This window comes from Narcine bancroftii, chromosome 3 (genome assembly GCF_036971445.1).
Source record: "Narcine bancroftii isolate sNarBan1 chromosome 3, sNarBan1.hap1, whole genome shotgun sequence".
NCBI lineage: Eukaryota > Metazoa > Chordata > Chondrichthyes > Torpediniformes > Narcinidae > Narcine > Narcine bancroftii.
Window position 1 is genome coordinate 325,743,021 of NC_091471.1, and position 72,089 is coordinate 325,815,109.

Genomic DNA, 72,089 nt, shown 5'->3' on the forward strand with positions numbered 1-72,089 from the left:
TAGGAATTTTACTACAATAGATCTTGGTTTTTGTTGTGGTTGTGGTTTAGAGGCCAATACTCTATGTGCCCTTTCTATTTCCATTTCTTGCTGTAGTTCTGGACATCCTAGGGTCTTAGGGATCCACTCTTTTATAAACTCCCTCATATTCTTGCCTTCTTCATCTTCCTTAAGGCCCACTATCTTTATGTTATTTCTTCTGTTATGGTTTTCCATTGTATCTATTTTTTGAGCTAGTAGTTCTTGTGTCTCTTTAGTTTTTTTATTAGATTCCTCCAATTTCTTTTTTAAGTCTTCTACCTCCATTTCTGCTGCTACTGCCCGCTCTTCCATCTTGTCCATTTTCTTTCCCATTTCTGTTAAGGTCATCTCCATTTTATTTATTTTCTCTTCTGTGTTGTTTATTCTTTTTCTTAAATCCTTAAATTCCTGTGTTTGCCATTCTTTAAATGACTCCATGTATCCTTTAATAAGAGCAAGTATATCCTTTACCTTGCCTTTCTTTTCTTCTTCTATTTCACTGTACTCTTCCTCTTCTTCTTCCTCTGGGTTGACCATCTGTTGTTTCTTTGGTGTCCTTTCCTCCTCTTCTTTCTTGTTTCTATTGTCTTCTGTGGTCTCTTCTTGCTGCAGGTGTTCTGCAGCTGTCGTTGCCGGCTGTGGAGATCGACTCCCCAGCTGGTCCCCCCTCCCGTTGGTGTGTTTTTTATCATTCGCATCGCGCATGCGCGAAGTATCGCGCATGCGCGGTTGCGCACTTTTACTCGGCTCTGCGAGCCATTTTTGTAGTCCATTATTTACCGACCTGAGGGAGCGGGTTTCTCTCTCCGCAGCAGGCCTCTTCGGACAGGTAAGGCCTTCACCTTTTTCCTCTTTTGTCCTCTCTTCCTCTCTTCTTACCGTTGCTTTCGATTTTTCTTTTTTTGTCGCCATCTTCTTTCCACCTTTATACTCACTTTTCTGTAACTTTTATTTCTGTGCCTTTGTGTTTTCCTTTGTTTTTCCCGACTTTTCTGGAGAGGGCTGGAGTTCACCGTCCGGCCACTACTCCATCACGTGACTCCTCCCAGATTTCTGTGTTACTTCAGAAAACATTTACTCTACAATTTTAATCGTGTATTTTTAACCAATTATTTTAGCCTTATTTATTTAAATGTTTACATTTATTTGCCTTGATTTTATTTTGCTGGTTGCTTGAAGCTGCTGGTTGCTTCAATTCCAGATACCGGGGGGTTTTACTGCATGTATATTTAGAACCATAGAACAGAAACAGGCTCTTTGGCCCTTCTAGTCTGTGCCGAACTATTATTCTGCATGTACCTCTGTTCTGCACCCAGTTACTATCCCTCCCATCGACGTACCTGTCCAAATTCTTCAGTGTTAAAATTGAGCCCGCATTCACCACTTTAGCTCATTCCACCACTCTCTGTGGGAAGACATTTCCCCTAAACCTTTCCCCTTTCAACTTTAACCCATGTCCCCTGGTCTGTATCTCACCGACTCTCAATGGGAAAAGCCGACCTACATTTACTCTGTCTGACCCCCTCATCATTTTAAATACCTCGATCAAATTTACCCTCATTCTTCTATGCTCCAGGGGATAAAGTCCGAACCTGTTTAACCTGCAGGCCCTTTCAACTGCCATGTAAAACCTGTTGGCGCCCCAGTCACGCAGCTGTTAGAAAGGGTCTGACCAGGTCAAATCCCGTCGGAATCCAACCGTCCCCCAACCTGCCTCAGAGGTAGTCAGGGAACCCAGATAGATTTTGCCCGTGGCCGGTTTGGAAAGGAAAATTGCCAACCCACTTATTCTGGAGACATCAGCACTTACGTGCATCCCTGCAGCAGCTAGCATCTGAACACCTGATGGTACTTCCGGTGAGTACATGACGTGTCATCTCGGGGGGGGGGGGGGGGGGGGTCCTTTAAATCGCTGGGTTGGCAATTTAATGGGTTAATTTAATTTGAAAGTTGCTTCCAGCACCTTTGTCTCAGTAATTGGACCCGGGTCCCAGGAGGGCCTCCTAGGTGCTGGAGTTTGAAAGGGGTTCATTATCTCATGCCCCCTTCTCGTGATGACATGGTGACACGTCGCTCAGCCACTGGGAATCCCCTGTTCCCCGTGTCTTTTTCGTCCCCTTTCCATTTATGGTTTCAGACTAACCGGGTTGGCCATTCTCCCTTTTAAATAGGCAGAGGAGAATACCCCGGGTAAGGTTTATTGGGTCCTCTGGCCACCTGGATCTGGGTGAATTTTGACTGGCCTTGCCTGGTTTGGCCTTTTCAAGTAGCCCTGCTTTTGGGTCTTCAACCTAGTAAATTGCCCGGTTAACCCCATTTTACAAGGCAACTTGAAAGGGCCTTATAAGGGATTAGATGTGGGTGAGGGAGACAATGGAAGGCGGTCTCAGTCCTGCCGTGCATGGGGCCACAGGCGGACACGTCGGCAAGGGAATGGGACAGGCTATTGAGAAAGAGAGAACTCGACATAATGATCTTCCAGTTTGCACCCAGTCTCCCCGATCAGATCTGATCAAATACTAATGAAACAGAGTGGGACCTTGGGCTACATTCCTCAAGGTCACCACGCAGGATCATAGGATAGTTAAGAAGGTCTATGGGCTGCTGGGATTCATTAGTCGGGGGATTTTCAAGAGCCGTGAGGTCATGTTGCAGCTCAACAAATCTCTAGTGAGACCACATCATGGAACATTACAGCACAGAAACAGGACCCTTCGACCCTTCTAATCTGTGCCAAACCATTAATCTGCCTGGTCCCACTGACCTGCACCTAGTCCCCATCCCTTCATACCCCTCCAATCTATGTACCTGTCCAAATTCTTCAATGTTAAAATTGAGCCTGTATTCACACTTCAACTCATTCCACCCCCTCCCTCCCCATCATTCTTTGAGGGAAGATGTTCCCCCTAAACTTTTTTCCTTTCATCCCATATCGTCAGTGGGGAAAAGCCGACCTACCTTTACTCTGTCTATTCCCCGCATAATTTTAAATATCCCGATCAAATCTCCCCTCATTCTTCTACGCTCCAGGGAATAAACTCCTAACTGTTTAACCTGTCCCTGCAAATCAGTTCCTGAAGCCCAGGCAACATCCCAGTAGTCTTCTCTGCGCTCTTTCTATCTTATTGATATCTTTCCTGTAGTTAGGTGACCACACAATTAGAGTCTTCTGTTAAATTCTGGTCACCTCAATACAGGAAGGATGTGAAAACTGTGGAGAGGGGGCAGAGGAAATTCACTAGGATGTTGCCTGGTTTCATGAGGCAAGGTTAGCAGAGCTGAGGATTTTCTCTTTGGAGCGTAGAAGGATCAGAGGAGACTTAATAGAGGTCTATAAGATTATGACATTACATACAACCCTGAGATCCCTTTCTCCTGTGGACACAGCAGAATTACCACTAATTGGCAGTGCAAAAATCTGCACACAGTGTAAATATGTAAACAGATACCAAATGTAAACAAACTTACTGCAATACAGAGAGGAGAATAAAATCACCAAAGTGCCCAAGTGCGAGTCCTTAAATGAGTCCCCAATTGAATTTGTTGTTGAGGGGTCTGATGGTGGAGGGGGAGCAGCTGTTCCTGAACCTGGGGGTGCAAGTCTTGTGGTACCTACACCTCTTTCTTAACGGCAGCAGCGAGAACAGAGCATGTGCTGGGTGGTGTGGATCGTTGATGATTCTCCTGCTCTTCGACAGCAGCGTTCCCTGTAGATAATCTCGATGGTGGGGAGGGTTTTGCCTGCGATGTCCTGGGCTGTGTCCACTACCTTTTGGAGGGCTTTACAGTCAGGGGTATTGGAGTTCCCAGACCATGATGCAGCCGGTCAGCAGACTTTCCACCTCACCTCTGTAGAAATTTGCCAGGGTTTCTGGTGTCAAACCAAACCTCCGCAAACTGCAGAGGAAGTAGAGGGCCTGACGGGCTTTCATCACGATGCCGTTGGTGCGTTGGGTCTAGGAACGATCCTCCAAGAACCTAAATGTGTTCACCCTGATCCCCCAGTGATCACTGGATTGAGCACCTCTGGCTTTCCCTTCCTGAAGTCAACAATCAGCTCCTTAGTTTTGGTGACATTGAGTGAGAGGTTGTTGTGGGGCCCCATTCAGCCACATTTTCAATCTCCCTCCTGTACAATGACCCATCCCCTTCCTTTATATAACCCACTACTGTGGAATCGTCGGCAAATTTGTAGATGGTGTTATTGTCGAGCCGAGATACACAGACATAGGTGTAAAGTGAGTAGAGTGGGGGCTAAAAACACAGCCCTGTGGTTCTCCAGTACTGATGGAGATTGTGGAGGAGATGTTCTTACCAATCCTCACTGATTGTGGTCTGGAAGTGAGGAAATCCAGGATCCAATTACAGAGTTGGGGTGTAGAGTCCCAGGTCTTGGAGTTTGCTGATCAGTTTTGAGGGGACGATGGTGTTAAATGTTGAACTGCAGTCGTTAAAGAACATCCTGATGCATCTTTGCTGTCCAGGTGTCCCAGGGCTTTGTGTAGAGCCAGTGAGATGGCATCTGCTGTACACCTGCGGCAGCGATAGGTGAACTGGAACAGATCCACGTCACGGCTCAGACAGGAGCTAATCTGCTTCATCACAAGCCTCTCAAAACACTTCATCACTGTTGATGTAAGTGCTACTGGCAGGTTACTGCGCTCTGGTACGATATATGCCAGTTTGAAACAGGTGGGACCACGCGCAGCGAATATCTGTGAATATGTGGACAAATGGGTCAGCTCAGATTTTTAAGGCTCAGCCAGGTCTTCTGTCCAGACCAGATCCTTTCACTCTCCTGAAGACGTCTCCTCTGCTTCTCCTTCTCAACAAGGCATGTTTTCCCTGTTTTCTGGTGTCCTGCGCCAGTCCACCATTCCCCCAGAGTATGCAATCCATCATGGCCACTGCCATCTTGGGCACAGGCTTCTACAGTCTCAGGATTCTACCTTCAAACACCGTCGGCTCCTTCAACAGGCCTAAAAGCCCCAAAACACTGGAGGAACTCGGCCTGTCTCACAGTATCCCTAGGAGGTAAAGATATATAACTGATATTTCAGGTCAGAGTCCATAATCATATAACAATTACAGCACAGAGACTTGGTCAACTGGGCCCTTCTAGTCCACGCCAAACACTTTCCCCCACCTCACCCCACTGACCGACACTCCAACCTGTAACCCTCCATCTCTTCCCCGTCCATGTACATATCCAACTTCTACTTAATTGCTAATATTGAGCTTGCCTCTGCCACTTCATCCGGAAGCTCATTCCACACACCCACTTCTCTCTGAGTTAAGAAATCCCTCCTCACATTCCCCCAAAACATTTGCTCCTTAACTCATGTCCTCTTGTTTGTATCTCCACCTTAAAGGAAAAACCCTCTCCAAGTCCTCTCTATTATTACCCCTAATAATTTTAAACACTTCAATCCAATCCCCCCCTCAACCTTCTATGCCCCAAAGAATAAAGACCTTTCCCTATAACTTAGACCTTGTAACCCTGGCAACATTCTAGTCCATCTTCTCTGCACTCTCTCCAAATTGTTGATATTTTTCCGATACTGCACTCTTCAATGCCCAACCATTCACCTATTTGTCCTATTTAGATGAGCCCAACCAAATTATTACACCTCACATTTATCAGCATTAAACTCCATCTGCCATCTTTCAGCCCACTCTTCTAACTGGCCGAAATCCCACTGCAAGTTTTGAACCCCTTCTTCACTGTACACAGCTCCACATACTTACTAATCCAATTTCCCACCCCATCAGCCAGATCGTTAATGTATATGACAAATAGTAATGGACCCAATACTGAACCCTGAGCCACACCACTCATCACAGGCTTCCAATCTGACAAACAGTTATCTCCCATTTGACCATTGTTGAATCCATGTTAATACCTAATGATTGAACCTTCCCAGAGGAAACTTATCAAAGGCCTTACTAAAGTCCACTGTCTTAACCTCATCAATGTTCCAAGTTACCTCCTCAAAAAATCCAATTAGGTTTGTCAAACTCTGCCCATCCAAATATACTATCTCCTAAAATACTTTCCATGAACTTACCCACCACTGACATCAAATTTACGGGCCTATAATTACTAGATTATCTGCTGGCTCCTTTTTTAAACAAATGGAACAACATGAGTCACCCTCCAATCCTCCAACTCCATTCCCAGTACTAAATATCTCCGTCAAAGCCACTACCATTTCTACACTAACCTCCCTCAAGGTCCTGGGGAATATCTTGTCAGGGCCCTGGAGACTTCTCCACCTTTATTTTCCTTAAAAGCACCAGAACTTCCTCTTCTTTAGTCATCGTCATTTCCAGAACTTCCCAACTGATTTCCCTGACTTTACACAGATCGATATCCTTCTCCTTAGTGAATACTTAAGGTACAAGTGAAAAAGAGATGGACGTCTGAATTTCAAAGACTGGGGGGAATGGGGAAGGATTGGAGGGAGAAGAGGGTGTTCATTGGATAGGAATCAAAATCAGGATTTATCGTCAGGAACAAGTCACAACATTCGTCGTTCTGCAGCAGCATGGCAAAGCAAACATTTATATAAAACAAACAAATAAATAAATAAATAGATAGATTATAAAATAAATAAATCTAGTGCAGGAAAAGTTAAAGTCAGGCCGTGTCTGTGGTTCATTCATTATTCGGGAATCTGATGGCAGCGGGGAAGAAATTGTCCTTGTGCCGCTGAGTGCTCGTCTTCAGGCTCCTGGACCTTTTCCCCCGATGGTAACAAAGTGAAGAGGGCATGGGTTGGGTGGGGTGGGGGGGGGGGGGGTCCTTGAGGATAGAGGTTGCTTTTTTAAGACACTGCCTCATGGCGACATCCTCGATGGAGCAATGTCTGGTGCCTGTGATGTCACAGGCAGAGTTAATGATCCTCTGGAGTTTATTCTTGTCCTGAGAGTTGGTGCATTGGTACCAGGCAGTGATGCAACCAGCCAAAACACTCTCTGGAGTCCACCTGGAGAAGTTTTCAAGGGTCTTCAGTGACGTATTTAATATCCTCAGACTCTTCACTAAGTCTAGCCACTGGCGAGCCTTCTTTGTGATGGCATCGAAGTGGAGGCTCCAGGACAGATCCTCGGAGATGTTGACACCAGGAATTTGAAGTTCTCGACACTTTCCACGACCGACCCCTTGATGAGGACTGGGTCGTGTTCCCCTGACTTTAAACGGTCGGAGAGAGGCACGCAGATGGAAGAAAAACAGAGGGTTGTGGGTGTTAGAGAGGGAAGGGAGACATTGTTGTTAAGTAGTTTTATATGGGTCGGCACAACATTGTGGGCCGAACGGCCTGGACTGCATTGGAATGTTCTGTGTTCTCCACACATGTTCTCTTGACGTAGAGGCATTGAAGGGCACAGTGCGTAAATTTATTTTTGCTTAAATGTGGGGTGCAAGGGTTTGGCATGAATGTCCCAGTGTAACGAGGAACTACTCCCCACCATGACTGAACCCATCACAGTAGGAGCCAAGGACGTGGGGATCTGAACCTTATCCTTCCCCAATCTGCACCTCTGTGGTTGGTGGGGAAGGGGGCCAGGGTGAGTGTGGAAATCAGTCCTCAAACACCACACACTCATGAACACACACACACACACACACACACACACACACACACACACACACACACACACACAGACAAACACTCACCAACACAGACACACACTCACCAACATACACACTCAACAACACGGACACACAATTATCAACACAGACACACACTCAACAACACACACACTCAATAACACACACTAAACAACACACACTTAACAACACACAATCAACAACACACTCACCAACACAGAAACACACTCATCAACACATAAACGCGGACACACACTCATCAACATAGAAATACAGAAACAAACTCACCAACACACATACACTCAACAACACACACTCACCAACACAGAAACACAAACACACCAACATAGAAACACAGACACAAATTCACCAACACACAGACACTCAAAAACACACACTCAACAATCACTCACCAACTCATGGACACACACTCACCAAAGGACACCGACTCAGAAACACACTCATCAACACAGATACACACTCACCAAAACAGATACACATCCACCAATGCACACACACACTATCAACACAGATGCAACTCACCAACACACACACTTACCAGCACAGAAACACAGACACAAACTCATACACACACTCACCAACATAGACACACACTAACCAACACACATACACACTCACCAACAGACACACTCAACAACACACACTCACCAACACTCATACACTCACCAATGCACACTCACCAACACAGATACACACTCACAAACACACACACACTTACCAACACACACACACTCACCAACACACACACACTCACCAACACAGACATACACTCACCAACACAGATCTTTTCTTCTTTGGCTTGGCTTCACGGACGAAGATTTATGGAGGGGTATGTCCACATCTGCTGCAAGCTCATTGGTGACTGACAAGTCCGATGCGGGACAGGCACGGTTGCAGCGGTTGCAAGGGAAAATTTGTTGGTTGGGGTTGGGTGTTGGGTTTTTCCTCCTTTGTCTTTTGTCAGTGAGGTGGACTCTGCGGTCTTCTTCAAAGGAGGTTGCTGCCCGCTGAACTGTGAGGTGCCAAGATGCACGGTTGGAGGCGATATCAGCCCACTGGCGGTGGTCAATGTGGCAGGCACCAAGAGATTTCTTTAAGCAGTCCTTGTACCTCTTCTTTGGTGCACCTCTGTCTCAGTGGCCGGTGGAGAGCTCGCCATAGAACACGATCTTGGGAAGGCGATGGTCCTCCATTCTGGAGACATGACCCACCCAGCGCAGTTGGTTCTTCAGCAGCATGGATTCGATGCTTGTGGACTCTGCCAGCTCGAGTACTTCGATGTTGGTGATGAAGTCATTCCAATGAATGTTGAGGATGGAGCGGAGACAGCGCTGATGGAAACGTTCTAGGAGCCGTAGGTGATGGTAGAGGACCCATGATTTGGAGCCAAACAGGAGTGTGGGTATGACAACGGCTCTGTACACGCGGATCTTTGTGTGTTTCTTCAGGTGGTTGTTTTTCCAAACACTTTTGTGTAGTCTTCCAAAGGCACTATTTGCCTTGGCGAGTCTGTTGTCTATCTCTTTGTCGATCCTTGCATCAGATGAAATGGTGCACACTCAATAACACACACTCACAAACACATACATGGTCACCAACACAGAAACGCACTCACCAAGATAGACAAACATTCACCAACAAAGATACACACTCACCAACAGATACACTCAGCAACACAGGCACACACTCACCAACACAGACATACACTCACCAACACAGATACACACTCACCAACACACACTTACAAAAAGATACATACTCACCAACACAGATACACACTCACCAAAAGATACATACTCACCAACACACATACACTCACCAACACAGAAACTCACTCACCCACAGATACACACACTGACAAAAAGATACACACTCACCAACACAAACACAACTCACCAAGATGGACTATCCCCAACATATATACACACACAATCACAAACAGATACATACTCACCAATACACAAACACACTCACCAAGACAGACACACACACACACCAAAAGATGCAATCACCAATACAGACTCTCTCAACAACACATGCACACACTCGCCAAGATACACTTACAACATAAGATACACTCACCAACACAGAAACACACTCAGCCACACAGAAACACAGTCACCAGAACAGACACACACTCACCAAAAGAAACATTTACCAACACAGACACACTCACCAACACACATACACCCACTAACAGATTAAGTCACCAACACACACTCACCAACAGAGACAAACTCAACAACATAGACATACATTCACCTATGCACACACACTCACCAACACAGACACACACTCACCAACAAACATACACTCACCAACACAGACACACACTCACCAAAAGATGCACTCACCAGAACAGACACTCTCTCACCAACACAGACACAAACAGCAAAAGATACACACACCAACACTGAAAAACATTCACCAACACACACACACTCACCAACAGATACATACTCACCAACACACATAAACCCACTAACACATATTCGCAGTCACCAACACACACTCACCAACAGATATAGACTCAACAACATAGACACACATTCACCAAGGCACACACACTCACCAACACACATACACACACCAACACGGACACCCACCAACACACACCCTCATAAAACCAAACACACACTCACCATCACACACGCACTCACCATCAAAGGCACAAATTCATCCACACTCACCTACATAGACACACACACACCAAAAGATTAACTCACCAACACTGACACACTCTCTCCAACACAGACATCAAAAGATACACACACCAACACTGAAACACATTCACCAACATACACAAACTCACCAACAGATACTTACTCACCAACACACATAAACCCACTAACACATATTCACAGTCACTAACACTCACTCACCAACAGATATATACTCAACAACATGGACACACATTCACCAAGGCACACACACTCACCAACACACATACACACACCAACACGGACACCCACCAACACAGAAACACGCTCTCCAACACAGATACACACTCACCAATAGATACACACTCAGCAGCACAGATACACACTCATCAACAGACACACACTCTCCAACACACACACACAATCAACAACACACAATTCACCAACACACACACTCACCAATACACACTCTCACTAGCACACACACTCACCAACACACATATACTCAACAAGATAGACTCTCACCAACACACACCCTCATCAAACCAAACACACACTCACCAACGCACACACACTCACCATCAAAAGCACAAATTCATCCACACTCACCAACACAGACACACACACCAAAAGATTAACTCACCAACACTGACACACTCTCACCAACACAGACTCCCACACACCAACACTGATACACCCTCACCAACACACACTCACCAACAGATACTTACTCACTAACACAGAAGCACACTCACCAACATAGATACACACTCACAAACAGACACATACTCCCAAAGATACACACTCAGCAACAAAGACACACATTCACCAATGCACACAAACTCACTAACACAGACATAAACTCACATACACACTCATCCAACACAGATACACACTCACCAACACACACACTCACCAACAAACACACACACTCACCAACACTCACACACTCACTGAAAGATACACACTGACCAACACAGACACACACACATTACAAACACTCACTGTCACACACACACACTCACCAAGACACACCCTCACCAACACAGAAACTCATTAACCCATGCACACACTCACCAACACAGATACACACTAACCAACACACACACATCAACACAGACACACACTCACCAAAAGACACACAATCACCAACAGACGCACTCTCACCAACACAGAAAGACACTCATCAACATACACTCACCAACAGATACACACAGACCAACACAGACACACACTCACCAATACAGAAACACACTCAACAGAACACACTCACCAACATAGATACACACTCACAAACACAGACACATACCCCAAAAGATACACACTCAGCGACAAAGACACACAGTCACCAATGCACACAAACTCACTAACACAGGCACACACTCACCAACACACACACTCACCAACAAACTCACACACTCACCAACACTCACACACACTCACCAACACAGACACACACTCACCAACTAAGACACACTCTCACCAGCACAGATACACATTCAGCAAAAGATTCACTCACCAACACAGACACACATTCACGAACACAGACACACACTCACCAATACATATACACACTCTCCATCTCACACACACTCACCAACACAGACACACACTCACCAACACAGACACACACTCACCAAAAGATACAGAATCACCAAGAAACACACTCACCAACACAGAAACAATCAACACACACTCACAGATACACGCTCACCAACACATGCACACACTCACCAACACACACACTCCCCAACACACACATACTCTCATCAACACATGCACACACTCACCAACACAGATACACACTCACCAACACACACTCACCAGCACAGAAACATACTCACCAATACTGAAACACAATCACCAACACAGATGCACACTCACCAAAGGTTACACTCAGCAACACTGAAACCCATTCACCAAGACACACACACACACACACACACACACACACACACACACACACACACACACACACACACACACACACACACACACACACACACACACACACACACTCACCAAGATTGACTCTCACCAACACACACCCTCACCAAACCAGACACACCCTCACCAACACAGGCACACACTCACCAACACTCACACACACTCACCAACACAGACACACACTCACCAACACAGACACACTCTCACCAGCACAGATACACATTCAGCAAATGATTCACTCACCAACACAGACACACACTCACGAACACAGACACACACTCACCAATACATATACACACTCTCCAACTCACACACACTCACCAACACAGACACACACTCACCAACACAGACACACACTCACTAAAAGATACAGAATCACCAAGAAACACACTCACCAACACAGAAACCATCATCAACACACACTCACAGATACACGCTCACCAACACATGCACACACTCACCAACACACACTCACCAGCACAGAAACATACTCACCAATACTGAAACACAATCACCAACATAGATGCACACTCACCAAAGGTTACACTCAGCAACACTGAAACCCACTCACCAAGACACACACACACACGCACTCACCAAGATAGACTCTCACCAACACACACCCTCACCAAACCAGACACAACCTCACCAACACAGGCACACACTCACCAGCACAGATACACATTCAGCAAAAGATTCACTCACCAACACAGACACACACTCATGAACACAGACACACACTCACCAATACATATACACACTCTCCAACTCACACACACTCACCAACACAGACACACACTCACCAACACAGACACACACTCACTAAAAGATACAGAATCACCAAGAAACACACTCACCTACACAGAAACAATCATCAACACACACTCACAGATACATGCTCACCAACACATGCACACACTCACCAACACACACACACTCCCCAACACACACATATTCTCATTAACACATGTACACACTCACCAACACACACTCACCAGCACAGAAACATACTCACCAATACTGAAACACAATCACCAACACAGATGCACACTCACCAAAGGTTACACTCAGTAACACTGTAACCCACTCACCAAGACACACACACACACACACACTCACTAACAAACACTCACAAACACACATACACTCTCCAACACAGATACCCACTAACCAACAGATACATACTCACCAACACAGATGCACACTCACCAATTGATACACACTCACCAACAAACACACTCACACTCACCAACACAGACACACTCACCAAAAGATACACTCACCAACAGATACACTCACCAACAGACACACTCAACAACACACAAATCACCAACACGCACACTCACCAATACACACTCTCACTAACACACACACTCACCAACCCACACACACACACTCACCAAGATAGACTCTCACCAACACACACCCTCACCAAACCAGACAAACCCTCACCAACACAGGCACACACTCACCCACATAGACACAACCTCACCAACAACCACTCACCAACACACACACACATTCACCAAGGTATACTCTCACCAAAAGATACACTCACCAGCACAGAAACACACTCACCAAAAGATACACTCACCAACACAGGCACACACTCACCAACACAGACACACACTCACCAACACAGATACACTCACAAACAGATACACACTCATCAACAGACACACACTCACCAACACACATACACTCACCAACACACAGACACACTCTGGAATACACTCACCAAAACACAGACACTAACCAATACACACACTCACCAACATAAACACATTGACTCCAACATGCACACATATACACACAGACAAGCGCACGCGTATTGTGACAGTATATAGATATGTTTTTGGGAGATAAATTGGAGCAGATTTTTTAGTTTAGGTCACATACAAATACTTCAAAAACAGATCTTATTTAAAATACTGGACCCCTGCTCATGCTGGACATATCGGCCCCAGAGATTTGGAAAGTGCCGAAGAGACTTCATTAAAGGATTGTTGTTTCCAAAAAGGCAACAACTGAAAGAACTTGTCGGAGTCGCATTCTGTCTGGAGTGGAACTTGCTGTTCTAGGAGAGTCATTTGGTTTTGCAAGCAGAGAGAGTCAAACAGGCTTTCTCTCAGAGAGAGGTCAGTTCGACAGTTTTAAAGTCAGCAACAACAGCTGGGACTGGAACAGGACAAGCTGGAAAGCTTGTGAAAAACCCCATTTGAAAGGCGGGTTGTGAGTGCTGTGTTCAGCCGAGTCAAATCCCTTGTGGCTCATGCAAGAGGAGAGGACTGGCTGTCTAATGTTTCACTTGAAATAAGTGAAACAAAAAGGAACTCTGTGGTGACCTGAAGGAAAGAGGTTATCATCTGGAGAACCCTGAGACAAATTTCTTCGGGACAAATTTCTTCGGCAAGACACTGAAGTGGCAGATTAAAAGGAATCAGTTGTAGGTGTCCAGCATACAACAAATCAACTCTGAAAATCAACAAGAACCTTCCTGAGTGGTAACCATTTACCTTTCAAGCACCAAAGCCTGGTGAACTTCATAAATGTTAAATTCTGTGCACAGTATAAAAATTGCCTGCAACCAGTGAACTTGGAGGAATGAGAAGTGAGATAGGACTGTGAATCAAAGAACTTTTCTGAACTTACACACACATTACACACATATGTGCTTAGAATTAGAAGGGGGTTAAGTAAGTCAATAGAGATAAGTTGAAGTTTGATTCTATTTTCATGTTTAAATTATAGGCAACTTTTGTTTAAGTAACCATTTGTCTTGGTGAATATCTGTTGCTGCTTGGTTTTGGGGTCCTCTGGGCTCGTAACAGTATGCACACACACAAACCCCCCCCTCTCCCCCCTTCCCTCTTCTTCTCCCCTTCCCTGCTCTTTGCTCTCCCCTCTTTTCCCTTCCCGCTTTCCCCTTCCCTCTCATGCTCCCATTCCTTATCTTCCCTCTCTCGCATCCCTCTCCCCATGCCCTTCATTTTCTACCTCTCCTCTCCCATTATCTCATCTTTCCCACCCCACTTTCCTCTCTCCCCTTCCCTTCCTCCCTCACTTCTACCCCTCCTCTCCTTCCCCCTCTCTCCACTGCTCACCAGCCCTCACTCCTCTCTTCCCCTTCCCTCTCTTCTCTCCTTACCCTTGCTCCCTCACCCTCTCTTCCCTTAACCCTCCCCTCCTCCCCAACCCCTCCATTTTCCTCTAAGCTTCCTTCTTTCCCATTCCCTTCCCTATCCCCTTCCTTCCCCTCCCCCTCCTCTCCCTTTCTCCCGCCCTTCCCCTTTCACCTCCTCAACCCTCTCCTCCCCTTCTCTCCCTCCCAATTCCCTCTGCCCCTCCCTCTCCCCTTCCCCCTCCCTCCTCTCCCTTTCCTCCCATTCTCCCCTCTTCTCCCCTTTCCCTATCTTCTTTCCTCCACTTCCCATTCTCCCCCTTTCATCCTCCTCTGCAGTTCCCCCCTCCTCTCTCCCATTGCCTTTCTCTCTTCCTCGCCCTCCTCCCCTTCTGCCTCTAACCCTTCCCCCTCTACTCCTCACCCTTTCCCCACTATCACTTCCCCTCTACACCTTTACTAACAATTACTCCTTCCCCCTCACCCCTTCCCCTCTACCCCTACCCCATCTACCCCTCCTCTCTCTCCCCTTCTTCCTCATCCCTACCCCTTCCCCTTCACCTCTTTACTCCTCTACCCTTCCCCCTCACCCTCTACCCCTTCGCCCTCACCATTCTACCCTTACCTTAACCCCTTCCCCTCTACCCCTTCTTCCTCTATCCCCTTCTACCTCTCACCCCCTTTCCCCTCCACCTCTCCCCTCGTCTTCTCACTTCCCTCACCCTTGATCCTCTTTCCTTCCCCTCCTCTCCTCCCACCTTCCCTCTCTCCTTCCCCTTGCCGTCCGCACCACGGGTGGGGGGGGGGGGGGGGATCGTTTTTCTGCCGCACACAAACATCCCCGGAAATGTTAGCCGCCCCTTTAAAAGACGGGACGTTTCCATCCCCCCTCCTCCCTTCCGCAGGAGCTGGGACTCTCCCCGTCCCACCGGCCAATCCCCAGCCTGACCCGGCCTCCCGGCGCCCTTCCATTGGCCAGCGCATCCCCGTCAATCTCGAACACACGCTCCTGATTGGTCCGCTCCGGGCAGCAAGGGGGCTGACTCATTTGTTTTTTTTAAGCCCCCCCTCTTCCATCTTCATCCGCTCTGGTTCGGCTGTCGGAGCCGGTTGCAACTTTCCTGGAACCCCTATCAATTACCGCGGCGCCAGGACCGCCTGTCAATCACCGCTCAACGTCCTGGGACTACCTGTCAATCACTGTGGCGTTGGCCCCAGTGAGAACGTCTGAGGAGCCCCCTGTCAATCACCTTTGGAACCGGGCCCTCCTGTCAATCAGAGCTACAACCTCCCAGGACCCTTGCCCCCTGTCAATCACCGAGGCGTTGGCCCCAGTTACAACGTCCTGGGTCCCCCAGTCAATCACTGCGAGACCAGGGCTGCCCATCAATCACTGTTGCAAATTCCGGAGAACCTCCTATCAATCATCGTTGGAACGTCCCGGGACCCCCCAGTCAATCACCGCGGCGGGCGTTTGCGTGGCGTTACCGTTGGCTGCAGCATCTTTCTCCTGGGGGTTGTAGGGGAGGCAACCCCTCCTCCGTTTCCTCCCTGACCTGTCCTTCCTCCATCCCTCCTCTCCTCCGTCCCTTCCACCTCCATCCCCTCCCCTTCTCCGTCGCCTCACTCCCATTTTGCCACCCCTCCGCTCCCTTCCCCTATCCGGCCCCGTCCCGGCGCGGACATGTCGGATGACCCGTCGGTTCCCACTGGTCCCGGGAAGGATTCGGAGAACCTGTACGTGGTGGTGGATTGCAGTGCGGAACTCGTCAACTTGCTCAGGTGAGAGGGGACTGGGGAAGGGGGTGGGGAAGGAGAGGGTTGGGGAGGAGGGTGGGTGGAGGGGATGATGAGGGGAAGCGGATGAGGGAGGAGGGGAAGGAAGGGGGGTAGAAATGAGGAGGAAGGGAGAGGGTAAGGGAGGGTAGAGGGATTAGGGAAGGAGGTGGGGATGGAGTGGTGGAGATGAGGGAGGGGTCGGAGTGGAATGGGAGTACAGGGATGGATGTGGATGGGTGGGGAGAATGGATGAGGGTGGAGGGCGAGGATGAGGGTGGAGGGCGAGGATGATGGGGAGAGTAAGAATGGGCAAGGGTGAAGAGATATATTGGAGAGGAGAGGAGGGCTGTCTAGACAGGAGAGAGAGGAGAGAGATCTGGTCAGGGGTGAGTGAGATGGTGAGGTGAGTGGAGTGGGGAGGGTGAGTGCAAGAGAGGGTGGAATGTCTCAACACTTCCCCCTTGGCCCTCAACTCCTCATGACTCCCTTTTCACTCCCCCTCTCTCCTACCCTTTCTATCTCTTTTCTCTATCTCTGCTCTCCTCTCTCTCTCTCACCTTTTTCTCTTCCTCTCTCGGTCCCTCCTCTCTGTCTCTTTCTCCCCCCCACCCCGCTTTGACCCCAAGTTCTGGTCGCACCTGCCCGCAGACATGGAGCTTCCCTGCGATTCAAACGGCAACGCAAGAGAGGCCTTTTGGCCCATCTAGTCCATAGAATAATGCAGAAAACTGGCCATTTAGCTCTTCTAGTCTGTGCCAAAAACATCATACTGCTAGTCCCACTGACCTGCTCCCACTCCATCACCCTCCAGGCCTCTCCCATCCATGTATGGATCCAAGTTATTCTTAAAGCTCACGATCGCGCCCATGTTCACAACCCTCGTTCCACATACCCATCGCTCTCTGAGTGAAGAGCTTCCCCCTCATGATCCTCCTAAACCTTTCCCCCTTCAGCTTAAATCTACGACCCCTTGTATTTATCTCCCCCAATCTAAGTGGGAAAAGCCTCCTCACATCCACTATGTCTATTACCCTCATAACCTTGCAAACCTCAATCAAATCTCCCCTCATTCTTCTTTGCTCCAAGGAATAAAGTCCAAACCTGTTTAACCTTTCCCTGTAACTCAGTTCCTAAAGACAAGGCAACATCCGAGTAAATCTTCTCTGTGCTTTTTCGATCTTATTGATATTTTTCTTGTTGTTGGGCCCCAAGAACTGCAGACAATCCATATTTGGCCTCACTAATGTTTTAAACAACTTCAACATAACATCCCAACTCCTGGGCTCAATACTTTGATTTATAAAGGCCAAGATGCCAAAAGCTTTCTTAACAACCTTGTCCACCTGCGACGCCACTTTCAGGGAATTATGTCTCTGTATCCCCAGATCTCTCTGCTCCTCTGCATTGCTCAGTGCCCGACCGTTTACTGTGTCCGTCCTACTTTGGTGGTCCTTCCGAAATGCATCATCTCACAATTGTCTACATTAAACTCCATCTGCTGTTTACTGGCCCATTCTCCCAGTTGGTACAGATCCCTCTGCAAGCTTTGAAAACCTTCCTCGCTGTCCACAACGTCTCTAAACTCTGTGTCATCTACAAACCTGCTGATCCAATTTTCCACGTTATCATCCAGATCATTGATGTAGACAACAAACAACAATGGTCCCAGCACTGATCCCTGAGGCACACCACTAGTCACAGGCCTCCAGTCTGAGAAGCAATCATTTACTACCACCCTCTGTCTTCTCCCACACGGACAATGTCGAATCCACTTTACAACCTCTCCATGGATACTTAGTGTCTGAACCTTCTGGACCTTGTCAAAGGCCTTACTAAAGTCCATGTGGGCAGCATCCACAATCAACCTTCTTCGTAACCTCCTCGAAAAACTCTGCAAGATTCATTAAACACGACCTATCAAGCACAGAGCCATACCGACTCTCCTTAATCAGCCCTTGTCCATCCAAGTATATCTGCTCTCTCAGAACACCCTCCAATAATTTACCCACTACTGACATCAGGATCACCAGCCTGTAATTTCCTGGTTTACTTTTGGAACCCTTTTTAAACAACGGAACCATCATGAGCTTCCCTCTAATCCTCCGGCACCTCACCCATGACTAAGAACATTTTAAATATTTCTGCCAGAGCCCCTGCGATTTCTACGCTTGTCTCCCTCAAGGTCCAAGGGAATATCTTGTCAGGCCCAGGGGGATTTATCTACCTTTATTCGCTGTAAGGCAGCAAGCACCTGTTCCTCTTTCAAATCTACATTTGTTCCCTTCCATTACTATTTTCTTCTTTATCCACTGTGCCAACTTCCTGATGCAAAAAGACTGTTTATGTGTGGAGCCTCACCCATCTCGTGAGGCTCCACACATAGATGACCACTCTGATCTAGGGGACCAGTTTTGTCCCTTACTATCCTTTTACTCTTAATATACTTGTAGAAGCCCTTCGGGTTTACCTTCACATTATCTGCCAAAGCAACATCGTGTCTTCTTTTTGCCTTCAAGATTTCCTTCTTGAACGTCTTCTCACATTCTCTATAATCTTCTAGTACCTTATTAGCTTCCTTGTTGCCTGTACCTGCTACACACCTCCCTCTTCTTCTTCACCAGACCACCAATATCCCTTGAAAACCAGGATCGCCTGCACCTGGTAACTTTGCCTTTAATCCTGACACGAACATGCCAACTCTGCTCTCTCCAAATTTCCCCTTTGAAGGCCTTCCACTTACTGAACACATGCTTGCCCAAAAGCAACATCCCAATTCCCTCTTCCGAGATCCTTTCTCATTTCTACAAAATTGGCCTTTCTCCAATTTAGAATCTCAACTCGAAGCCCAGACCTCTCCTTCTCCATAATTAACGAAACTAATGGCATTATGGGCACTGGTCCCAAAATGTTCCCCAACACAGAATTCTGTCACCTGACCTGCCTGGTTCCCTAACAGGAGATCAGATATTGCATCCTCTCCCATTAGAACCTCTGTGTATTGGCTTAGGAAACATTCCTGAATACATTTCACAAAGTTCAATCCATCCAGCCCTTTTACAGTCTGGGAGTCCCAGTCAATATATGGAAAGTTAAAATCTCCGACCATCACAATGTTCTGCTTTTTACATCGGTTTGCTCCTCCAATTCTCTCTGACTATTTGGCGGTCTATAACCCTGTCAGGGTGGGCACTCCTTTCCCATTCCTCAGCTCCACCCTTATGGCCTCTGTAGAAGAGCCCTCTGGCCTGTTCCTGTCTAAGTATGGCTGTGATATTTTCCTTGACTAGCAATGCCACTCCTCCCCCTTTTACCCCTCCCCTCTATCCATCTGAAACAACGGAACCCTGGAACATTGAGCTGCTGGTCCTGCCCCTCCTGCAACCACTAACAGCAATAATGTCATAATCCCTCATGCCAATCTGCACCCTAATCTTGTTGGCCTTTCTGACAATACTCCTGCATTGAAATAAATACACCTGAAAACATTTCTATCTCTTGTGATTTGCGGATGGTATCGGTCTGGCAGTGTATGAGGGTATGGGGTGAGAAAGCGGGACGTGTCCGAACCTCCCTTGCCCTCTTGCTTACCCTATTGATCTCTCCACCTGGCAGCGTGAACACCATTCAGCCGGAGTCCGGCATTGTGGCGGACATTGACGTGGGCGAGATTCTGCACCCCACAGGGAGGTACTATGAGCTGAAGAGTCAGCCCATCAGAGACAGGTTAGTCCCACACAAGAGGCTGTTGGAACTGGGAACCTTGTCATCCCAAATCTAATCACCTAGGATTGTTTGGGGTTGCGGGGGGTGAAATTAAACTAAATTTAGATGTACAGCTTGGTAACAGGCCTTTCTGGCCCACGAGCCCAGCAGCAGAGACTAGGGTTTGCACTGTCTGTAAGGAATTTATATGATCTCTCTGTGTCTGCGTGGATTTTCCCCGGAGGCTCCGGTTTCTTCCCACCATTCGGGGGGTTGTAGGTTCAATAAGCGGCACAGGCTTGTGGGACAGAAGAGCCCTATTACCCTGCTGAACGTCTAAATTAAAACATTTAAGGTGTCATTTGGAATCCAGACCCAAATAACAGAATGAAAACTTTATAACCTGGAGATTATCATCTAGCATCTAGACCCAAATCACCTAGAATCTAGAACTTTATTACCTAGAATATAGACCCTAATGTCTTGAATAACTTTATAGCCAAGACCGAGAATGTTATTGTTACCTAGACAGCAGCTATAGAAATTTACCAAGACAATGGCATCTTCAGAAACAATAACTTTTATTCATAACAATAATATCAAATCTTACTTAACTCTAAACTTAACCCCCAATTATGTAATTATGTGCAAATGTACGTGTGTGTGTGTGTGTGTGTGTGTGCGTGCGTGCGTGTGTGTCTGATCCCAAACCATTACAGCTCAGGCACAATTCTGAGAAGTCAAATTCAAAGTTCAGTCTGAACATTTTGTGTTGAACCTAAGAATCTTTAAATGGATGTCCAGAAGTAATTACAAAATATTTTGAGACACCGAGGCATCAGACTTATCAAACTCACAAATTCTTGTCGAGTTGCTTCCAGAGAAACGATTTCACCATTCCCTTTCTTGCATAGAGGTCATGGAACTGTTGACTTCCGCGATGCTTTCACGACCCTAGGCAAGGGTTCAATTAAGTAACTGTCGGAATGGTTATGATACACCTGCAACAATGATCTTGCTTTCATTTACCCAGAGATGGACGTGTTACCAGGGACCATTACAATAGCCACAACAGTACTGCTCTTTCCCTTGACTAAGAGAAGCAGTCAAAGTGGCCATCTTCTCCAAAGCCCCTCCAATTCTGTGTCCAGTTAAATACTTTAAAAAAGGCTTTTTTTCAAGTGTCTTTTATCACATGATGACTTGCTCAAATACATGAATTTTAGGTTTCAATTTCTCCAAAAATATAAGCTGTGGCAGCCAGCTTCCTGCTTGTCTTCTTTAGCGAATATCCATTATTTCAGACTTTCAGTAGGAACTCTTGTTTGATGACTGCTCCAACTCCAGACAATCAGTCTCCAGTATGTGTCGTCTCTTTCCCTGTCCATTCCATAAAGTGACTTTCCTAAAAATATATCGTCATCACCTCAAGATTAATAATAACACAAAACCTCCTTCCAACAGAGAAAACTTTGAATTTTTTAAGAACAATATTTTAAACTGCAAAGTACAATTTTTCTTTCTGATCCCACATTCTACGGTTTTATGATATTTCACAGACAAATATTAACATTTTTTAATCAAAATCTAACATCTTGAAAAGCAATCAGCAATTGCCTTATCTTTGCCTTTAATATGAGTTTGTAGCATTCACACATCGTGGGCATGGAGAAGAACGACATGTGCACTAAAGCCTTGAAGTCTAGACTGGTTTATTGCACTGGCCGTTGCGTTTATATGGGCCCCGGGCGCTGATGTCAGGGCCCCGCATCATTGGAGTGCTGGCCGGGGATTGGCTGGTGTTTCCACCGCAGCTCGCTGTCTTCCCACTGTGCAGGAGGTCACCTGGGACAACGGCTGGTGTCACCCCCCCCCCCCCCACCCCCACAGGTCCACATGATCGCCGCATTTGACGTCTATTTTGAGGGCCGGTCCGCATCTCCGTGCGCAGGCCACTACACAACTTGCCCCCAGAATAGGCGATCGGGCTGTTGATTTGGGTGGTCTGTCACAGGGAAAGAATGGAGACCAGCTCATTACAGTCCAGATATGCTGGCTTGAGGCAGTCAACGGTAAGGGTCTCCACCTTATTACTGATGTCAAGGACGAAAGTGGGACTGTTGTCCATGATGACCCTGTAGGGCCCCTCGTAGGGACGTTGTAGGGATGTCCAGTGTGCGCCCCTTCTCACAAACACGTACTGACATCTTTAAATCCCTGAGGATGTTGTTTGGGCTGTGGTGGGGGTTGCTTTGGGACCCATGGAGTCCAGCCTCCGCCACAGGCTGTCAAAGGTGACCGTGGAGTCTTCCAGGCGTTTTTTGGGGACCAGGAACTCCCCGGGGATGATTAAAGATGCGCCATAGACTATCTCTGCCGCCGAGTCATTGAAGTCCTCCTTCAGCGCAGTACGGATTCCCAGCAGAACCCAAAGCAGTTCATCTATCCAGTTGGGACCCTTGAGCTGGACCATCAAGGCTGCCCTGAGGTGCCTGTGAAACCGCTCTACTAACCCGTTGGCCTGAGGGTGATACACCATGGAGTGGTGGAGCTGCATCCCCAGAAAGTTAGCCAGCACTGCCCAGAGTCCAGAGGTGAATTGTGCCCCCCTGTCTGAGGGTGAGGTGCTCTGGGACCCCGAATCGGGACACAAATGTGTCAGTGAGTGCCCTGGCACAGGTTTCTGTGGTGATATCAGCCAACGGGATAGCCTCCGGCCACCTGTGGAGCCATCAATCATGGTCAAGAGGTATCTAGCCCCACGAGAAACTGGTAATGGCCCCACTAAGCCAATGTGGATGTGGCTGAACCTGCGCCGTGCCGGCTTTGAAGGCTGTGTGGGCGCACTGGTGTGAGCCTGCACTTCGGAGGACTGACAGTTCGTGCAGGTCTCAGCCCACTGGCTGACCTGTTTACGGAAGCCGTGCCAGACAAACCTGCTGGCCACCATTTTGACCCTGGCGCAGATTGCAGGGTGCCCCAAGTTGTGGATGGCCTCGAAAACCTGGTCCCTCCATGCCGCCAGGACAATGGGGCAAGGGCTGCCGGTAGAGACATTGCACAGCAGTGTCGGGTTACCTGGGCCAACAGGGACATCCTCCACCCTGAGTCTGGAGATGGGTGTCCTATACGCAGGGATCTCAGGGTCCTGCTGCTGTGCTTTGGCGAGTGCCACGTAATCAACCCCTTGGGACAGGCAGTGGATGGACTTGATCGCCTGGCGTGACAGAGCGTCGGTTACCACGTTGCTTTTCCTTGCGGTGCTGCATATCTGTGATCAATTCGGACACGTAGGACCGATCACGGGTCCAGTACCTTATGGAAGGCAAAGGTCAGCAGCTTGTGATCGGTGAAGACCTTGAATTACCGGCCTTTCAAAAAGTAATGGAAATGTCTTACCACCAGGTGCAGGGCCAACAGCTCCTGGTCGAAGGCTCTGTATTTGAGCTCTGGGGAAGGGGTGAAATTGACAGCTGAAAAAGATCAGGGGTTGCCATGCCCCTCGATGAGTTGTTCCAGTCCGAGTCATCGACTGTCAGGGCGGTAGGTGCTTCCAGTCTGGGATGGACCAGGAGGGTGGCGTTGACCAGCGTGTCTTTGGCATTCTGGAACCCCCTCGAGGTCTCATCGTCCCAGGTAATGTCCTTTGACGCCCGTCATCAGTGTGAAGAGGGGGCACGTGATGTGGGTCACGGAATTAATCTGTGGTAAAAGTTTATCATACTGGCGAATTCCTGCTGCCCTTTTACTGTTCGTGGCTTGGCCAAGTGTCAGACTGCCTCGACCTTCTCGGGGTGTCTGTTTATCCTCTACCCCAGGAAGTTAATGGTGTCCAGGCCAAATTAGCAGTTTGAGGGTTTAATCAGCACCCCAAACTCACTCAACTGGGTGCAGAGTTGTCTCACAGTTCCTGCCAGAATTCTCCATCTTCCCACCGTGTGGGAGGTCACCTGGGATGGCGGCCAATGTCACATCACCCCCCCCGCCCCCCCAACTTTGTGGATTGGTCAGATGGTCGCCTCCCAACACACTGGACTCCAGCAAAGTTCATATCATCAATTTGGGGACGAAGATGAACACAGGTCTCAAGAGGCTGCATATTTCTACCTAATATTTGCATAGACGGACTCCAGATTTGCTAAAATAGACCGTATTTATTTCTCAAATTGTATGTGGCTTTTGCTGGGGTGGGAGGGGGGAAATGATACACAGCTTTGAATGCCTGGGTTCCATCTTCCCATACCCAAGTGTGAATCTGATTTCCAGGTCCCTCCTCGCCGCTGCTAATGTTATTTTTAACAAATTTTGTTCGGTATATTGCGGTCTTGTTCCTTCTATATTCCCCAATAGAAATAAATATGGCTGTTGAATGTGAGACCGTCCCCTAAAAACGATCTGATAAATCTGATTCCATTCTATTCAATTGTTGTGGTGTCAGGTACAGCTGATGTAAAAGATTGTTTTGAACTAATCTGTACCTTGTATTAATAGAGTTAGTCGAACAATCTCGACAGGGATCCAACCATCTTTGTTCGTCAATTGTGATATACCAATCCAGCTCCCATCCCTGTCTAGATTTATGCACTCCCTGTTTAGCAATTCCTGTTTAATAAAAGACACATTGCAGAAGTTCTTCAACTCCTGAACAGAGTTTCATGAAGGGAAGATCCTGCCTGACCAACCTACTGGAATTTTTTGAGGAAATCTCAAGTAGGGTGGGCAAGGGAGAAGTTGTGGATTTGGATTTTCAATCGGTACTGCTTAAGAAGCTGCTTAATAAGATGAGAGCCCATGGAATTACTGGAAAAATATTAGATTGGGTGGAGCATTGGTTGACAGGCAGAAAGCAAAGGGTGGGAATAAAGGGATCCTTTTCTGGTTGGTTGCCTGTGTTATGGGCCCAGAGGACCCCAAAAACCCAGCAGCAATAGAAATTCACCAAGACAAATGGTTACTTAAACAAAAGTTGATTTTAATTATCTTTAAACATGAAAACAGGATCAAACTCTAAATTATTACTATTAACTTAACCCCCTTCTAATTCTAAGCGCACATGTACGTAATGTACATTGGTTCTTTGGTTCACAATCCAATCTCACTTCTCACTCCTCCAAGTTCACTGGTATCAGGCAATTCTTATACTGTGCACAGAATTTAATGTTTATAAAGTTCACCAGGCTTTGGTGCTTGAAAGGTAAATGGTTACCGCTCAGGAAGATTGGTTCTCTCTGAAGAGATTTGTTGGTCATTGGACACACACAACTGATTCCTTCCAATCAGCCACTTCAGGGCTTGCCCCATCAGGGGTTTCCAGGTGATAACCTCTTTCTTTCAGGTCACCACAGAGTTCCTTTTTGTTTCACTTATTTCAAGTGAAACATTATGCAGCCAGTCCTCTCCTCTTGTATGGACCACAAGGGCTTTGATTAGGCTGAACTAAGAACTCACAACCCGTCTACAAATGTTTTTTTTCCACAAGTTTGCCAGCTTGTCCTGTTCCAGTCCCAGCTGCTGCTGCTGAACTGTAGAACTGAATTCTCTCTCTCTCTCTCAGAGAAAACCACATGACCCTCTTCAAACAGCCAACTGCCCTCAGACAGACTGCAGCTCCAGACCTAATCTTCTGAGTCCGTCCATCTGTTGTTTTCCAAAACAATAATCCATTACCCCTCAACATGTCCATTTAACACCTACTTGTGACCTTATAGGCATTCTTCAAAGTTTTTGCAAAGGCACCCGGGGCCTGGTCTGTCAGGCTTGAACAGAGCTCGGGCATTTTAAATGAGATCTGTATTGTGAAGTGACCTACACTAAAAACTTGCCACAATTTATTTCCTTTAAAACATATCTATGTCTTTGGCTTGGCTTCGCGGACGAAGATTTATGGAGGGGGTAAAAAAGTCCACGTCATATCTATGTATATCTATGGACATATCTATGTACAATATAAAATATAACATCATCTGTCACAGCTGTTACTATTGGTGTTCCCCAAGGGTCGATGTTGGGGCCGCTTCTTTTTTCAATATTCATCAATGATTTGGATTGCAGATTAAATGGTTTTGTGGCCAAGTTTGCAGGTGACACCAAGATGAGTGGTAGAGTACAAAATGTAGAAGAAATTGAAAGCTTGCAGAGAGACTTGGACAGTTTAGGAGAATGGGCGAAGAAATGGCAGATGAGATATAATGTTCAGAAATGTACGGTTGTGCATTTTGGTTGAGGAAATAAATGGTCAAATTATTATTTGGATGGGGAGAAAATTCAACCCTCAGAAGTACAAAAGGACTCGGGGGTCCTCGGGCAGGATAACCTGAAAGTTGACGGGCAGGTTGGGTCGGCGGTAAAAAAGCGAATGCTATGTTGGCATTCGTTTCAAAGGGGATTGTGTATAAGAATAAAGAGGTATTGATGAGACTTGTGAGACCTCATTTGGAGAACTGTATGCAGTTTTGGGCCCCCTGTCTTAGAAAGGATATAGCAAGGTTGGAGAGGGGACAGAGGAGGTTTACCAGAATGATTCCGGGAATGAGAGTATAAGGAATGCTTAGCGGCTTTTGGACTCTATTCATTAGAATATAGAAGAATGAGAGGGGATCTCATAGCAATATTTTGAATAATGAATGATTTGGACAGAGTGGATGTAAATCAGATGTTTCCCCTGTTGGGTGATTCCAAGACAAGAGAGCACAGTCTTAGAATTAAGAAGTACAACAGAGATGAGGAGAAATCTCTTTAGCCAGTGGGTCGTGGATCTGTGGAATTTGTTTCCACCTGCAGCTGTGGAGGCGGATCTTGGGGAATTGATAGTTATCTAATTAGTCAGGGTATTGTGGGATATGGGGATGAGACCAGAACTTGGAACTGGATGTGAGAACAATTTAGCCCAGAGAGGTTTCACAGAGCAGGCTCAATGGGCCGAATAGCCTGCTTCTGCTCCTTTCTCTTGTCATCTTGTGTTCTTGAATTTCCACCTCACTACAAGTAGGTAACAGCATCGGTGGGACCTAACTCTTCCCTCAAATACCCTCTCAGTTGAAAATTACAGAAAAGAGTATTAATTATTCTGTATTTAAACCTTAGTTGTTCAAATGGCCGCATGGTTTGAAATTGATATGACTCGCAGGCTTTAAACGAGCGAGTCCCACACACATGGACCTGGCATCACCTCCCAGGGATTAAATAAATGTCAGGGAGTGGGGTCGATTTAAAATAACAGCCCACCCCCCCCAGTCAAGTATGTGAGCGTCACCCATCATGTTCTTTCCCCTCCTCACGCATGCACCAGCCAGCCAGCCATGCACAGCCTGTGGACCCCGGGGCCTCACTTGTAGTGGGTAGGTGCCTCTTAATTTGTCCTGCAATTTGTTGCGGGGGAGGGCCAAATGGTGGACAAATTAATGTCTGGCTCATGGTGCCAGATGGAGGACAGTGGGCTCAATCGCCAGACATCTGGCCATCCTACCCGTACGGAGCCAGGATTCCATATCCGGGGTGTGGGGGTCAATGAGGGACCACGTAGTCCCCTGAAGGGGTCAACGGTTTAAAAGGTTTGGGGACCCCTGCCCTAGATAAATGCAACATGCAGGCTTTAAGACGGGTGAGTCATGCAAGCCTTAGGATAAAGGTAGCAGAAGTTCCTGAAGTAGGTGAAGGAGACTGGTGGGATGGGGTGGTGGGGGGAGGAACAGAATGTTGATGACCCATCACATCCTGATTGAAGTGCTTTAGAGAAATGTCCTTTCTAGACGAGTGCCCTCTTCTGCAGTGAGAGTCCTTTTTGTGGGTCAGTCGAGCAGGGAGCAGTGTTTCTTCTGCAACTTTTAAAACCCTTTTCATGGGTCAGTCAACGTGTTCTCTCGTCCCTCTATAAAGAAGAAATCTGATGTTCTGTCTGTAACCCCACAAATCGCCTTGTAAAATGGGGTTAAACCGGGTAATTTACTGGGTTGAAGACCCAGGTACAGGGCTAATTGAAAGGGCTAAACCCTGGTCAAAATCTACCCGCGTCCCAGACCTGCCTTGGAAGTGGTCAGAGAGCCCGCTTACCTGGGGCGTCCTCCACTGATTTGAAAGGGGCAAGGGCCAACTCGGTTGGTCTGGAACCGTAAACAGAAAGGGAATGGGATTCCCAGTGGCCGCGCGATGCGTCCCTCTCATCGCGGGGGCGGGGAGCGGGATTGCTTTCTCAAAATGGCCTCCTGAACAAACCAGACACAGTCTTTTTAAGAAGCTGGTCACATGATCCCTGCCCCTCCCCGGCATTTCCTGGTCTCGACAACTGAATCCAGTAAAAGTAACTTGTTGACGGTCTCCCCGTCCCTGCAAGCCCTGCAGGCAGTTTGTTCAATCTGTTCTCTTAAAGGGATAGCCCCATCAAATGAACTGAAGAGGGGGAGAACGTCACAGGGAGAGCTCTTTGACAGGGTCACAGATGCAGAAAATTCCTGACCTCTGTCTGTCTTTTAATGTCTGTCTTGGTAAAGAACTCAGCCTTTCCAACCTTGCCCATATGATCATCTACCCTTAGGCATCTGTCTTTGTTAACATATTAACTTTTCTATATTTAACCACCCTGTCTGGTTTAGGCTCCAGGACAAAAGGGGAGCTCCAATATCAGGCAGTACGTCCTTCTTTCACATATATTCAATCCCCTGATCTACCAGTCTGCACTTTTCAACATTCATTCGACCTGGCTGATCATTGTTAGAGTTTACGTATTCAATGCCAACATATAACCATTACAGCACAGAAACAGGCTGGTTCAGCCCCTTGAGTCCACGCCGAACACCATCTCCCACCTGGTCCCATTAACCCCAGAACCCTCCACATCCCTCTCGTCCATAGACCTAACCAATACTTTCTTCAATGTTAAAATTAGCCTGTGTCCACACTCGTTCCCCACTCCCACCGCCCTTTGAGTGAAGAAATTCCCCCTCATGTTTCCCCTTTCAATCTCAATCCTCTTGTTTAAATGTCCCCCACTCTCAGTGGAAAAAAAACCTGTCCACATTGACTCTATCTGCCCCCCTCATAATTTTAAAGACCAAATCACCCCTCGGTCTTCTGCACTCCAGGGAGTAAAGTCATGACGATCTTATGAAGTTCTCTGAGGCACAGCTGGAAACAAGTTCCTAAAGTTTAAAATGAACTGTTTCTTTCATCATTTCCCTTTTCCTGGGGCCAACTTCTGTGTCCAAATTCTGCCCAACTACCCGAATCAGGCAGACAAACTGGGACAATGTTTTGTTTGAGGTGACCCTCACAGGGGAAGTCATAATCCCTGCACTCCTCAGTTTTGTCCACAACCAACACCTCTGGTGAAAGCAGTTCCTGGCGAACTTCCAAATTCTCAGAATAAGGTCTGAATCTGCTGACATCCCGGCTTAACTAGCCTGGAACCTCAAAGAACTTTATCATTTCGTATCTCGACCTGGATAGCCGAGAATCTAAAACGTTATAACCCAGAATGGTATCACCTAGAATCTTGACTTTGTAACCTAGATCTGGAATCCACAGCCTAATCACATAGAACAAGAATGTTCTAACCGAGAAATTATCACCTAGAATCCAAACCCGAATAACATGGAACTTTTTAAAATTTAGGATTTAATTTTAGACATACAGCTCGGTTACAGGCCCTTCTGGCCCTCGCGCCCATGCCGCCCCATTAACCCACAACTCCAAGTACGTTTTGAATGGTTGGAGAAAACCGGAGACCCCGGGAAAAACCCATGCAGACACGGGGAAAACGTGCAAACTCCTTACAGACCGTGGGATTCAAACCCTAGTCCAGTCTCGATTGCTAGCATGGTAACAGTGTTGCACAAACCGTTACGCTAATTGTGGCGCCCAAATCTGGACCTTTATAACCGAGAACTTTATCATCTGCAATGTAGACCCAAAGAACACAAACTGGAATTTTATAATCAAGAACTTAACTACTTCTCATCCCCACCCGAATAACATAGAATCTAGAAATTGATGACTGAGAACTGTCTGAATTTCTGTCTCCCCCATCTCTTTCCTCACCTCTCTCCCCCACTCTCCCCCTCCTGTCTCACTCCCCCGTCTCCCCCCTCTCCCCACTTCCCCTCTCTCTCCCCCCTCTCTCTCCCCCTCTCTCTTCCCCCCCTCCCCTCCTTTCTCCCCCTTCACTGCCCCCTACCCCAACAGCCCCACGACAGAACCACCTCCACCTCCCCCCATGACATCCCGTGTACTGATGCGACAGCAGCTGATGCGAGACCAAGCGCGGGACGAGGAGCGCAGGGAGCAGCGCGCGGAGGCGCTGATGTCCCAGGACAGGCCCCCAGGGCCAGGACCCTCCTCTCCCATCGCTGTCGGTGTTGGGCTCCCCACAAAGGTTCCCGTGGAGATCCTCAAGGTGGGGCCAGGGGGGAGAGATGGGGAAAGACGGGTGGGGGGGGAGGAGAGAGAGGGGAGGAGAGGGGGGAGAGGGGAGGAGGGGGGAGAGAGGGAGGTGGGAGGGGAAGGGGAGGGATAGAGAGGGGGGAGGGAAGGGGTTTTCCATTTCAGAACATGCTGATTTTAAACCTCCCCACCACCCCCCCAGGTCCAGACCCACCTGGAGAACCCAACCAGGTACCACATCCAGGAGTCGCAGCGGCAGCAGGTGAGGCAGTATCTGACCAAGGCTGGGGCTCTGCCCCCTGCCCAGCGCCCACCAGCACCTGTCCTGGCTGCCGCTGTCCCCGGGGGCCCCACGCAACGCCATAACACCCCCGCCCAGCCCGAGACCGAGGTGAGTGGGGCGCCAGCTCTATGAAGGGGGGGTGGGAAACAGGGTAGAGAGGGGGTGGATAGACAGAGTAAATATAGGTTGGCTTTTCCCACTGAGGGTCGGTGAGATACAAACCAGAGGTTAAGGGTGAAAGGGGATAAGCTTAGGGGGAACTTCTTCCAACAGAAAGTGGTGGGTGGGGGTGTGTGTGTGTGGAACGAGCTGAAGTGATGAATGCAGGCTCAGTTTTAACATTTAAGAAGAATTTGGACAGGTGCATGGATGGAAGGGATACGGAGGGCTATGGACTGGGCGCAGATCAATGGGATTAGGCAGAGTGATAATTCAGTCCAGACTAGAAGGGCCAAAGGGCCTGTTTATGTGCTGTAGTGTTCTACGGTTAGAATGGGAGAACATGGTGTCCTGGGGGATTGGGGGGGGACGGTGATCTCCCTCAGGATCGCAAATTTCTAGCGGGGTGGGAGGGGCGTTTGTGATTTGTCATTTGTGTTGGTGGCTGGAATAAATTTCTGTAAAAGCGAAAGAGCAAAACGTAGGGGAGGACTCTGCCCCATGCAAAGAAGAAGACCACAATGTTGTTCTGACTCGCATAAACCCACACCATAATCTCCCTCTCCCTCACCTACACCCGTAACCCTCCATTTATCTTCCATCCATGTCCCTGTCTAAGAGTCTCTAATATCCCGAATGTTCCAGCCTCCACCACCATCCCCGACAAGGCATTCCAGGCCCCCACAACTCTGTGTATAAAAAAAACCCTAAACTTCCCTCCCTTCATTTTGTACAGACGTCCTCTGGTGTTTGCTGATCCTGCCCTGGGAAACAAGCGCTGGCTATCCACCAGAATCTTGTCGACCTCTATCAAGTGTCCTCTCATCCTTCTATGTTCCAAAGAGAACCTCCCCACTCCCCACCTCCCCAGCTCCAGATGGGAAAGTAGGGCCTTGCCCTCCCTTCTAACGTTGGATGGGGACAGAATTCCAGAGGAGAACGGTGTGAAGGGGGTAGAGTGGTGAGTCCCAGACCGGGAATATGGAGTTGGGCAAAGAACTAGCAGATGGAGTTCGATCCGGATCAGTGTGAGGTGACAAACCACGAGGCTGATTCCAGAGTTAATGGTCGGTTACTTAACAGTGTGGATGATCAGAGGGACCTTGGGGTCCAGATCCATACATCCCTTAAGGTTGCCGCACAGGTTGATAAGATAGTTAAGAACGTTGGACTTAATTGGGGGGGATTGAGTTCAAGAGCCATGAGGTCACGTTGCAGCTCAACAAATCTCTCGTGAGACCCCACCTCTTCAGTTCTGGTTATCTCATTACAGGAAGGATGTGGAAGCTGTGGAGAGGGGGCAGAAGAGATTCACCAAGATTGGGAAACAAGTCTTATGAGGCGGGGTGAACAGAGCTGGGACTTTTCTCTATGGAGCGTAGAAGGATGAGAGGAAACTCGATCGAGGTTGACAAGATTCTGAGAGGCGTAGATCAGGTGGATGGCCAACGCCTGTTTCCCAGGTCAGGATCAGCAAACACCAGAGGATGTCTGTACAAAATGAAGGGAGGGAGGTTTAGAGGGAAGTTTTTTTTTACACAGAATTGTGGGGGCCTGGAATGTCTCGCCGGGGGGACAGTGGAGGCTGGGACATTGAGGACATTTAAGAGAGACAGGCATGTGGATGGAAGGCTTATGGGTGTGGGGGAGGGAATGGTTAGATTGTGGACTAGGTTTCTATAGGTCAGCACAAGATCGTGGGGTGCAGGGCCTGCATTGTGCTGGGCATGTGCCATGTTCTAAGTGTGAGGTGTACACAGTGAACGGTCGGGCATTGAGGAGTGCAGTAGATCAGAGGCATCCAGGAATACAGAGACATAATTCCCTGAAAGTGGACAGGGTTGTAAAGAGCTTTTGGCACATTGGCCTTCAGAAATCAAAGTATCGAGTCCAGGAGTTGTGATGTGATGGTAAAGTTGTACAAGACATTGGTGAGGCCAGATTTAGGGTATTGTGTGCAGTTTTGGTCACCAAACTACAGGAAGGATGTCAGTAAGATGGAGAGAGTGCAGAGAAGATTTACTGGGAAGTTGGTAGGACTTGAGGAATCAAGTTCCAGGGAAAGGTTAAACCGGTCGGGACATTATCGGCTGAAGCGTCAGGGATCGAGAGGGAGATTTGACAGAGGTGGAGAAAATTAGAACAGGTGCAGATAGAGTCAGTTGGAACAGACCCCTTCAGCCCTTCTAGTCTGTTATCTACGTCCAACTGACCTGCACCCCGTCCATATCCCTCCATACCCCTCCCATCCATGTATCTGACCAAATTCTTCATAAATGTTAAAACAGCCCACATTCAGCTGTGAAGAAGTTCACCTCCCATTCCCATAAAATGCTACAGCACAGGAAACAGGCCATTTGGCCCCTCTAGTCTGTGCCAACTATCATCTCCCTCATTCCTGACCTGCTCTCGTTTCATCACCCTCCAAGCTTCTCCAATCTATGTATCGATCCAATTTATTCTTAAACACATGATCGAGCCCACGTTGACCACGTCAGATGGCAGCTCGTTCCACTCTCCACCGCTCTGTGAAGAACCTCCCCCTCGTGTTTCCCCTAAACCTTTCGCCCTACAATGTCTCGTTTTGATCTCTCCCAAATCGCCTATCATAATCTTGTAAACCTCGATCAAATCTCCCCTAATTCTTCTATGCTAACCTGTTTAACCTTTCCCTGTAACTCAACTCCTGAAGACTCAGCAAAATCCTAGTAAATCTCTGCACTCCTTCTATCTTACCTGTGTTGGGTACCCAGAACTGCACACAACATTCCAAATTTGACCTCACCAATGTCTTGAACAACTTCAATATCACATCCCAACTCCTGGACTCAATGCCGCTGATTTATAAAGGCTAAGAGGCCAATAGCTTTCTTAACGACCCTGTCCACCTGCAATGCCACTTTCAGGGAACTATGTCTCTGTATCCCAGATCTCTCTGCTCCTCCACACTCCTCAGAGCCCGACCGTTCACCATGTACATCCTACCTTGCAACACCTCACACTTATCTGCATTAAACTCTATCTGCCATTTACTGGCCCTTTCTCCCATCTGGTCCAGATCCCTCTGCAAGCTTTGAAACCCTTCCTCACTGTCCATAATGCCTCCAATCTTAGTGTCATCAACAAACGTGCTGATCCAATTCACCCCATGATCAGCCAGATCATTGCTATAGACAACAAGCAACAATGGTCCCAGCACCGATCCCTGAGGCATACCACTGGACACAGGCCTCTAGTCTGAGAAGCATCATCCACGACCACTCGCTGTCTTCACCCTCACAACCAATTTCAAACCCAGTTTACAACCTCTCAGTAGATAACTAGTGTGTGAACCTTCCGAACTAACCTCCCGTGTGGGACCTTGTCGAAGAGCTTACTAAAGTCCACATTGACAATATCCACAGCCTTTCCTTCATCTACCTTCTTGGTAACCTCCTCGAAAATCTCTACAAGATTCAATAAACATGCACTTCCCCCTAAAATTTCACCCTTAACCCAGGTCCTCTTGGTTGCACCTCCTCTGCCCTCAATGGGGAAAAGCCAACCTATTTACTCTGTCTATCATTTCAAATACCTCGATCAAATTTCCCCTCATTCTTCTATGCTCCAGGGAATGGAGCATAGTCCAAACTCAGTTCCTGAAGTCAAGGCAACATCCTCATAAATCTTCTCTGCACTCTTTCTATCTTACTGATATCTTTCCTGTCATTCAGTGACCAAAACTGCACACAATTCTCCACATTTGGCTTCACCAATGTTTTGTACAACTTTACCATCACATCCCAACTCCTGGGCTCAGTACTTTGATTTATGAAGGCCAAGATGCCAAAAGCTTTCTTAACAACCCTGTCCACCTGTGACAGCACTTTCAGGGAATTGTGTCTCTATTCCCAGATCCCTCTATTCTATTGTACTCCTCAGTGCCCGACCATTTACCATGAACATCCTTTCTTGGTTTGTCCCTCCAAAATGCACCATCTCACACTTGTCTGGATTAAATTAGCACGCATCTTCGGGCAGCTTTACCCCTCTAAGATGTGAACCTGGCTTAAGGGGGGATGGGAGGGGGAGATGTGTTGGGGGAAGTTCTTCACTCAGAGAGTGTGGAATGAGTCAAGGTGTTGGAGACGCGGTCGGGGAGACTTGAAGAGTGGCCAATGTAGTCCCCTTGTTTAGAAAAAGGTAACAGGGAGAATCCTGGAAATTATAGACCAGCAGGTCTTACGTCAGTGAAGTGCAAAGTATCAGAGAGGATTCTTCGGGAAAGGATTTACGAGCATTTGGAGAAGCATATTCTGCTCAGGGATAGTCAGCATGGCTTGTGAGGGGAAGGTCGTGCCTCACGACCTAAATTTGAGGAGGTAACAAAAGAAATTGATGAAGATAGGGCGGTAGATGCGGTCTTTCTGGCATTTGACAAGGTCTCCTATGGGAAACTCATTCAGAAAGTCATAAGGCATCGGATCAGCAGAACCTTGGCTATGTGGGTTTAGAATTGGCTTGCCTGCAGAAAGCAGAGGGCAGTTGGTGATGGAACATATTCTGCCTGGAGGTTAGTGACTGGTGGAGTTGTGCAGGGATCTGTTCTGGGACCCTGGCTCTTTGTGAATTTTATAAATGACCTGGATGAAGAGGCTTAAGGATGGGTCAGTAAGATGTCGAGGGCTACAAGAGGATAGAGACAGGATTCAGGGTCAGGCGGAAAAGTGGCAGATGGCGTTCAGTCCGGATCAGTGTGAAGTGACAAACCAGGAGGCTGAGTCCAGGGTTAATAGTCGGTTACTTAACAGTGTGGATGAACAGAGGGATCTTGGGGTCCAAATCCATACAACCTTCAAGGTCGCCAAACAGATTAATAGAATAGTTGAGAAGGTCTATGGGATGCTGGGCTTCATTTACAAGGGGATTGAGTTCAGGAGTCAAGTGGTCATGTTACAACTCTACAAATCTCTGGTGAGACCCCACTTAGAGTATTGTGTTCAGTTCTGCTCACCTCATTACAGGAAGGATGTGGACACTGTGGAGAGGGAGCAGAAGAGATTCACCAGGACGTTGCCTAGTCTGGAGAATATGTCTTATGAGGCGAGGTTAGCAGAGCTGGGACTTTTCTCTTTGGAGCGTAGAAGGATGAGAGGAGACTTGATCGAGGTCTACAAGATTATGAGAGGCAGAGATCAGGTGGATAGCCAGCACCTGTTACCCAGGGCAGGGTCAGCAAACACCAGAGGACGTCTGTACAAAATGAAGGGAGGGATGTTTAGGGGAGACGTCAGGGGTAGGTTTTCTTACACAGAGAGTTGTTGGGGCCTGGATTGCCTTGCCGGGGGTGGTGGTAGAGGCTGGAACATTGGGGGGATTTAAGAGACTCTTAGACAGGGACACGGATGGAAGGAAAATAGAGGGTTACGGGGTAGGGAGGGAAGGGGGAAATTGTGGAATATGTTTGTGGGCCGGCACCACATAATGGGCCAAAGGGTCTGTACAGTGCTGGAATGTTCTGTGGGGGTGGGAGAAAGGGGGAGGTGATTCCTCGAGTGCAGGGAGAAGGGATCCTGAGATGGGAGGGGGGAAGAGGCAGTAGGCCGGATACGTTACAGCTGATTGGATGAGACAATCTCTCGCGTCACCCACGGCAGATGGATGTGTTCATCGATGAGATCATCAGCCTCGAATCGAGCTACAACGATGACGGGCTGGGATTGGCTGACATCGGATTCCAGTTGGCCAACACGGTGAGCGTTTGCCCCACCCTGGCACAGGCTGTGCCTGCTATGGTCAGCAGAGGAACGGGAGCCCCTGGGGACTGGTGGGGCTGGGGACTGGAGGGTGGGGGGGAGCGAGAGTGAGGAGGGAGAAGGGAGACAGTGGACAGTGAGGGGGAGAGAGAGTAAGGAGGGAGAAGGGAGGCAGTGAGGGGGAGAGAGTGAGGAGGGAGAAGGGAGGCAGTGAGGGGGAGAGGGGAGAGAGTGAGGGGGAGAGAAGAGGAGAGGGGGAATGGGGAGGGGGAGGGGGAAGAGAGCAGGGAGGGGGCAAAGGGAAGCGAGACAGGAGAGAGGAGGGGAGAGAGTGGGAGAGATTGAGTAGGGAGGGGGCAGAGGAAAGGGAGACGGTGGCAGGGAGAGGGGGGGATAGATAGAGGGAGGGAGAGAGAGGGTGGGAGAATTACATTTGTTTAATTCCTCTCCCCAGATGCCAGTTACCGGACACACCCTATCCGGTACCTCAGGGCCATCCCAAACGGGATACCCTGCAACCGTCAGCAACTCCTGCCCGGCTAAACTACCTGGGACCAGGGAGAGCTCAGGTACTGAGACATCCCACCGGGGACCCCTCTCCTCTCCCGATCACCTTCCCTTCCCCACCATCTTCCCCTCCCTCGTCGTCACTTCTGTACAATTTTACTTCGCTGATCACACCTCTCTCCCCCTCTCTCTCTCCTCCCTCCCTCTCTCCTCCCCTCTCTCCTCCCCTCTCTCCTCCCCTCTCTCCTCCCCTCTCTCCTCCCCTCTCTCCTCCCCTCTCTCCTCCCCTCTCCCTCCCCCCTCATTCTCTTCCCTCTTGTCTCTACTCCCTCTCCTCCTCTTTCCCCCTCTCACCCCACCCCATTCTCTATCCCCCTCTCTCCCCCCTCATTCTCCCCCCTCATTCTCCTCCCTCTCGTCTCTACTCCCTCTCTCCCTCTCACCCCACCCCTCTCTCTCTCCCATTCTCTATCCCCCTCTCTCCCCCCACAGAAGCTGACTTTAAAGCCTCCATCCGAGAGAGACAGAAGAAGGACAATCACAACCTCAGTGAGTCCGAGGGTAGGGGAAGGGTGCGGGATGGGGTGGGGATCTCTCGGGTTAGGGTTCTGCACCCCTCCTGCAGCTCTGGAACAGAATGTGTAATATTACACAAAATTCCCTTGTCCCTGCTGCACGCAGAGAAAGAATCGCCATTAGTGTTGCTCAGCGACACCCAACAGTACGAGAGAAGGAGAAGCAAAGGAGAGACCTTTCAGGGTCCGTGGATTTGCCTCCAGCCGCTTCCAAAGGTCCTGAGCTCCAGATCCCAACCTTCGGCCCAGTCTGTGCCCGAGGCCCCTTCGGGAGCCCCTTCTTGCCCTCTGCGCCCTCTCAAATCCTGGCTCCGACACCTGGTCCCCATGAGCCCGTATATGTTCCCCCCCCCCCGACCGTGAGTCACCCGCATCCAGTGCAGGTCCCTCAGCCACTGGTCAGCCACCGTGGTCACCGTCCCTGCATGGTCGCCTGCTCCACTTTTCCTTCTCAATGGGAGGGGTGGTCTCCCCATTTTCTGGTGCCCTGGGTTGGTCCGCTGCTCCCCCCCCGGAGTCTGCAACCCCTTGTGCCCGCTGACAAACACGTGCATAGAACACTGCAGTTACAGGAGTTCATTTACAAACACAGTCGGTTCCCTTAATGCTTGTACAGACCGTCGGTAACAATACCATGCAGTTGGACCCCGCTGAGCTGGTCCATCTCTCTGGGCCCACCCCAGCAGCAGCACTGGCAGTATCGAACCGATTTAAAAAAAATCTCTCCTGCACAGTTCCCCCTAAACATCTCTCGTCTCACTCCTTAACCCATGACCTGTCGTTCGTGTCTCACCTGCCCTCAGTGGAAAACACCCTCCTCACATTTGCCACCTCATTACCCCTTAGAATTTTCTCCACCTCTTCACATCCCCCCACCCCATTCTCCAAAAATCCCCCTAATGTCTCCCCTTCACCCTTAACCTCTGGTCTGTAACTCACCCACCTTCAGTGGGGAAAAGCCAACCTACATTGACTCTGTCTATCCCCCCTCATCATTTTAAATACCTCGATCAGATTTCCCCTCATTCTTCTACGGTCCAGGAAATAAAGTCCGAACCTGTTTACCCTTTCCCTAGAACTCAGGTCCTGAAGACCCGGCAACATCCTTCCCTTGGAGCGGTTCACGCAACACCTTTCCAGCACCAGCAATTGGGACCAGAGTTCAATTCCCGCAAAATCTGTACATCCTCCCTGTGTCTGCGTGGGTTTTCCCTGGACACTGGTTTCATCCCTCTCTTCAAAACATACTGGGGGTTGTAGGACAATGGGTTGTAAATTGGGTGGCATGGACTCTTGGGCCAAAATGACCTGTTATCCTGCTCTCTATCTAGATCTTTAAATTTTAAAAAATATTTTTAAAAGGGTTAGTTCAGAAGGTTCAGACACTAGGTCTGTGGAGAGGTTGTAAACTGGATTCGACATTGGCCATGTGGGAGATGACAGGGTGTTAATGGACGGTCGCTTCTCAGACTGGAGGCCTGTGAATAGTGGTGCCTCAGGGATCAGTGCTGGGACCATTGTTGTTCATTGTCTCTATTAATGATCTGGATGATAATGTGGGAAATTGGATCAGCAAGTTTGCAGATGACACTAAGATTGGAGGCGTTGTGGACAGTGAGGGAGGCTTTCAAAGCTTGTAGAGGGATCTGGACCAACTGGGAGAATGGGCAAGTAAATGGCAGATGGAATTGAATACAGACAAAGGTGAGGTGTTGCATTTTCGAAGGACAAACCAAGGTAGGACGTACACGGTAAACAGTTGGGCATTGAGGAGTGCGGAGGAGCAGAGAGATCTGGGAATACAGAGATATAATTCCCTGAAAGTGGCATCGCAGGTGGATGGGGCCGTAAAGAAACCTTTTGGCATCTTGGCCTTTATAAATCAAAGTATTGAGTGCAAGAGTTGGGATTTAATTTTTAAAAAATTTAGACGTAACAGGCCATTTCAGCCCATGAGTCTGTGGCACCCAATTACATCCCATTAACCTACAACCCTCGGTACGTTTCGAACAATGGGAGGAAACTGGAGCCCCCACACAGACACTGTACTCTCACAACTGGATATGACAGGAGAGAGGAAGAGTGTGGATGAACAGAGTCCAAACATCCCTCAAGGTCGCTGTGCAGGTTGATAGGATAATTAAGGCCTGTGGGATGCTGGGCTTCATTAGTTGGGGAATTGAGTTTAGGAGTCAAGAGGTCATGTTACCACTCTACAAATCTCTGGTGAGACCCAGGTGGAGTATTGTGTTCATTTCTGGTCACCTCATTACAGGAAGGATGTGGACGCTGTGGAGAGGGGACAGAGGAGATTGACCAGGATGTTGCCTGGATTGCGAAACAAGTCTGATGAGGCAAGGTTAGCAGAACTGGGACTTTTCTCTTTGGAGCGTAGAAGGAAAGGTTAAACAGGTTCAGACTTTATTCCCTGGAGCAAAGAAGAATGAGGGAGATTTGTCGAGGTTTACAAGATTATGAGTGAAGAGGGTGATGGAGGGGTCTTTGAGGATAGAGGCTGCTTTTGAAGATCCTGCCTCGTGTTGATGTCCTTGAAGTCTTTTGCCCGTGATGTCGCTGGCCAGGTGAACGACCCTCTGGAGTTTATTCTTGTCCTGAGAGTAGATGCCTGTGTTCCAACCGGCCAGAACGCTCTATGTGGACATCCGGGCAACCTCCTGGCAAATCTCCACCATCATTCGGTCTTAACCCTATCTCGTCCTGCCACCATGGTGAGGTGCACCCATACCACTGGCCTCGCCATGGTTCTCGAAGCCCTGGTTTGCCAAGGCGAACGTGCTGAGACTCACCATGCCCACCCTCCTTCCGAACCCGAGGCATGGGTGGGTCCACAGTTCCCTCGGCCCACCCCAGCGGTTAGCAAGTGCGTACTGCCAGGGGCGGTGGGCTTGGTGAGTCAGGGTGGGGAGGGGGAATCTCATCATGAGTGGCTCCCTGATTCTAATACTATATCTCCCTCCACTCCTCTTCCCTCCCTCCCACTCTCTCTCTACCCCCCTCCCGCATCCCTCCTTTCCTCCTCTTCTCAACCCATCTCTCTTTCCCCCTCACCACTCCTTCTCTCCTTCCCTCTCCACTCCTTCTCTCCTACCCTCTCTCTTCCCATCTCTCTCTCGTTCCCCCCCTCCCCCATCTATAGTTGAGAGAAGGCGAAGATTCAATATCAACGATCGAATCAAGGAACTGGGAGCCATGATTCCGAAATCTAATGATCCGTGAGTACCTTACCGGTCTGCTCCAGTAATGGTGTGGGGGGTTTGGCGGTGGAGGGGACAGGGGGTTGTTGGGAATTTAATGTGTGATTTCATCCCTCATTAAACAATCCAGCCCTTAACAGAGTGAAGCTCCCTCCGCACCATCCCATCACACACTCCCCTGGGAGGGATCAGACACACAGTGAAGCTCCGTCCGCACCGTCCCGTCACACACTCCCCGGGGAGGGGTAGAACACGGAGTGAAGCTCCGTCCGCACCGTCCCATCACACCCTCCCGAGGGAGGGGCTGGACACAGAATGAAGCTCCCTCCGCATCGTCCTGTCACACATTCCCTGGGGGTCGGACACACACTGAAGTTCCATAGAACCATAATGCTACAGCACAGAAAACAGACCATTCGGCCCCTCTAGGTTATGCCAACCATTATCTCCCCAATCCCATTGACCTGCTCCCACTCCATCACCCTCCAGGCCTTTCCCATCCATGTATCGATCCAATTTATTCTTAAAACTCACAATCGAGCCCACGTTAACTACCCTCGTTCCACTCTCCCTCCGCTCTCTGAGTGCTTCCCCCTAAACCTTTCCCCCTTCAGTTTAAAACTACGACCCCTTGTATTTATCTCCCCCGATCTAAGTGGGAAAAGCCTCCTCACGTCCACTCTGTCTACACCCCTCATAATCTTGTAAACCTTAATCAAATTTCCCCTCATTCTTCTTCACTCCAGGGAATAAAGTCCAAACCTGTTAACCTTTCCCTGTAACTCAGTTCCTTTTTTTTTTAAATTTTTTATTTTTCACACCATAAATCACAATAGCCATGATATACACTTTTTCTTTTCCACACATTTACAGTGACTTTTTCTCCCTCCCCCCTCCCTCCTCCCAAGCCACCCCCCCATCCCCCCCCCTCTCATCCATTTTAGTTATACAATCTAGGTTGCATTAATTCAGTTAGACAATGTTGTCATTCAACAAAAATACACCAGAAATTCTACTGAGTCCATTCTTTTCTTTTCTTCTCCTTCCATCAACTTAGGTAATGTTTGTTCCCGGTAGGTTTTCGCTATTGTATTTAATGTAAGGCTCCCATACTTGTTCGAATATTTCAATATTATTTCTTAAACTATATGTTATTTTTTCTAATGGAATACATTTATTCATTTCTATATACCATTGTTGTATTTTCAAATTATCTTCCAATTTCCAGGTTGACATAATACATTTTTTTGCTACAGCTAGGGCTATCTTAACAAATCTTTTTTGTGCATCCTCCAAGTCAATTCCAAATTCTTTATTTTTTATGTTACTTAGGAGAAAGATCTCTGGATTCTTTGGTATATTGTTTTCTGTTATTTTATTTAATATCTGATTGAGATCATCCCAAAATTTTTCTACTCTCTCACATGTCCAGATTGCATGAATTGTTGTTCCCCTTTCTTTTTTACATCGAAAACATCTATCAGATACTGTTGGGTCCCATTTATTTAACTTTTGCGGTGTAATGTATAGTCTGTGTAACCAATTATATTGTATCATACGCAGCCTCGTATTTATTGTATTTCTCATCGTTCCAGAGCATAACTTCTCCCATGTTTCCTTTTTTATCTTTATATTTAAATCTTGTTCCCATTTTTGTTTAGTTTTACCATTTGTTTCCTCATTTTCCTTTTCTTGCAGTTTAATATACATATTGATTAACATTGTATCTGTAATCACATATTCAAGGTTACTTCCCTCTGGTAAACTCAAGTTGCTTCCTAATTTATCTTTCAAGTAGGATCTCAGTTGGTAATATGCCAGCGCTGTATCTCCCGTTATATTGTACTTATCTCTCATTTGTTCAAAGGATAAGAATCTACTTCCTGAAAAATGATTTTCTATTCTTTTAATCCCTTTTTTTTCCCATTTTCTAAAGGCAAGGTTGTCTATTGTAAAAGGGAGTAGCTTATTTTGCGTCAATATTAGTTTTGGTATTTGGTAATTTATTTTATTTCTTTCTACATGAATCTTCTTCCATATATTGAGGAGATGGTGTAATACTGGAGAAGTTCTATGTTGTACCAATTTTTCGTCCCATTTATATAATATGTGTTCAGGTATCTTTTCCCCTATTTTATCTAATTCTAGTCTCGTCCAGTCTGGTTTTTCCCTTGTTTGATAAAAATCTGATAGGTACCTTAATTGTGCGGCTCTATAATAATTTTTGAAGTTTGGCAATTGTAAGCCTCCTTGTTTATACCATTCTGTTAATTTGTCTAGTGCTATCCTCGGTTTCCCCCCTCTCCATAAAAATCTCCTTATTATTTTCTTTAACTCTTTGAAGAATTTTTCTGTCAGTTGTATTGGCAATGCCTGAAATAAGTATAGTATCCTTGGAAAAATGTTCATTTTAATACAGTTTATCCTTCCTATCAGTGTTAGTGGTAGCTCTTTCCAATGCTCTAAATCGTCCTGTAATTTTTTCATTAGTGGATTGTAATTGAGTTTATATAATTGGCCTAGATTTTTGTTTATTTGCACACCTAGGTATCTTATTGCCTGCGTTTGCCATCTGAATGGGGATTCCTCCTTAAATTTTGAGAAATCCGCGTTATTCATAGGCATTGCTTCACTTTTATTTACGTTTATCTTGTATCCCGACACTTCTCCATATTCCTTCAATTTCTTATATAGTTCTTTTATTGATAGTTCTGGTTCTGTTAAGTACACTATCACATCATCCGCAAACAGACTGATTTTATATTCCCTGTCTTTTATTTTTATTCCTTTTATATTATTATCTCTTCTTATCGATTCTGCTAGTGGTTCTATAGCTAGCGCAAACAATAATGGTGATAGTGGGCATCCCTGCCGCGTTGACCTGCTTAAGTTAAATTGCTTTGATACATGTCCATTTACTGTCACTTTCGCTAACGGTCCCTTATATAATGCTTTAATCCAATTAATATACTTCTCCGGTAAACTGAATTTTTGCAATACTTTGAACAAGTAATTCCATTCTACTCTGTCGAAGGCCTTCTCTGCGTCTAAAGCAACTGCTACTGCCGGTGCTTTATTTCCTTCTACTGCATGAATTAAGTTAATAAATTTACAAATATTGTCTGTTGTGTGTCTTTTTTTGATAAATCCAGGTTGGTCTAAATTTACCATTTTCGGTACCTGTTCTGCTAATCTGTTCGCTAATAGTTTAGCTATTATCTTATAATCTGTGTTTAGCAGAGATATTGGTCTATATGACGCTGGTGAGAGTGGATCTTTCCCTTGTTTTAGTATCACTGTAATTATTGCTGTTTTGCATGAATCTGGTAAGTTTTGTGTCTCATCAATCTGGTTGATTACATCCAGGAGGGGCGGTATTATTAGGTCTTTAAATGTTTTGTAGAATTCTATTGGGAGTCCATCCTCTCCTGGTGTCTTATTATTTGGTAAGTTTTTTATTATCTCTTGTATTTCTACTGTTCCAAATGGTTCTGTTAATTTATTTTGTTCCTCTATTTGTAGTTTTGGTAGTTCAATTTTAGTCAAAAATTCATCTATTTTCCCTTCTTTCCCTTCGTTTTCGGTTCGGTATAATTGTTCATAGAATTCTCTGAAGTTTTCCTTAATTTCTTTTGGATTATATGTAATTTGTTTGTCTTTTTTCCTTGTTGCCAATACCATTTTCTTAGTTTGCTCTGTCTTAAGCTGCCATGCTAGGATTTTGTGTGTTTTTTCCCCTAGTTCATAATATTTCTGTTTTGTCTTCATTATATTCTTCTCCACCTTATATGTTTGTAATGTTTCATATTTTATTTTTTTATCCGCCAATTCTCTTCTTTTGGTTGTATCTTCCTTTATTGCTAATTTTTTTTCTATGTTTATTATTTCCCTTTCCAACTGCTCTGTTTCCTGATTATAGTCCTTCTTCATCTTGGTTGCATAACTTATTATTTGCCCTCTAATGAATGCTTTCATTGCGTCCCATAGTATAAACTTATCTTCCACTGATTCCGTATTTACTTCAAAGTACATTTTTAATTGTTTTTCAATAAATTCTCTAAAATCCTGTCTTTTAAGTAGCATGGGGTTTAATCTCCATCTATACATTCTTGGAGGGATGTCTTCTAGCTCTATTGCCAATAACAGGGGTGAGTGGTCCGATAATAGTCTAGCTTTATATTCCGTTTTCCTAACTCTCCCTTGTATGTGGGCTGATAACAGGAATAGGTCTATCCTTGAGTATGTTTTATGTCTAGTCGAGTAGTATGAGTATTCCTTTTCTTTTGGGTTTTGTTTCCTCCATATGTCCACAAGTTTCATTTCTTGCATTGATTTAATTATAAATTTGGTTACTTTGTTCTTCCTGTTAATTTTTTTCCCTGTTTTATCCATATTTGGATCCAAATTCAGATTGAAATCCCCTCCTATTAGTATGTTCCCTTGCGTATTAGCTACCTTCAAAAAGATATCTTGCATAAACTTTTGATCTTCTTCGTTAGGTGAATATATATTAAGTAGATTCCAAAGCTCTGAATATATCTGACATTTTATCATAACATATCTCCCTGCTGGATCTATTATTTCCTCTTCTATTTTAAATGGCACATTTTTGCTAATTAATATAGCCACTCCTCTTGCTTTTGAATTATACGATGCTGCTGTTACATGTCCTACCCAATCTCTCTTTAATTTCTTGTGCTCCAATTCAGTTAAATGTGTTTCTTGGACAAATGCTATATCTATTTTTTCCTTTTTCAGTAAATTTAGTAGTTTCTTCCTTTTAATTTGGTTATGTATTCCATTAATATTTAGAGTCATATAGTTCAGCGTAGCCATTTTATATTTTGTTTATCTTCTCTTTCCGTTTTTTCATCATTACCTTTCCTCCTTTTCCATTTCTGTTTTCTTATTTTCAACTCTTTACCAGACAACATTCCTACAACATCCAACATTTTCCTTATTCTCCTATTTCTATCTTCTTTATCCCCAATCTCCCCTTCCCCTCCTGAGTTGCCCTTTATCCCTTGTCGGACAACCACATCTCCCCTCTCCATTTGGATTTGCGAATCCACTCGCAAGCGTCAACTGATTTTGCAGTGACCGCTCTTTTCCCCCCACCCAGCCCCCCCCAGAAAAGATTTCGTTTTTTATATGTCACAAAGGTCACTCTTTTAGTTCCCTCCTTATTCTCTCTATTCCATTACCTTCCCTTATTAATTCTTGTCTATACTCTCTATGTTTTCCTCTAATTACAGATACTTTCACATATGCCCATTGTCTCTATTCACTCTTATACCTCTTTACCCGCATACATATCAATCGTGGTCATTTTTACCCTCCTTACCCGTCTTCATCCCTCAGTCTATTTTTGTCTTTACCCACATACATATCAATCGTGATAATTTTTGCTCTCATTACCCGTCTTCATCCCTCAGTCTATTTTTGTAATTGTTCTGCAAATTTTCGTGCTTCTTCTGGATCTGAGAATAGTCTGTTTTGTTGTCCTGGAATAAATATTTTCAATACCGCAGGATGCTTCAGTGTAAATTTATATCCTTTCTTCCATAAAATCGCTTTTGCTGCATTGAACTCTTTTCTCTTCTTTAGGAGTTCAAAGCTTATATCTGGATAAATGAAGATTTTTTGCCCTTTATACTCCAGTGGTTTGTTGCCCTCTCTTACTTTTTCCATTGTCTTCTCCAGTACCTTTTCTCTTGTAGTATATCTTAGGAATTTTACTACAATAGATCTTGGTTTTTGTTGTGGTTGTGGTTTAGGGGCCAATGCTCTATGTGCCCTTTCTATTTCCATTTCTTGCTGTAGTTCTGGACATCCTAGGGCCTTAGGGATCCATTCTTTTATAAACTCCCTCATATTCTTGCCTTCTACATCTTCCTTAAGGCCCACTATCTTTATGTTATTTCTTCTGTTATAATTTTCCATTATATCTATTTTTTGGGCTAGTAATTCTTGTGTCTCTTTAGTTTTTTTATTAGATTCCTCCAATTTCTTTTTTAAGTCTTCTACCTCCATTTCTGCTGCTATTGCCCGTTCTTCCATCTTGTCCATTTTTTTCCCCATTTCTGTTAAGGTCATATCCATTTTATTTATTTTCTTTTCTGTGTTGTTTATTCTTCTTCTTAAATCATTGAATTCCTGTGTTTGCCATTCTTTAAATGACTCCATGTATCCTCTAACAAGAGCAAGTACCTCCTTTACCTTGCCTATCTTTTCTTCTTCTATTTCCCTGTACTCTTCCTCTTCCTCTTCTTCTTCCTCTAGGTTGACCATCTGTTGTTTCTTTGGTGCCCTTTCCTCCTCTTCTTTCTTGTTTCCATTGTCTTCTATGTTCTCTTCTTGCTGCAGGTGTTCTGCAGCTGTCGTTGCCGGCTGTGGAGATCGACTCCCCAGCTGGTCCCCCCTCCCGTCGTTGTGTTTTTTTTCATGCGCATCGCGCATGCGCGAGGAGTCGCGCATGCGCGGTTGCGCACTTTTACTCGGCTCTGTGAGCCATTGTTGTAGTTCTCTTTCTACCGACCTGAGGTAGTGGGGTCTTCTCTCCACAGCGGGCCTCTTCGGACAGGTAAGGCCTTCACCTTTTTCCTCCGTTGTCTTCTCTTCCTCTCTTCTTTCCGTTGATTTTGATTTTTCTCCTTTTGTCTCCATCTTCTTTCCACCTTTATATTCACTTTTCTTTAACTTTTATTTCTGTGCCTTTGTATTTTCTCTTGTTTTTCCCGACTTTTCTGGAGAGGGCTGGAGTTCACCGTCCGGCCACTACTCCATCACGTGACTCCCCCCCCCCTGTAACTCAGTTCCTGAAGATCTGACAACATCCTAGGAAATCTTCTCTGGACTTTCTATTGGTCGCCCAAAACTGTGCACAATTCTCCAAATTTGGCCTCATCAATGTCTTAAAGAACTTCAGCATAACATACCAACTCCTGGACTCAATACTTTGATTGATGAAGGCCAAGATGCCAAAAGCTCTCTCAATGACCCTGACAACCTACAACGCCACTTTCAGGGAATTATGTCTCTATATTCCCAGATCCCTCTTTTCTACCGCACTCCTCAGTGCCTGACCATTTACCATGTACGTCCAACCTTGGTTTGCCTTTCAGAAATGCATCACCTCAGTTGTCTGCATTAAGCTCCATCTGCCACTTTCTGGCCCATTCTCCCAGTTGGTCCAGATCCCTCTGCAAGCTTTGAAAACCTTTCTCGCTGTCCACAACGTCTCCAAACTTTATCATCTGCAAACGTGCTGATCCAATTTCCCACATTATCACCCCTCCGCACCAACACGATCAGGAAGCCAGAGGCCCCTTCAGGTGCCCCTTTTTACCCTCAGAATCCCAGCTCCGCCACCCGGTCGCACGAGCCGGTCTCCTGCAGGCTGTGCGTGTTCCCCCGTCCACGAGTCGCCCGTGTGTCTCCCTCAGCCACTGAGCCCCTCACTGCTCCACCACTGTAGTCACCATCCCTGCAGTGTTGTTACCTCTGCTTCTCCTTCTCCTATTTTCTGGTGTCCTATGCCTGTCCGCTGCGTCTGCAACCCCACAAGCTCACTGGTGAGACCCAGTGGTTGTGGGGTTTTACTTACAAACACTGTCGGCCTCTTTAATGGGCCGTTTAAGACGTGTACGGAGCTGACAGCATCATGACAAGGCGGTTGGACCCTCTGGAGCAGCGTGTTTGTCTCCACGCCCCACTCTCCCTGGGTCCACACCAACGGCTGCAATGCTGTTTCACCTAATTCCTTCAGAAAAAAGTCCCGTTATGATAAAATCAGAAGATATAGGAGCAGAAATAGGCCATTTAGCCCCTCGAGTTGCCCCCTTTCCATCATGAGCTGATCCCTTGTCGCACCCAACCCCACTGCCCGGCCTTCTCCCCGTAACCTTTGACACTCTCGCCTGATCAAGAACCTCTGCCTAAAACACACCCAACGATCTGGCCTCCACAACCGCCTGTGGCCACAAATTCCACAGATTCACTGCCCTACGGCTGAAGAAATTCCTCCACATCTCTGTACTCATCGGGCTCCCTTCAACCCTGAATTTGTACCCTCTTGTCTGAGACTCTCCCATCACATGGTAAACCTTCCTGCATCTACTCTATCCACGCCTTTTATCGTTCAGAATGTTTCAGTGAGATTCCTCTTCCACATGCACTCAGTCATGAACATGTACTCATGCACACACATACACTACAGACACACCCCCACCGCCGCACACCCCCACCGCCGCACACCCCCACCGCCGCACACCCCCACCGCCGCACACCCCCACCGCCGCACACCCCCACCGCCGCACACCCCCACCGCCGCACACCCCCACCGCCGCACACCCCCACCGCCGCACACCCCCACCGCCGCACACCCCCACCGCCGCACACCCCCACCGCCGCACACCCCCACCGCCGCACACCCCCACCGCCGCACACCCCCACCGCCGCACACCCCCACCGCCGCACACCCCCACCGCCGCACACCCCCACCGCCGCACACCCCCACCGCCGCACACCCCCACCGCCGCACACCCCCACCGCCGCACACCCCCACCGCCGCACACCCCCACCGCCGCACACCCCCACCGCCGCACACCCCCACCGCCGCACACCCCCACCGCCGCACACCCCCACCGCCGCACACCCCCACCGCCGCACACCCCCACCGCCGCACACCCCCACCGCCGCACACCCCCACCGCCGCACACCCCCACCGCCGCACACCCCCACCGCCGCACACCCCCACCGCCGCACACCCCCACCGCCGCACACCCCCACCGCCGCACACCCCCACCGCCGCACACCCCCACCGCCGCACACCCCCACCGCCGCACACCCCCACCGCCGCACACCCCCACCGCCGCACACCCCCACCGCCGCACACCCCCACCGCCGCACACCCCCACCGCCGCACACCCCCACCGCCGCACACCCCCACCGCCGCACACCCCCACCGCCGCACACCCCCACCGCCGCACACCCCCACCGCCGCACACCCCCACCGCCGCACACCCCCACCGCCGCACACCCCCACCGCCGCACACCCCCACCGCCGCACACCCCCACCGCCGCACACCCCCACCGCCGCACACCCCCACCGCCGCACACCCCCACCGCCGCACACCCCCACCGCCGCACACCCCCACCGCCGCACACCCCCACCGCCGCACACCCCCACCGCCGCACACCCCCACCGCCGCTCACCCCCACCGCCGCTCACCCCCACCGCCGCACACCCCCACCGCCGCACACCCCCACCGCCGCACACCCCCACCGCCGCACACCCCCACCGCCGCACACCCCCACCGCCGCACACCCCCACCGCCGCACACCCCCACCGCCGCACACCCCCACCGCCGCACCATTTACTTGTTTGGCTCCTGTGAGCTGAGCCTAATTTCTCTCCCTTCCCATCTGCTCCTCCTCAGAGAAGCACGCTGGAACAAGGGCACAATCCTCAAGGCCTCCGTGGACTACATCCGCAAACTACAGAAGGATAGTAGCCGCTCCAAGGAGCTGGAGACCCGACAGAGGAAGCTGGAGCACGTCAACAAGGCCCTGTTACTGAGGATACAGGTGAGGGACAATGACTGTCCAAGTTACCCAGAGTACTTTGCCAGACTGGAAGGGGGCCTATTTGATGTCTCCCCATCCACCCTCTCTTTCCTCATTCTATCCCCCTCTCTCCTCACTCTTCCCTTCCCCCTCTCCCCTCTCTCTCTTCCCTCTCCTCTCTCCCCTCTCCTCTCTCTACCATTCTCTCTCCCCCTCCTCACTTTCCCCCCCTCCCCCTTCCTCTTTCTCCCCCTCACACTCTCTCTCCTCAGCCCACTTTCATGTTCTCTCTCTTCCTCCCCCCTGATGGCTCCCCATTCTCTGCTACCCTGGAAAGTTGCCTTCACCACACCCTGCCTCCTGCAAGGACTCCATTCCCTTCTCTCAATTTCTCCGTCACATTCTTCCAGTCCAGAGCTTCCAAACTGTATGGCTTCTTCCACAAACGTGGCTTCCCCTCCACCACCATCAACTCAGCCCCCACCATCTCCTGCTCATCTGCCCTAACCCCCTCTGCCCCCACCAGCCTCCACATCCAACACATCATCTGTTGGAATTTCCATCACTTACTACAGGACCCCACCCCCAGACTCACCTTTCCCTCTCATCCCCTCTCGGCCTTCTGTAGGGACCGCTTCCTCCGCGAGGCCCTCATCCCAACTCGTAGGAGGCACCCACACCCCATCCCCCACCATGGTCTGGGGATCCAAATAGGCCTTTCAACCAGAGGACTGATTTACTGCATCCGGTGCTCCCTTTGTGTCCTCCTCTACATTGGAGAGACTGGTCGCTTCACCCAAAACCTCCTCTCCGTCCACATCAGTGTCAGGGATCGCCCAGCGGCTGACCACTTCAATTCCGCGCCCCACTCCTGTGCTGGCCTCATGTTCTGTCCCACCAAAACCACCCGTAAACGGGAAGAGCAACACTTGATTTTCAGTCTGGCATTAACATTGACATCTCCAGTTTCTGGTAGCCCTCCAGCTCTCCACCCCCTTCCCTCTCCAGTCACAGAGCCCTCTCCCCGTTTGCTGCTGTGCTCTCCCTCCCTGATCTATCCATTACCTCCTCCCTGTGGGACCGCGCTCCTCTTCCTGCCCCTCTTGACCATCTGGTTCGGGCACCTGCCGACATTTTGCTCAACACCTTGGTGAAGGGCTCAAGGCTGAAACGATGGTTCTGCATCTTTGCTACATAAAGGACATGGTTTGACCTGCTGAGTTTCTCCAGCGTTGTGTGTTTCTACTTCAACCGCGGTGTCTGCAGACTTTCACGTTTTACCTCTTGGCCTATCTCACCACATCTCTCTCTCTCTCTCTCTCTCTCTGGGCAGGAGCTGGAAATCCAGGCCCGGGTGCATGGCCTGTCACTGGGCTCGCCGACAGGACTCAGCGCCGCCCCTCTGGGCCCTCAGCCAGTGAAGCAGGAGGAGCCCACAGCCCCTGGCAATGTTCCGGCTACAGACATGGAGCTAGGACTGGGCATCGGTGATAGCCTGGGTCTCGGGCTGGGCTTCGACCCCCTTGCTGAGCTGCCATACCCTCTCAAGCTGGACTCAGGCCTGGCCGACGTGTTGATGGACGACTCCCTATCCCCTGTGGGGTCCCGGGACCCCCTGCTCTCCTCTGTCTCCCCTGGCGCTGGCAGATTTGGCCTGGACGAGGACCCTGGGGCGTAGGTCTCTCCCCCAGGGCCTGGCGCCCTGGTTGATCCTTCCCCCCACCCCCCCCCAATCCCAGATTGGGACAGATAACACCCATCTCCTCCTCCTGGGGCCCCAGGGAGAGGATTTGACCTCCACCATCCCATCCCGGAACACTAAGAGCTGGGATTCAGCCCCCTCTGTTCTCCCTCCCTCTCTCTCTCCATCCTGTCCCGGCCCCACCCTCTACTCACCAGGTCTTTCCTCCACTCCCTGGGGGGGGGGGGCTCCCTGATTCCTGCCCCTCCTTCATCACAAACCCCCCTCCCCCATCCTCAAGGGGTTTGTAACTCTCTGCCCCTTGTCCTGCCCTCTGTCTCCCAGAGACTCTCCCCTGTTCCCCTTCCCAGTCTCCCTGAGACTCCCCTCCATCTCTCCCACCCGTCAGTCCCCTCCCAGACCACCTTCCTCCCTCCCCTCCTTCTCCCTCAGACCTCCCTTCCTCTCCCCCTCAGACAACCCAAGCCCTCCTCCCCATCCCCCTCAGACTCTCCCAACTTGTTTCCTCAACTCCCTTTCTCCTCCTCCCTCCCTCATCACCCTCCATCTCCTGTTCCTCCCTCTCACAACCCCCGGCCCCTCCCCAAAACATACACACTCTCACTAACACACACACATGCCCTCTCACACACACACACACACACACTACCCCCACACTCCCTGCTGTCCTGACCCTGGATGAGTCTCAACTCCCCAAGTCCCACCCTACATGCAAGTCCCGGACCCTTTGACCCACCTTCGGCCTTGGAGGGACATGAGGGTGAGGAGGAGACGTGGAGAAGGGTGGGGGAAGCAGATGGGGGAGGGGCTGGGGACTGAGGAGAGGGGAGGGTGGGGGTGGAAGGGGAGGGGGAAGGATGGGGAGAGGAGGGGAGTGATTGGGGAAGTGGACATTTGACCAAGCAGCCCCTCCCTGTTGAGATAGAGTTGGCGATGGGACCACATACACTAACAGGCTGCTTCCAAGGAGATTGGAGTTTTAACAGCGCACATTTTGCTCAATGTAAATGCTTTTCTCCACCAGCGTTCATTTATACATCTCTGCAATAAATTTTATACACTTTCAACTGTTCCCCCCAATTATTGGGGGGTGGGGGGAACTTTACCTCTTTGAACTGATCTCTCCCACCCACACAGATCCCACCTGCTTATGTCCCTTTAAACCTGTCATATCCTTGGATCCATCTAATTACTTCCTAAACTCTCATAACTGTTGACCCCCTCCTCCAGGTGCCCGTTCCTTCACCCCCCCCCCCCTCCACCAGCTCTCTAGTGCTATCGATCAACCACATTAGACTGAGGGACGTGATTAATAGGCTTTAATCACCTTAAGACATCAGCATGTCTCACACGTTGCTGGTCCAGTTCCAAGGTAGATACTGAGGGAGGTGTTTGGGCATAATAGCCTTTACGCTTCCCCTCCCCTTTTCTGGGAGGGGGAGTCACAGGTTCAGGGAGTGGACCAGCCCCTACAGTACATAACATGCAGTGGTTGCATGTTTGGAACAAAGTCCAGCAGGGTGAATGTTCATCACAGGTTTAGCCTGTCCCGTGGACTAGTCTGTTGCTGCGACCGTCGTTGGGTTTGCTGTGGTTCGGCTGCTGGTTCCCAGGTGGTGTCTAGAGCGATTGCCTGTGCCTCTAGTGGCAGGGGTGGGGGTTAGTAGGACTGCGGGGTTGCTCAGCCTAGGGTTGGGGGCACAGCGCAAGGTCCAATTAGTGGGGCCGGTAAGCCGGGGTTACTGTGAGGGGATGTTGATTGGTTGATGGAGGGTGTCCCCTGCGTGCGCCAGATCCCAGATCCTGGTATTCTATGTAAGCAGATTGGGGGTTCACGAGGGAGAGGTGGACCTTCTCAATCTTGTGGTGTCTGCTGATGTCCTTACTGAGCAGGACGGGCTGGGGCTGTCAGCCTTGACGGCAGTGTGGCTTCCGATGGTACTTCCTGAGGAAGGAAAAGAGCCTTCCATGCAGCATCCTTTTAGTAGCGGAACAGAGGAGCACCCCAGGAAGGTCGTCTTACCACCGGGAGTTGGGCAGGCCTTTTGACCTGAGGGTTAGGACTGCCTTCCAGACGGCGCCGCTCCCCAGGGCTTCTTGCTCGTGGCTATGTCCTTGGCCAGCGTCTACTGGCGCAGCCCCTCGCTCATAAATGAGGGTCCCCAGTTGCTATAGCAGGGGTGTCTGAACTGTGGTCATGGACGTGTCCGGGCAGGGGATGGCGAAGGACAAGTGGGAGTGTTCGTCAATGATATTCAGGAAGTGTCTGTTCCTGTTAGTGGATGGGAGGGGGCCCTTGAATCCATACTCAGACATACAAAGGGGCAGGTGGCTTTGTTGAGGTAGGTTTTGTCTGACTGGTAGAATTGGGGTTTACACTCGGCGCAGACCGAGCAGCACCGGGTTGGCTCCCTGATGTCCTCGACCGAGTAAGGGAGGTTGCGGGCTCTAACAAAGTGACCTGGTGACCCCGGGATGGCAGAGATCATTATGGGCAACTTGGAGAATGGTCCAACTGTGTGTTGTCCCCCAGGACAGGGCATCGGGAGTCTTGTTGAGCTTCCCTGGCCAGGTCAAGATCTCGTACTAGTTGGTGGTCAGCTCAATTCTCTCCCTTAGGATTTTAATTTTTTCCCCCACTGTTTGTTATTAAATGTAAAGGTGACTGCACGTTGGACACTCAGCAGGGTGAATGGTTTTCCAGCCACGTTGTGCTTCCAGTGGTGGAGTTCAGGGCCCTTGAGGGGTCAGGGGGGAAAATGCCACATGCCTGCCCACCTGGTTCAGCGTGGCAGCCAGGGCAAAGTTGGAAGCATCACTCTCCACCTGGAGGGGGGTGGATTTATCCACAGAATGCATCGCTGCCTTGGCAATGTTGCCCCTGATGCCGCTTGGGCTTCTGGCGACAGAGGAAAGGTGGCTAATTTCACCAGGGGGATTTCACCAGTTTCAAAAGAAGCTCAAGCACCTTTTCAGGGTCTTGAGGGTCTGGGGTAATGGGAGCTCTGACATACAGTTAGGATTGGGCCAAATGAGGCCATTCTTCAACACACAGCCCAGAATGGCCAGCATGACATTTGCCCCTAATTTCTTCCCCTTGAACAGGGACCTCAAGGTTGCTGTGCAGTTTGATAGGATGGTTAAGAAGGCCTGGGGACGCTGGGCTTCATCAAACAGGAGATTGAGTTCAAGAGCATCTGGCAATTGCAGTTGAGGGATTCACACTGGGCGGCGGATGGTCGGAGACTGAGGTTGGGAGACTCGCACTGGGGTGGGAGACTGAGGTCGGGAGACTCGCACTGGGGTGGGAGACTGAGGTCAGGAGACTCGCACTGGGGTAGGGGATGGTTGGAGACTGAGGTCGGGAGACTCGCACCGACCGGGGTGGGGGACAGTGGGAGAGAGCTCGGGAGACTTGCGCCAGGGTTGCTGGACACTGGCTCGAGACTGGCTGGAGGGGTACCAGGTATCGGAGACGGGATGTGAGGGGGAGCACGGAGGGCACTGAAGGGTCCCTGACGGTGTCAGAGATTCGAATCTGGAGCTCGGGTTTGGACTGGGCTCTGTGGGAGCACTGGCGGCGAATCCATGGGCACTCAGTAGGTGGGGGGACACTCTTTTGCTTCTCTCTGACTGTTAAGAGGCACTTCAGATAATTCCTGCTGGTGGTTATTCTGTCCCCCTTACGGCAGGGTAAAGGCAAATTTTGTGTAATACAACATGGTCCTTATTACATTCAATAAATTGAATCTTGAGTCGAGGCTCTGTAAATCTCTGGTGACACCACACTTAGAGGATTGTGTTCAGTTCTGGTCACCTCATTACAGGCAGGATGTGGAAGCTACGGAGAGGGGGCAGAAGAAATTCACCAGGACGTTGCCTGGATTGGCAAGTCTTTATGAGGCAGAGCTGGGACTTTTCTCTTTGGAGGGAAGAAGGATGAGGAGAAACGATCAAGATCAACAAGATTCTGAGAGGCGTCAATTGGGTGGATGGTCAGCGCCTGTTTCCCAGGGCAGGATCAGCAAACACCAGAGGACGTGTGTAAAGTGAAGGGAGGGAAGATTAGGGGTAAGTTTGTTTACACAAGGAGTTGTGGGGGCTGGAACATTAGGGGGAATTTAAAACACTTTGACACATGGATGCAGAAACAACAGAGGGTTATGGGTGTGAGGGAGGGAAGGGGATGATGGTTGGGGATGTTTCTATAGGTTATAACATCAAGGGCAGAAAGGCCTGTATTGGGAAGGTCCTTCCTCTCTCTAATCACCCCTTCCTCTCTTCCTCTCCCCCCCCCCCCCCCCCCCACCCCAGTGTCTCTTGTCTCCATCCTTCCAGCTCTCATTTGTTTTCCTAATTGGAGAATGCCTTCCTCAGTCCCTTCCCTTCACCCCCGGCCTCTGGATCTGCCCAAGACGATGGACCCAAAACTCCCAGCATCTTTTCCCATGTCCATATATATTTATTTGCAGAATGCGTTTTATGACCAACAGACCTTGGCTTTGGTGACTTACTGGGACTCTTCGCCTGCCACCGCTACCTTGTCTGGCTTGGAGGAGGTAATCTTTCACCAAGAAGGGCATGTCCTGTTGGACGTCGCTCACCACATCCCCTCGCCCACACCTCCTCCGGAGTCAACGGAGGCTCGCTATGACGAGGCAAACCATGGAACTTCAGGGGGAAGTCAGGAGAATGCGATCCAGTCCTCATCGAAGGCCCTGCAGTGGAGCAGACCTCAGGGATTTGGAACTCCTGGGTGCCAGAGCACCGGCACTGGGCTGAAGGAGTACCCGGCATTGGAACTGGGATGCAAGGGGGAGCTGTGGGTGCTGGAGGGCTTCCTGACTGTGTCAGAGGTTCGGATCTGGGGTTTGGGTGGCTGATAGTCTGTGAGGCTGTGGGAGCACCGGAGGCAAATCCACAGACACCCAGTGACTCTGAAGGAACTCTCTGCTGCTCTTTCTCTGACTGTGAGAAGCACCGGGCAATTTCTGCTGATGGCAAATCTTAGTCTGCAGGCTAAAGCAGGTTCATGTAATATCGCACTGTCGTATTTCATGACTATAACACAATCTTTGCCATTGGAGAGAGCAGCAGCAACAATCACCAAAGGTCTCACCACTATTACGAGCTCCCGTTTAGTAAAATGGGATTCTCACTAAGGGATAGTATAAATAGGAGGAACTGATTGGTCACAGTTAACATTTCACACTAGCACGAGTCACAGCCCAGCAATAATTCTAAACATTAGAAGGACTGAGGGAAGGTTTGTCAGTTTGTTCCAGATTCGATACGTTTTCAAAGACACTGATTTTATAGGGGAGAACCATTCTGACTGCTGGAGAGAAAACAGCTTGTTGAAAGCAGCTTGTGGCTAGACATTCATGGAATTCAGAACAAATCATGCTCTGTGAATAACTGGGCCTTTTCTTTGGATTGACCTGTGCCAGTAGGTCTTTTTGGGAAGCAATGTGCTTCATTTTAAATGTGACTAACAGTGAAGTTACTTGGAGAGACCAGTGCCAGGGTCTTGGAAGCCTTCATGGAGGTCGCCCAGTTCGAGTCTCCCCAACAGAAGGACCAGGAGTTGTGATGGACATTTCTTCAAAGGCAACACAAGGTGAATCCGTGAGTTGCAACTCCAGTCTTCTCATCAGTTCAACATTAATTCTGGGTATCGAATTTCAAATACCTAAACTTCAACAGGGAATTTGTTTTATAATCAATTTTCAAAATTCTTGATTGATTTTGATCTGAAAGCAAAAAAAAAATCAATTCTAGAACATTTTAAATCTATTAGAATAAAAGGAATAATCCCCTGTCTTCGGGTGTATCCTTCTCCATGTATCAATTAAATTTAAACCCATAATTAAAAATAATGTTTTAGCCACTTTTGATTTAACTATAGTTCTTGATGATCTGCCCAGCAAACGTTTCAAACAAAAATTGAAATCACCACCTACTAAAACATTTTCATGGACATCTGCTAAATTTTTTTAAAGTACCTCTGATCATCTGCACTTGGTGTGTGTATGTTTAACAAAGTCCATTCCTCAGAAAATATTTGAAAATGTACCATTACTTATCTACCCACTGGATCTGTAATTACATTTTGAATTTTAGCTGGTAAATTTTTCTTAAATAAAATTACCACTTCGAGTTAAGTGAAGAAAAAAAACTACCTGATCTACACATTTTAATTTCAAATGTTCTTTCAATTAAACGAGTCACTTGTTTAAAAAAAAAGTGATATCTACTCCCAATTTCTTAATATAGGTCAAATTTTACTTTCTTTTTATTGTTTTGTTCATCCCATTAATATTGCAACTCAGAATCTTAACTGCTTTATTTATTTTCATTATCTATACATTTCATAAAATTCCTTTCCATCACTCCTATTCAGGAAGGGTTCCCACAAATTAATTTTGCCCTGAGCGTCAACTTCTGCAATCCAAAAATGTCAAAATTATTTAGAGTAAACACATAGTTTTTATAAAAAAAGATAAAACAACCCCCACTCCCCACAGAATGTCAGAGATTCTAACATTACCACCCTCCATTTTATGGTTGTGATCAAACCATGAAAACACACGTAGCCATCAGAAATCAATAAACATATCCCCCTGACCCCTGCAGGGGGGGGGGGGGGAACATTTTCTGTTTAACCAACAATTCTTCCCCATATGAAATTTCTTCATCCATCAAGAAGAAAAAAGGGGGAATTCCCCCCCCCCCACCCCCATACATCAGGCTCATTGCAACAAGTCAGCATCTTTTGCTACTTGAATTTCGGACAAGGTCTCCACATACTCTTCAGCCAGTACATAACTTGTAAAAAACACATTCTGCTGATCTGGCAAAAAATACTTTCAGAGTAGCTGTTGTTACAGGTTATATTATATTTTATATTATGTTTTTTAAAAGGGACAGATTGTGTGGGGGGGGGGGGTGGGGTAGTGTAGGTCACCACAAACAGATACTTACACTTCACATCTCATTTAAAATGCAAAAGCTTTGCTGAAGCCAGGCATTTATATCCGTGACTTTCCAGAGACAATGGAACTCCTTTGGAAGGAACTTCAGAAGCAGGTGCAAATGAAAAAGTCCAGGCTCAAGTGCTGATAAAGATTTTTCAAGGATTGGGTTTGGAGCCTTTGGAGGGGTTCTGGTTTTTACAAGTAGAGAGAGAAGTCAATTCTGCAGTGGCTTTCGAGGCTGTAACATAACAAGCTGGCAGCTTGTTGAAAAACCTTATTTTGAAGATGGGTTGTGAGTTCAACCTGTTCAAATCCCTTGTGGTCCATACAAGAGGAAATGGCTGGCTGGAGTGTTTCTCCTGAAATAAGGGCAACAAGAGGAACTCTGTGGTGACCTGGAAAAAGAGGTTATCATTTGGAAAACCCACAATAGGGCAAGCTTCTTTGGGAAGACACTGAGTGGCTGATTGTAGGGAATCAGTTTGTGTCCCACAAGCAACAAGTATCTCTGAACAAGAAACTTTTCTGAACGTACACACATTACAAACACGAGGAGAGGGGTTGGGGGAGAGGGGTATGAAGGGAGGGAGAGAGGAGGAGGGAAAATGAAGGGGAGAGCGGGAGGGAGAAGGGAGAACGGGAAAGGGAGGGGGAAGGTGATGGGGAGAGGGAGGGGGATGGGAAAAGGAGAGAGGGGGAGCGAGAAGACAGGAGGGGGGAGAGAGGAAAGGGGGAAGGGGTGGAGAAGGAGGGCGGGAGGAGGGAGAAGGGAGAGAAGGGATGGAGGGAGGAGAGAAGGGGAGGGGATGGGAGAGAAGGCGAGGGGATGGGAGCGAAGGGGAGGGGATGGGGCAGAGGGGAGGGACGGAGGGGAGAGGGGGAGGGACGGAGGGGAGAGAGGGATGGGAAAGGGAGAAGAAGGGGAGAAGGGGGGAGGAAAGTATGAAACGATCCCTGCCATGGAGGCTCCGTTTCCCAGAAATCCCCGCAACGCACAAAATGCTCCGCTGTCCGAGCTGGGCGCATGCGCGGTGACGTCACCGTGGGCCTGGAGCCGACGGTCGAGGAGGGAGAGGGTGAGTTTTAACCTCCCGTTCCCCCCAAACCTCACCCCTCCCCTTACCTCAATGAACACTCACCCCACGATGTCCCCTCCCCTTCCCCCACTCTCTGTCCACTCCCCCCACCCTTAGCCCCTCCCTCTCTGTCCACTCCCCCACCGTCCCCTCCACTTTCCCCTCCCTCTCTGTCCACTCCCCCCACCATGACCCCTACCCTTCCCCCTCCCTCTCTGTCCCCTCCCTCTCTGTCCCCTCCCCCCACCGTCCCCTCCATCACTGAACACTCACCCCACCATGACGCCTCCCCCCACCATGACCCCTCCCCCCACCATGACCCCTCCCCCCACCATGACCCCTCCCCCCACCATGACCCCTCCCCCCACCATGACCCCTCCCCCCACCATGACCCCTCCCCTACCTCCTCTCTCTGGCCACTCGCCCCACCGTCCCCTCTCTGTCCACTCACCCCACCGTCCCCTCTCCTTCCCCCTCCCTCTCTGTCCACTCCCCCCACCATGACCCCTCCCCTTCCCCTTTCCTCTACCTCTCTGTCCACTCCGCCCACTGTACCCTCCCCTTCCCCCTCCCACGCTGTCTACTCCCCCACCATGACCCCTCCCCTTCCCTTCCCTCTATCTCTCTGTCCACTCCCCACATTGTCCCCTCCCCCCACCGTCCCCTCAATCACTGAACACTCACCCCACCATGACGCCTCCCCCACCATGACCCCACCACCCACCATGACCCCACCCCCCAACATGACCCCACCCCCCACCATGACCCCACCCCCCACCATGACCCCTCCCCCACCATGACCCCTCCCCCACCATGACCCCTCCCCCACCATGACCCCTCCCCCCACCATGACCCCTCCCCCCACCATGACCCCTCCCCTACCTCCTCTCTCTGGCCACTCGCCCCACCGTCCCCTCCCTGTCCACTCCCCCCACCGTCCCCTCTCCTTCCCCCTCCCTCTCTGTCCACTCCCCCCACCATGACCCCTCCCCTTCCCCTTTCCTCTACCTCTCTGTCCACTCCGCCCACTGTACCCTCCCCTTCCCCCTCCCACGCTGTCTACTCCCCCACCATGACCCCTCCCCTTCCCTTCCCTCTATCTCTCTGTCCACTCCCCACATTGTCCCCTCCCCCCACCGTCCCCTCAATCACTGAACACTCACCCCACCATGACGCCTCCCCCACCATGACCCCACCACCCACCATGACCCCACCCCCCAACATGACCCCACCCCCCACCATGACCCCACCATGACCCCTCCCCCACCATGACCCCTCCCCCACCATGACCCCTCCCCCACCATGACCCCTCCCCCCACCATGACCCCTCCCCCCACCATGACCCCTCCCCCCACCATGACCCCTCCCCTACCTCCTCTCTCTGGCCACTCGCCCCACCGTCCCCTCCCTGTCCACTCCCCCCACCGTCCCCTCTCCTTCCCCCTCCCTCTCTGTCCACTCCCCCCACCATGACCCCTCCCCTTCCCCTTTCCTCTCCCTCTCTGTCCACTCCGCCCACTGTACCCTCCCCTTCCCCTTCCCCCTCCCACGCTGTCCACTCCCCCCACCATGACCCCTCCCCTTCCCTTCCCCCTATCTCTCTGTCCACTCCCCACATTGTCCCCTCCACTTCACACTCCCTCACTGAACACTCACCCCACGATGTCCCCTCTCCTTCCCCCTCCCGCATTATCCATTCTCCCCATCATGTCCCTTCCCACTCTGTCCACGCTCCCCACCGTCCACTTTCCTTCCCCTCCTCCATCATTGTCCACTCCCCCCAACTTATCCCCTCCCCTTCCTCCTTCCTCTCTGTCCACTCTCCCCACCATCACTTCCCATTCTCCCTCCATCTCTGTCTACTCCCCCCACCGTCTCCTCACCTTCCCCCTCCCTCACTGTCCACTCCCCACACCATGCACCCTCCCCTTCCCCTACCTCTCTGTCCACTGACCCCAGCGTCCACTTCCCTTCCTCCTCCTTCTGTGTCCACTCGCCCCACCATGTCCCCTCTCCTTCCTGCTCCCTCTTTCCACTCCCCCCACCGTCCCCTTCCCTTCCCCCTTCCTCTTTGTCCAGTCCCCCCACCGTCCACTAGCCTTCCTCCCCCATCTCTCTGCTCTCCCATCTCTCTGCTCCCCCCTCTCTCTGCTCCCCCCCCTCCCCGCTCCTCCCTCCTCCCCGCTCCCCCCTCCCCGCTCCCCCCCTCCCCGCTCCCCCCCTCCCCGCTCCCCCCTCCCCGCTCCCCCCCTCCCCGCTCCCCCCCCCTCCCCCCCCTCTCCGCTCCCCCCCTCTCCGCTCCCCCCCTCTCCGCTCCCCCCCCTCTCCGCTCCCCCCCTCTCCGCTCCCCCCCTCTCCGCTCCCCCCCTCTCCGCTCCCGCCTCTCCGCTCCCGCCTCTCCGCTCCCCCCTCTCCGCTCCCCCCTCTCCGCTCCCCCCCTCTCCGCTCCCCCCCTCTCCGCTCCCCCCCTCTCCGCTCCCCCCCTCTCCGCTCCCCCCCTCTCCGCTCCCCCCCTCTCCGCTCCCCCCCTCTCCGCTCCCCCCCTCTCCGCTCCCCCCCTCTCCGCTCCCCCCCTCTCCGCTCCCCCCCTCTCCCATTTGCCAACAGTAGATCTAACACTGCTCCTTCTCTGGTTGGCACCTCCACATATTGTTGTAAAAAACTATCTTGCACACATTTCACAAACTCTAACCCATCCAGTCCTTTCACAGAATGTGTTTCCCAATCTATATGTGGAAAATTAAAATCACCCATAATTACAACCCTGTACTTATCACAAATATCTACTATCTCCCTACAGATTTGCTCATCTAGGTCCCGGTCCCCTCCGGGTGGTCAATAATACACCCCTACAAGTGTAACCTCTCCTTTCCTACTCCTCAGTTCCACCCAAATAGCCTCCGTGGATGTGCCCTCTAATCTATCCTTCCATATCCCCTCCCCAACCCCTTCCCTCTCTGTCCACTGCCCCCACCATGTTCCCTTCCCTACCATCCCCTCTCCTTCTCCCTTCTCTGTCCACTCCACCTCCGTCCCCTCCCCTCTGTCCCTTACACCCACCATTTCCTCCCCTTCCCCCTCCTTCTCCGTCGACTCCCCCACCATCCCCACCCCTTCCCCCTCCCTCTCTCTTCACTCCCCCTCACCATTTCCCCTCCCCTTCCCCCTCCCCTTCCTCCTCCCTCTGTCCACTCTCCCCACCGTCCCTTCCCTTTACCCTCCCTCTGTCCACTGCCCCCACCATGACCCTCCCTCTCTGTCCATGCCCACCACCATCCCTTCATTCACTGTCCACTTCAGCAGCGTCCCCTCCCCTTCCCCCTCCCTCTCTGTCCACACCACCATTTCCCCTCCCCTTTCCCCCACTCTCTGTCCACTAGCCCCATCATCCCCTCCCCTTCCCCCTTCCTCTCTGTCCACTCCCCCCACCATCCCCTCCCCTTCCCCCTCTCTGTCCACTCCCCCATCATGTCTCCTCCCCTTCCCCCTCCCTCACTGTCCATTCCCCCCATCATGTCTCCTCCCTCTCTGTCCACTTCCCTCACCGTCCCCTCTCCTTCCCCCCCTCCATCTCTCTCCACTACCCCCAACAAATCCCCTCCCCTTCCTCCTCCCTCTCTGTCCACACTCCCCACCGTCCCTTCCAATTCCCTCTCCCTCTCTGTCCACTTCCCCCACCATGTCCCCATCCCTACCCCTTCCCTCTCTGTCCACTCCCACTACCTTGTCCCCTCCCTCTCTGTCCACTCCCCCACCATCCCCTCTCCTTCTCCTTCCATCCCTGTCCACTCACCCACCATGTCCCCTTCCCTTCATCGCTGTGCAGTCCCACCACCATCTCCCCCTCCCACTCAGTCCACTCCTCCCACAATGTCCCCTCCCTCTCTGTCCACTCCCCCCACCATGTCCCTTCCCCTTCCTCTCTGTCCACTCCCCCTATGTCCCCTCCCTTCCCCCTCCATCTCTGTCCACTCTCCCACCATGTCCCCTCCCCTTCCCCCTCCCTCACTGTCCATTCCCCCCATCATGTCCCCTCCCTCTGTCCACTCCCCCCACTGTCCCCTCTCCTTCCCCCTCCATCTCTGTCCACTCTCCCCACCATGTCCCCTTCCCTTCCACCTCCCTCTCTGTCCACTCACCCTTCCATGTCCAATTCCATTCCCCCTCCCTCTCTGTCCACTCCCCCCACCGTCCCCTCCCCTTCCCCCCTCCCTTTCTGTCCACTCCCCAAACCATGTCCTCTAACCTTCTTTGCCATGTCCCATCTCTCTCTGTCCACTCCCCACACTGTCCCCTCCCCCCTCCCTCTCTGTCCACTCCCCCCACCATCCCCTCCCCTTCCCCCTCCCTTTCTCTCCACTTCCCCCATCATGTCCCATCTCTCTCTGTCCACTCCCCACACTGTCCTCTCCCCTTCCCCCTCCCTCTCTGTCCACTCACCCCACCATGTCCCCTCCCCTTCTTCCTCCCTCTCAGTCCACTCCCCCCACCATGTCCCCTCCGTCTGTCCACTCCCCCCACCATCCCCACCCCTTGCCCCTCCCTCTCTGTCCACTCCCCCCACCATGTCCCCTCCCTCTCTGTCCACTCCCCCCACCGTCACCTCCCCTTCTCCCTCCCTCTCTGTCCACTCCCCCACCATGTCCCCTTCCCTTCCCCCTCCCTCTTTGCACTCCCACCACCATCTCCCCCTCCCTCTTCCACTACCCCACAATGTCCCCTCCCTCTCTGTCCACTCCCCCACCATCCCCTCTCCTTCCTCCTCCCTCTGTCCACTTCCCCAATGTCCTCTTCCCCCTCCCTCTCTGTCCACTCTCCCTCCATGTCCCCTCCCCCATGTCCTGTCTCCTCCCACTCCATCCCCTCCCTCTCTCTCCACTCCCCCAATGTCCTGTCCCCTCCCCCTCCATCCCCTCCCTCTCTGTCCACTCACCCTGCCATGTCCCCTCCCCTTCCCCCTCCACATCCCCTCTGTCCACTCCCCCTCCATGTCCCCTCCCCCTTCTGTCCCCTCTCCACGTCCTGTCCCCTCCCCCTTCTGTCCCCTCTCCATGTCCTGTCCCCTCCCCTATGTCCTGTACCCTCCCCCTATGTCCTCTCCTCCTCTGTCTGTCCCCTCCTTCTCTGTCCACCCACCCCACCATCCCATCCCCTTCCCCCTCCATGTCCCCTATCCCTTTCCCTACTCTATCCATGTCTGTGTCCCCTATCCTCTTCCATGTCCCGTCCACCTGTCCACACCCCTCCATGTCCCCTCCCCCTCTGTCCACTCCCTCTCCATGTCCCCTCTCCCCCCAGTCCTCTACCCTGTCCCATCCTCCTCCCTCTGCGATTCCCCCCAACACCTTCTGCATCTCACCTATCCCCCCAATGTGCCCCACCCCGTCCCATCCCCCTCCCTCTGCGATTCCCCCCACCACCTTCTCCATCTGACCTAATCCCCCCCCAATGTGTCCCACCCCGTCCCATCCCCCTCCCCTTGCAGTTTCCCATCACCACCTGCATCTGACCTATCCCCCAATGTCCTCTATCTCCATCCCATCCTCCTCCCACTGTGTTTTCCCCTCCCACCAAATTCTCCATTTGACCTTCTCCTCCCACCCTTCCGCCATTGCAGCCCCTCCTCCCCGAGTCACGGATGGAAGTGGCAGACGGAACCCCGGACACAGAGCCTGCCCCCCCGGCGGAGTCAGGAGTCCCCCCACTTCCGAAGGCGTTCGGCAAGCCGTCCTACCTGAGCCAGCATCGGCGGGGTCACGTGGGGGTGAAGGCCCACCGCTGCAGTGTATGTGACAAGGCATTCCGGCGTCCTTTCGAGCTGGCACGCCACGGGCGGGTTCACACCGGCGCCCGCCCCTACCGCTGCGCCGACTGCCACAAGACCTTCTCCACGTCCGGCAACATGGCCCAGCACCGGCGGGTCCACACTGGCGAGAAGCCCTACAGCTGCAGCCTGTGCCAGCGGCACTTTGCCAAGTCCAGCAACCTGGTGGAGCACCTTCGCACACACACCCTGGACAAGCCCTTCGAGTGCCCTGTCTGCGGCAAGCTCCTGCGAAACTCCGGCAGCCTGGCTAAGCATGGCTACCTCCATGGTGGCCGCAAGCCCTTCGAGTGCCCTGTCTGCGGCAAGGGCTTTGTTCAGCGCACCCACTTGGAGAAGCACTGGCGTGGGCACACACAGCATACCGTCTGAGGCTCCCCCCCCTCCCATCTTGCCCCCTCCACTCTCTCGCTCCCCCTTTACCCTCTTCTCTCTCCCCCCTCTCTTTTCCCCACTTCTCTCTCCTCCTCTCTCCCTTTCTCACTCTCTCCCTCCCCTCTCTTCCCTCCCCCTCTCCTCTTTCCACCTCTCTTTCCCTCTTCCCTCTCTCCCCCTCCCTTCTCTCCCCCTCCCTTCTCTCCCCCTCCCTTCTCTCCCCCTCCCTTCTCTCCCCCTCCCTTCTCTCCCCCTCCCTTCTCTCCCCCTCCCTTCTCTCCCCCTCCCTTCTCTCCCCCTCCCTTCTCTCCCCCTCCCTTCTCTCCCCCTCCCTTCTCTCCCCCTCCCTTCTCTCCCCCTCCCTTCTCTCCCCCTCCCTTCTCTCCCCCTCCCTTCTCTCCCCCTCCCTTCTCTCCCCCTCCCTTCTCCCCCCTCCCTTCTCCCCCCTCCCTTCTCCCCCCTCCCCCCTCTCTCCCCCCTCCCTTCTCCCCCTCCCTTCTCTCCCCCTTTCCTCTCTCTCCCCCTCTCTCTCTCCCCTCTCCCTCACCCCCTCCCTCCCCTCCCCCTCTCTGCCCTCCCCTCTCCCCTTCTCTCCTTCTCTGCTCTCTTTCCTCATTTCATCCCTCTCCCCCCTCCCCTCTCCCCCCTTCCCCTCTCCCCCTTACCCTCACCCCCCCTTACCCCCCCTTCCCCTCACCCCCCCTTCCCCTCACCCCCCCTTCTCCTCTCCCCTTCCCCTCTCCCCTTCCCCTCTCCCCTTCCCCTCTCCCCTCTCCCCTTCCCCCCTCCCCTTCCCCCCCTCCCCTTCCCCTCTCCCCTTCCCCTCTCCCCCCCTCCCCCCTTCCCCTCTCCCCTTCCCCTCTCCCCCCCTCCCCCCTTCCCCTCTCCCCTTCCCCTCTCCCCTTCCCCTCTCCCCTTCCCCTCTCCCCTCCCCCTCTCCCCTCCCCCTCTCCCCTCCCCCTCTCCCCTCCCCCTCTCCCCTCCCCCTCTCCTCTCTCCCCCTCTCCTCTCTCCCCCTCTCCTCTCTCCCCCTCTCCTCTCTCCCACTCTCCTCTCTCCCCCTCTCCTCTCTCCCCCTCTCCTCTCTCCCCCTCTCCTCTCTCCCCCTCTCTCCCCCTCTCCTCTCTCCCCCTCTCCTCTCTCCCCCTCTCCTCTCTCCCCCTCTCCTCTCTCCTCCTCTCCTCTCTCCCCCTCTCCTCCCTCTCGCCCTCACCTCTCGCCTATCTCCCCTTCACTCACCCCCTATCCTCTCTACCTCTCTCCCCCCTCTTCTCCCCTCTCTTCCCCTTCCTCTCCCCTCCTCTTTCTCCCCCTTGTCTCCCCTTTCCTCTTTCTCCTCTCGGTCCCCATCTCCTCCTACCTCGGTGCAACATCGTGTAGGGGGGAGGATGGTCTGGAATCAGATTGGGCCCACACACTTTTCCCGGTTCCTCACATCCCGGCGAACCTCTTGCTGATTCTGCAGGGCGTTACTGACTTGACAGGCATGTGGGGCAGATGCACAGAAGAAGGCTGTCCTTTTGGCCCATCTAGCTCTTTGCTCACTACCATCCGAGCTTGGCGCCGTTTTTGAGTTCAGGTTCCCTTGCTGAGCATCAAATGCGGAGGACCCCGAGCCAAATTCACGACCGTCCGACTGCACATTGGCGAACAGACAAAGCAGTGTCTCTCTGTTCCATAGGCCCCTCTCTCGCCCCTGCCTAAAAATACAATGTAAAATAAATGTTCCGGAATTATATTCTCTGTTTTATTTCCAAGAGTTCATCAATCTCGCAGCAACGATTCTCCCTCTCCCTCCCTCCTTCCTGATGGTTGTGGGTCAAAGATCTGGTGTTCAGGCAACAAAGAGTCACTCTTTCAAAAACCTTTTGACAAGGTGCCACAAAGAAGATAACACTAAGATTGGAGGCATTGTGGACAGTGAGGAAGGTTTTCAAAGCTTGCAGAGGGATCCAGTCCAGCTGGGAAAATGGGCTAGTAAATGGCAAATGGAGTTTAATGCAGACAAGGGTGAGGTGATGCATTTTTGAAGAACAAACCAAGAAAGGACGTACACGGTAAACAGTTGGGAACTGAAGAGTGCGGTAGAACAGGGGGCTATGGGAATATTCTGAAAGTGGTGTTACAAGTAGACGATAGAAAGAGTGCAGAGAAGATTTACTAGGATGTTGCCCGAACTTCAGGAACTGAGTTACAGGGACAGGTTAATCAGGTTCGGACTTTATTCCCTGGAGCGTAGAAGAATGAGGGGAGATTTGATCGAGGTATTAAAAATTATGAGGGGGACATACAGCTTTTCCCCACTGAGAAACAAACCAGAGGCCGTGGGTTAAAGGGAAAGGTTGAGCGGGAATGACTTCCTACAGAGAGTGGTGGGGGGGGAGCGTATGGAATGAGCTGAAGTGGTGAACGCGGGCTCAATTTTTTGAAGAAGAATTTGGACGGGTACATGGATGGAGGTGGGGGGGGAGTTAGGAGGGATAGGGACCGGGTGGGACCAGGCAGATCAGTGGTTGGGCACAGACTAGAAGGGGCCTGTCACTGTGTTGTGATGTTTTATGGCTGGTAAACAAGACGAAAGCCCATGGAATTACAGGAGGGATTCTAGAGCATTGCTTAATCAACGGGAAACAGAGAGTTGGGACTAAGGGGACCCTCTCCTGGTTGGTTGCCTTTTATGAGTGTGTTCTACAGGGGTCAGTGTTGAGGCCACTTCTTTTCATAAATGACTTGGATTGTGGAATCGATAGCTTTGTGGCTAAATTTGCAGAGGGCTCCAAAATGGGTGGTGCTAAGGACATGGAAAGGCTGGGTGGACAAGGAAAACGGGCAGTCAGGTGAAATGCAAAGTTGGGAAGTGTTTCCATCATGCACTTTGATGCAAGAAATAGATGGGCAGACTATTATTTGGATGGGGGGGGATTCAAAATTCCATGGTGCAAAGGGAGTTGGGGGTCCTCGTGCAGGATGCCCTGAAGGTTGACCTCCACGTTGAGTCAGTGGTGAAGAAGGTGAATGATTTAATGGTGTTCATTTTGAGAGGAACAGGAAACGAGAGCAGGGATGTTCATTTATGTCGCACATTTAACACAAGCATTGAACGTACAATTAGGAATAAATTGGTTACTATCTAAATGACAACAGGCAGCTCATAATACACCACTCTGGCCATCTTGTTACAGAAACTATTCAACTTGGAAATGCTGGTCATCCTTTAGCTTGAAGAAAACACCAGAAACCTGTGTGTGATGGAGTTTGAAGTGGAACAGCCATTGCACAGGGGCATTACCATTCTCTTGGCAGAAGAGACCTTGATCCAGTGGCACCGACAACCATTAACGGCTGGAGACCTCATCGCGATGGATGGCCAGGATGTCTAAGTGTCTTGATATGCTTGTGGCACTCCTCAGCGCCCACTGGGTCTGCCTCTCTGATTGTTGGACCATTAACCAGCCTCTTCTGCCAGGGCGAGGCTATGCACATTGGGACCGATTGATTTCCCCCAGCACCCCCCTCCCAACTTCACCCAGGGTCGGAGAGCCCGTCAACAGTCCTCACCTGAGGAGGAGTCACGTGATGGAGTAGTGGCCGGTCAGGGAATTCCAGCCCTCTCCCGAAAAGTTTAAAAAAAAACATACAAAGCACAAAGGTACAAGATTAAAATTTATAATAAAGTAAAAATAAAGGTGAGAAGAAAATGGCAGTGAAGAGAGAAAAGTCGAAAACAACGGGAAGAAAAGAGGAAGAAAGAATGTCGGAAGAAGAAGGTGAAGGCCTTACCTGTCCGAAGAGGCCCGCCGCGGAGAGAGAAGCCCGCTCCCGCAGGTCAGTGGAAGTCCCGGGCTCGGGACTACAAAAATGGCTCGCAGAGCCGAGTAAAAGTGCACGATGCACATGAAAAAAAACACACTGATGGGAGGGGGGAACAGCTGCGGAGTCGATCTCCGCAGCTGAGAGAGACACCTGCAGCACAGCAGCAGGTTCAGAACACAGACAATAACGACAACAAGAAAGAAGAGGGTAAAAAGAAAACAAGGAAACAACAGATGGTCAATCCAGAAGAAGAAGAAGAAGAGAAAGAAGTGGAAGAAAAAGAGAAAGGCAAGACAATGGATGTATCTTTTTTTAAAGAATATATGGAATCAGTGAAAGAATGGCAATTACAAGAATTTAATGAGATAAAAAGAAGAATTAAGAATGCAGAAGAAAGAATGAATAAAATAGAAATGGTCATGTCAGAGATAGGAAAAAGAGTGGAAAATATGGAAAAATGAGAAACATTTGTAGATATGGAAATAGAAGACAAGAGAAATTAGAAGAATCTAATAAAAAAAGTTAAAGAGACACAGGAGCTGTTGTTAGCTCAGAAGATGGATATAATAGAAAACTATAATAGAAGAACTATAATAGATAGTGGGCCTTAAGGAAGATGAAGAAGGCAAGAATATGAGAGAATTTATAAAAGATTGGATCCCCAGGGACCTAGGAAGACCAGAATTACAGGAAGAAATGGAAATAGAGAGGGCACATAGAACTTTAGCCCTAAAACCACAACCGCAGCAAAAACCAAGATCCATTTTAGTAAAATTCTTAAGATATACAACAAGAGAAAATATATTGGAGAAAGCAATGAAGAAAGTAAGAGAAGACAAAAAGCCACTGGAATATAAAGGTCAAAAATTTTTTTTCTATCCAGACATAAGTTTTGAACTCCTGAAGAAGAGGAAGGAGTTCAATACAGCAAAAACGATCTTATGGAAAAAAGGATATAAATGTATGTTAAAGTACCCAGCGGTACTTAAAATAGTTATTCCAGGGCAACAAAACAGACTATTCTAGGATCCAGAGGAAGCA

The 72,089-nt window shown here is 49.9% G+C and overlaps 1 protein-coding gene across 1 annotated transcript; it reads left to right on the forward strand.

Annotated features, from left to right (window-relative positions):
• The first annotated feature begins 16,461 nt into the window (after positions 1 to 16,461).
• On the forward strand, positions 16,462 to 54,050 carry LOC138759116 (microphthalmia-associated transcription factor-like). Its single transcript, XM_069929053.1, has 10 exons — positions 16,462 to 17,167; positions 20,777 to 20,887; positions 31,043 to 31,253; positions 31,443 to 31,631; positions 37,319 to 37,414; positions 37,872 to 37,986; positions 38,417 to 38,473; positions 41,657 to 41,732; positions 51,155 to 51,302; positions 52,615 to 54,050. Exons 1-10 carry the CDS (start codon positions 17,070 to 17,072, stop codon positions 52,957 to 52,959), a joined length of 1,446 nt encoding a protein of 481 aa, XP_069785154.1. The 5' UTR covers positions 16,462 to 17,069; the 3' UTR covers positions 52,960 to 54,050.
• The last annotated feature ends 18,039 nt before the right edge of the window (positions 54,051 to 72,089 follow it).

What these genes read in the sequence shown, in the direction of transcription:
- LOC138759116 (XM_069929053.1), top strand. Translation starts at nt 17,070, where the DNA reads ATGTCGGATGACCCGTCGGTTCCCACTGGTCCCGGGAAGGATTCGGAG. An exon ending in GAACTCGTCAACTTGCTCAG is followed by an intron (nt 17,168 to 20,776) that starts GTGAGAGGGGAC and finishes TCCACCTGGCAG; the next exon opens with CGTGAACACCATTCAGCCGG. An exon ending in CCCTGTTACTGAGGATACAG is followed by an intron (nt 51,303 to 52,614) that starts GTGAGGGACAAT and finishes CTCTCTGGGCAG; the next exon opens with GAGCTGGAAATCCAGGCCCG.